Source organism: Eretmochelys imbricata, chromosome 2 (assembly GCF_965152235.1).
Source record: "Eretmochelys imbricata isolate rEreImb1 chromosome 2, rEreImb1.hap1, whole genome shotgun sequence".
Taxonomy (NCBI): Eukaryota; Metazoa; Chordata; order Testudines; family Cheloniidae; genus Eretmochelys; species Eretmochelys imbricata.
The window spans coordinates 202,930,019-203,002,107 of record NC_135573.1 but is presented as its reverse complement, the minus strand read 5'-3'; positions in this window follow the sequence as shown (position 1 = coordinate 203,002,107).

Sequence of the window (72,089 nt, the reverse complement as noted above, 5' to 3'; positions counted from 1 at the left end):
ACCTTAGTGGAGCATTTGGTCAGTTCCTGGAGAAAGGAATTCGCAAAGTTAAGTGGCCAACCAAGAAGCACTTAAGGAACAATGCATCTTGGAATGCTCCAATCCACATAAGAAGTCTTCCTGGAGACATTCAAGATACCATGTGGGCAATGGCTTCTGCCTGTAAAAACTGTGAGTCATGCATGGACATGTGACTTGCCCAGGTGACTCCAGAACTCCATCTTGGAGCCGGACTTTGCATAGGAGAGAGGAGGGGGTCTCCACGCACAAGAGAAAGTCTATTTAAGCCCGCGGGAGACACCTCCATTTTGTCTTCAGCTGGCTAAGGAGATAGCCTCTCACCCCCAAGGATATCTGAAAGAAACTGGAACAAAGGACAGTAACTACAGCGGGTGTTAGTGATTGCTGGACCCAGACTAGAAAGAGACTAATCTGTAAAAGAGAGCTTACTGGAACTGGTGAGGATTTTATCTGTATTCAGTTTGATTAGACATAGACTTGCGTGTTTTATTTTATTTTGCTTGGTAATTCACTTTGTTCTGTCTGTTACTACTTAGAACCACTTTAAATCCTACTTTCTGTATTTAATAAAATCACTTTTTACTTATTAATTAACCCAGAGTATGTATTAATACCTGGGGGGGGCCAAACAGCTGTGCATATCTCTCTGTCAGTGTTATAGAGGGTGAACAATTTATGAGTTTACCCTGTATACGCTTTATACAGGGTAAAACGGATTTATTTAGGGTTTAGACCCCATTGGGAGTTGGGCATCTGAGTGTTAAAGGCAGGTACGCTTCTTAAATTGCTTTCAGTTAAGCCTACAGCTGTTAGGGGACGTGGCTCAGACATGGGTCTGGGTTTGCAGCAGGCTAGCGTGTCTGGCTTAAACCAGACAGGGCGCTGAAATCTTAAGCTACCAGGACAGGAAAGCAGAGGCAGAAGTAGTCTGGGCACATCAGGTGGCAGCTCTCAGTGGGTTTCTGTGATACAACCTGTCATACTTCTACCTGAACAAAGTGCAGAGGGACAGCGGTTACTATTACACTCCATAGGCCCCTAGACAGTGCCTCACAAAAATCCAGATTTTTTTGGATTTATGGACGTTTTTAGAATTTCACCCTATGCGCCTACCATATTGTATCTACATTTGTGTTCAGGTAATTTTGACCAGCCTAAACTTCAGGGAGGCTGATGACCTCCACAAATGAAGAACCTCAATGTCGTAGTAACACATCAGAAAAATACTTTATTTTTCTAGCCATGTATTGTTCCCCCGTAGCCGTGTATTTATACAGAAAAAAAAAAATGGAATGTGACCTGACCATTCCTTTTTGCCTAGAGTCAGGTCTAATACATGAATAAATACACACAACTAATAATGTGTGCATCACACTGCTAGACAGCAAACATAAAATAACATATAATAGTCACCTAGATTGCCTAAATTGCCTAAACATTTTCTTGTACTGAATAGATAGTAGTGATTTATTTTTTATTTTGCTTGTCCAGTGCATATGTTATATACAATTACTATACAAACAGGCTTTCTAAAGCATTCCTATGTTATATCCAAAGTGGAAAGTGGTATTTATTTTGTGTCTTCCTATATGTTAAATGCTCTTAATTGGCCAGAGGTGTTTGATTGGTTATCCTCACATATTTGACCCCTGAAAAATGGTTGGGGCTTTTTCCTATGAGCAAGGACACTTTATACTCACTAGTTAGCCCTAGCTCCATTCTGCATATTGGATGTAACTAAAATGTCAACATCTGAGTGTCTGATTGTGGGAGGGGTGAGTAGGGCGGCAGTTGAGCTTGCAAATAAAGGAGGAGATGCTCACTCTCCCTGCAGTGAGGTGTTGTCCGTTAACTGCCAGTCCCAGATCTGAGCCCATGTTTCAGTTATCTACTGTGGACCCGGTTGTTCCTCGTCCTTTCTTAGGGCACAGGGTGGGGGACAAGGTGAGATGTAAAAGGAGCTTTCACACCCATAATTCTGCAACACAAGGATGAGGGACAATCATAATCTTCTACACTCCGGGGACCACAGGAAATGTTCCAGTTATGCTCTCCTGTGGTGTAAGCCATCCCAAAAGGGATATAGGGGCACGACATCCTCTCTGATCCAGCATATAGAACAGCCTATGTGTATCAGGGAGCCAGCTGCATGTTGCACTCTCTAAGACACATGATTTCCCTGGGGTAATGTAGCTCTGCACTGCCCTCTACTCCAGGTAGCGTTGAAACAGCACCATCTAGCCCTCTCTGAGTAGCTGGGTGAGTGGACTCCTCTCATCAGAAACCATGCACAGTGCAGCAATAATTGGTCACGTGAACACGGCCCTACAACCTCACACAATTCACAAGGCAGTCAGAAATGAGAGAGGGATGGGGAAAAGAACTCTCTGTCTCTGTGGCATCCTGTTATTACATCCCATTCCCCCAAACTGAGCTTCAGAGCTGCTGTGAGCAGAGAAGGGCCTTCTACTCAAGAACAAAGGCGGGCTTTTTTAATATGAGATGGCTGCTGCTCAAGTCTTTTAAAGCTGCACGCAACATGGTGTGGAGTCCATTTCATTTAAGATGCACTGACTGTCCTGCTCTCCAAACCTGCTCCCTCATTGTTCTGTTCTAGTGGTAGCTGTTATGTTCTCATGTGCAAAGAGCAAACATGACCTTTCTGTCTAAAAAGAGCTTTACTTTAGAATAAGGAAAACCAACAACAATAAAGAACAAAAGAAATTTCCAGTCCAGAGCCCAAGAGCTGTCCCCTCGTTTGCAGGCAAAAGCTCTGGCAGCCTACAGAACTTTGCATGCAAGAATTGTTGTTAGACCTGTGAAGATTCCGTACACAGAATACAAAAGGCTTCACAGTTCACAACATACAGTCTTGTTATCTTTGGTGTTTTCCTTAAATTCCAGCACCTGGAGGCATTTGATTATAAACCTCATGATTTGTAAACTGGAGGTTCAGGTTGGCAATACTGGGTAAGATGTGGGCTCAAGGGACCAGCTTGTCCCCTCCTGCAGAAAATCTCCTGGGGGGCGGGGGGCAGGGGGAGAAGTCCTTTCATGAAGTTTCCCCATGTCATTCCATCTGAAGGTTTGTCATTTCTTCCCTCATGCTTAGGAAAAATCATGGGGCAACTTCCAAACCTGGCAGTTCACCCAGAATCACTGATCTTGGCTTGCCCTGTCTCTATCCTCTTCCTGTTCATGGACCCCAGCAGGTTCTGAGAGCAGGGTCCTGTGCTGCAGAAGCGGCTGAGCTGACCTTCTACACATGCACTTAAGCACTGTGCAGGATTGGCACCTGACTTGCAATAATTAAAAATAAAAAAAATCAGCAAAACCAAGCAACTTGAAAATACATACTAAAGAGAGCTGGTGTGGCTTGCTTGTCTGTAAGCGCTTAAAAATGAAATGGTCCATCAACAGGCTTCTTCATGGCTATTCAAGGTGATGTAAACATACATGAAAACCTGAATAAAGTCAAATTTCTATCTGTGCAGGCAAAAATTCTGACCTAGTTTAGTCCATTGTGCTTTCCTGATTTGTTGTTCATTTATGCTGGGCAGCTGGACAATAGGATTTTGCATGGGCCACAAACAATGAAATAAAACAGCAAGATGTACTGTATTTTACTGAAACATAATATAAAGGGCAGCAGGGGACGAGTCAAAGCCCAATATTCTGAGACTGTAATTTTTTATCACTAGTTTATTTCCTAAACCAAAATGGTTTTGAGTATAAATATTGTATGAAAGCAAAGCTGCACCAGATTTGCTGTGTTGGAGGCAAGACCTAAACCTACTCTTTATTAGAATTAAATTAATATGGTGTAAGTAGTTTTATAGTTTAAACATTTTACTATTATTTATGTTCTAACTGCTCTCCATACACAGAACTGTCCCTTGCTTCTTTTTGTTTTTACTACTAATAAAAAATAGTAGGCATAATAATTCAGGGACTGTTTGCATTTCCAGGCACTTTTGTTCTGTCATGTTTACCTACCCAAGAAGACATACCAAACCCCTGAGCTTAAGGGGCTTTAATACAAAATATAGGAGCCACGTCTGAAGAGCATTATATATCAGGGAAGAAAGAGCAAAACAAATACATACAAGATTATTAATGATTATTAATGAAGGGACTGTCCAATAGAAAACAAGCGAGTAGGTGCGTGCAGAAATTTAAAAGAATTGCTTTTTGGTTTTGTTCATGTGCATTACAGTAATCATAGTATATAAATGGATTGATAAACATATTCCCCTAATTACCCACTGATTTTTCAGACTGCTTAAAAATGAGAAGGAAAATGGCTTTATTTATGATGGCCAGGATAGTAATTTTTAACCATGACAACTTGTTGCATTTCATCTGACAGTGAATCATTTTTTCAGTAATGTCAGGAATGAAAGACTAGCACAGGAGCCTTATGCAAGAATCTAGGAATCCCAAACAGTCTTTAGGAAACTCATAAAATTTAGACTGTGCTTCCAAGGGCACTAAGCACAAATTTAAAAGGTGAAAAGCAAGCATATTTTCTCTACTAATGCTCCAGAGGATGGTACATATGGAAGGTGTAAAGATGGTATCTGTGTATTTTAAGTTATATTTATCATTAAGGAGCTGAAGGTGGCTGGGTGGTGCTTAGTGGCCTGTGAGCTGCAGGAGGTCATATTAGATGAGCCCGTGGTCCTTTCTGGCCTTAAACTCTATGACTTCCTTAGTATTCAGAATACTCTGCATATATATTAGGCAATGGGTGAAATTAGGCCCTCAAAGAAGTCAACAGAAGTTTTGCCATTGATTTCAATGTGGTTAGAATTTCACCCGATATGTTTAACCACTGTATTATTGCTGCAGACATTTAACCAAATCCTATATTTAGCCATATTCTACTTAACCTTTATGACTGGTTCTCATCTGTGTGAATGTCATGGTACCAATAGATGTTGACTCAATGCCTTCCACTCCAGTCACTATTTTATACTGGTGCATACATTTCAACTTATCAGTAACTCAATACGGCTGCATGTGGGTTTCATATATTGCATTTGTAATGAGCTACAATATTTAATTTAGTTCACCTTTGCCTAACTGGGCCTTGAGTCTCACCTTTGGACAGGTATTTAATTACTTCTTAAACATTTACTAATTTTATCAGGGAACCCTAGCAAACAATGTTATGCTTTTCATATCGGTAGCTTCTGTTGTTAAGTTTCCCACCATTCCTATATTGGGCTATAGTCCTTTGTCTCCAAGGACTTAGCAAAACTTCATATGCAATAAGTAAAAAAAAAATACATTTTTTTCTTTATTATTCAGTGTATTGGTTTTAACATCTTGCATCTTCATCACCATGCAGTCTGACCCCTTTCCACATCTGGTTTCCTTTGGGCAATCTGATCATATGCATTGACCTCAATGGGCTTTGGATCACAGCCATAAATACTAACCTTAGCAAACATGAGGGTCAAACTCAGTTGTGGTCCTACAAGGCACAATGTCATTGACTTTGGCTTCAGAAGTTAGGATTGATTTTAGCCTGGCTCTCTTCTCACTTACACTAGTCTAAATCAACAATGACTCCACAGAAGTTACTGGAATTACACTGTTGTAAACCTGTTGTAAGTCAGAGGCCCTCAGTCTCCTTTGCCTGAGTCATGGTTCAGACACTGATTTTTTGGGAAAGGCCCAGACACATTTTTGAACAGACCCATCATGTTTGCAATTGAAAAAGGGTTGAGGAATTAGCCACAAAGGGGTGAGTGACAATGTGTAAATGAATTTTCAAAGCACATTCATCCTCAGCAGAGCAGTAACATGTCCCCTGGTCCTCATTAATGGTTCTTTGCTCAGTCTTTTTGTTTTTCCTAACTTATTGGCAAATGTGTGCTGTACTGTTGACATCTCATACTCCCAGATATGTAATGGATTTATCAGCAGACTAGTTGGCATCATAGAAAATATTGGTGAGTGAGGAAGAGTCTGAAGAAAAAAAGAAAAGAAAAAGAACAGAGGACTGGAGTGTGACAGGAATTCTCACCGCCATTCTGGCCAAAGATGAGGCAATGGTTTATAGGTCCCACCCAAATTACCTATACCATCTATTGCTCCCCCCTTTTAAAAATAGTTTGGCAAAATGTATCACAGTTTAAACACACACACACACACACACACACACACACACACACACACACCACAGAGAACCACCATTTCCAATGGTAATAAAATGCTAGTTAAAAAAAAAGTCAGGGTGCCACTATTGCTATCTGCCTTGTGGTCTGTGGGAGCAGTGAAGATGCTCATCCTCAGTTGAAGTAGAATTGCAAGTCTGCTGCTATTTGGCAACCAGGTGTCCATCCGGGTCCAGGGTCTTTGCAATACAGAGCGAGCCTGCTAGAATTGAGTGACCCCCTCCAAAGCACTCCAGCATCTGAGCCACCATTTCCTATTCTAAGCACAGGGCAATTCTGTGGTAGTCAGACACCCTGATGTGGTAACTATTGCTAAATGCTGACTTTTAATGGTAACCTTTATAATTTGTTTATTAAACATAAACTAATTAGAAGTGAAGTGAACTGATCGATGAAGTCTGAAAATAGTCTGGCAAAAAGCCCTGATGTTCTCTATTAATAAATCCAAAAATAGAAAACTTGTGTACCTATTATTAGGTTTATTAGGGTAGTGGAGGTTTACACACACACACAAAAAAAAGAAATGGTAATGGCCCCATTTTCAAACTTTTAATTGGGTACTCAAATTAGCCTTGACTCTAAGCCATAAAATGGGATTTTATGGGCCTGATCCAAAGCCCATTGAAGTCTTTCCATTGACTTCAATAAATTTGGATCAGGCCTTAGGCGCCAGTTAGTGATCTTAAATGTTGGATTAGGATATTCTTTATAAGTACCTGTGGTTCAAAATTAGGCCCAGACACTCAACTCCCTACCCTCAATTAATTGACTTCTCCTTGCCCTGTTCCCAAAAGGGAAAGTTCCCAGCTGTTAGGTTTGCAAAGTTATTGGTCTGTAATGGTGTTTGTGAGAGAGAGAGACTGAAGGAGGCATGGGAATCAGGCTCTGTAGCATGAGTGACTGCAAATAAGTGCTTACAGGCATAGAAATGTTGCAAGTGGGCTGCACTGAGAGAGCTGCAAAGCTCAGAGATCTAGCAGCACTAGACAATAAATAAGAGAGCTTGTTAATCGGGTGTTTTTTGAAAGTGTTCACAGATCTAATTTTAAGGTTGGGGCCTCCAGGTGTCCTTCCTCCTTTCAACGGACATTTATGTGGTTTGTAAAGAGTATGATACTCAGTGTATGTTGGCTGGGTTAGTGTGAAATAAACTGCCACATGTTGATGTGGATTTCCTTTTTGTTAAGTTTGTGGAATCAGTTAATACTCAGGGAGAATAAAACTAATTTTCATTAAATTGCTTGTGCTCAACTTCGAGTTGTTTTCATTTTGGTGCATATTGTTTTATAATAGTGAGCAAGCTTAGTTCATCTGTTTTTATTCAGTAGTTATATTCGGGATAAATTTGGCCCAGTATGTCCCCTATTGGTCCTTATTATTGCCGTTTTGGATATTTTCTTTTGATTTTTCACTATTTCTTTAATCTCCTGTCTCTTACATTTTGAAAGATGTGATAATGTCTCTTTCCTTTTATTCCTCCCACCTCGTTGTCACCACTTTAATCTGAACACAATTTAGCAGGCTATCCTCTGCAGATATATATTTCTTGTGACTTATGAGCTAAATTTCTACACATTAAGAACTAAGGGTGAAATTTATAGGAACCAACAGTGAAATCCTGAACTCACTGAAGTAAATAGAAATTTCCCATTGACTTAATGGGGCCAGGGTTTTGCCCTCAGTGGCTCAAGCTGGGCACCCAAAAACTCACGTATCCAAAAATCAGTGGCCACTTTGGAAACCTTTGGCTTTTCTTCAGTATCTAATTCTGTTTCTGAACGCTCTGCCAGAGCTCTAATGATGGGTTTTGGAAACCCTTTCCCCATACTGTGTCCCACGATCTCATTCTCTGTAAAAATATAACAAACAGTAATATTAATATAAGAACTTGTAGTGCACTTCTCAGCTGTAAATCTCAAAGAATGTTAGATAAGTTGTATTATCTCAATTTTACAGATGGGGAAACTGAGGCTCAGAGACGTGTCTTGGTCATGGCAAGTAACAATGTTCGCTGTTGTATTGAGCATAGGACCCAGATCTTGATATTCCCAGTCCAAGGCCATATACACTGGGCCATGACACAAGTGTATTGTATTTACTTGTGTGTCATCAGCACAATCATTGACACTAAATAAATTGCAGGTGCATATGTAATTCTAGTTGAAAAGGGGGTAGTCTGATATTTGTCTGATTTATTTAACTGCCCCTGTGCCAGGCTGTGGCAAGGAGATGGGGAGACCTCTGTTTCCCATATGATTATTTGAATATTCACACATTTGATTTTAAATTTCATTGTATGCAAGTACTCAAGCACGGAAGCTTAAAATTTACTTTCTGCAAACATTCATGTGAATAGAAGTCATGCACTTGAGTGTTTGTGGAAAGTGAGACAAAACAGGTATGAACAACTATTCATGGAAATTGTTTGTGATAGGCATCCAATTCTAGTGTATTAATCAGCATGCTACTTTGTTCACCGTAGCTCAGATTGTCCCAGACCTTTTGTATGGATGCATTGTGGTGCTAGGAGTCAATTATTCTTGCTCTCCCCATTCTTCGAGGTGGAAGTCAAACTCAAACAGCTTAGTGGGATTAAATCGAGGGACATGGATAATCTCCATCCAAGAATATTAAAGGAACTGGCACATGAAATTGCAAGCCCAATAGCAAGGATTTCTAATGAATCTGTAAACTTGGGAGTTGTACCCTATGACTGGGTACCAAAGATAGTACCTATTTTTAAGGTACACATCCACTCAATGTGCAGCGGCAGTCAAAAAGCTAACAGAATGTTGGGAATCATTAGGAAAGGGATAGATAATAAGACTGAAAATATCATATTGCCTCTATATAAATCCATGGTACATGGTACAATACCGTGTGCAGATCTGGTCACCCTCTGTCAAAAAAGATATATTGGAACTGAAAAAGGTACAGAAAAGAGAAATAAAAACAATTAAGGGTATGGAACAGCTTCCATATGAGGAGAGATTAACAACACTGGAATTTTTCAGCTTGAAAAAGAGACGACTGTGGGCGGATATGATAGAGGTCTATAAAATCATGACTGGTGTGGAGAAGGTAAAAAAGGAAGTGTTATTTACTCCTTTTCATAACACAAGGACTAGGGGTCACCAAATGAAATTAATAGGCAGCAGGTTTAAAACAAACAAAAGGAAGTATTTCTTCACACAACTCACAGTCAACCTGTGGAACTCTTTGCCAGAGGACGTTGTGAAGACCAATATTATAACAGGGTTCTAAGAACAACTAGATAAGTTCATGGATGATAGGTCTATCAATGGCTACTAGTCAGGATGGGCAGAGATGCAAAACCATGCTCTGAAGTGTCCCTAGCCTCTGTTTGCCAGATGCTGTGAATGGGCGACAGGGGATGGATCACTTGATGATTACCTGTTCTGTTCATTCCCTCTGAAGCACCTGGCATTGGCCACTGTTGGAAGACAGGATGCTGGGCTAGATGGACCATTGGTCTGACACAGTATGGCCATTCTTATGTTCTAAAGGAAAAAGGTGATCTGGGAAACTACAGGCCTGTTAGTTTGACCTCTGTGGGATGCAAGGTCCTGGAACAAATTTTGAAAGAGAAAGTAGTTAAAGATATAGTGGTAAACGGTAATTGGGATAAGATACAACAGGGTTTTACAAAAGGTAGATTGTGCCAGACCAACCTGATATCCTTCTTTGAGAAGATAACTGATTTTTTTAGACAAAGGAAATGCAAAAGATCTAATCTACTTGGATTTGTAAGGCATTTGATATAATTTCCCATGGGGAATTATTAGTTAAATTGGAGAAGATGGGGATTAATGAGAATTGAAAGGTGGATAAGGAACTTGTTAAAGGGGAGATCAAAAGGAGAACTGTTAATAAAGAGAGAGGTTACTTGTGGAGTGTCTCAGGGATTGGTCTTGGGACCAGTCTTATTTAACATTTTTATTAATGAGCTTGGCACAGAAAGTGGGAGTGTATTAATAAAATTTGCATATGACACAAAATTGGGAGGTATTACCAATACAAAGGAGGACTGGAATATCATATAAGAAGATCTGGATGACCTTGAAAACTGGAGTAATAGAAATGGGATGAAATTTAATAGTGCAAAGTGCAAGGTCATGCACTTAGGAACTAACAACAAGAATTTTTTGCTATAAACTGGGGACTTATCAGATGGAAGTGACCAAGGAGGAGAAAAACCTGGGTATATTGAATAACTATGAGCTGCCAATGTGATGGAGCTGTAAAAAAAAGGCTAATATAGTCCTAGAATGAATCAGGTGAGGTATTTACTGTAAAGACAGGGAAGTGTTAATACCATTATATAAGGCACTGGCATGAGACTTTATCTGGAATACTGTGTGAGTTCTGGTCTCCCATGTTTAAGAAAGATTAATTCAAGCCAGAAAAGGTGCAGAGCAGGGGTACTAGGATGATCAGATGCATGGAAACCTAACTGATGAGAGGAGACTCAAAGAGCTGGGCTTGTTTAGTCTAACCAAAAGAAGGCTGAGGCGAGATATGATTGCTCTCTATAAATACATCAGAGGGATAAATACAAGGGAGAGGGAGGAGTTATTTAAGTTAAATGCCAATGTTGACACAAGAACAAATGGATATAAACTGGCCATTAATAAGTTTAGGCTTGAAATTCGATGAAGGTTTCCAACCACCAGACAAGTGAAGTTCTGGGGCAGCCTTCCAAGGGGAGCAGTGGGGGCAAAAAACACCCCAACCTAACTTGCTTCAAGACTGAGCTTGATAAATTTATGGAGGGGATGGTATGATGAGACTGTCTACAATGGCATGTAGCTAATCTGTGATTGCTAGTAGCAAATATCCCTAATGGCTGCTGATGGGACACTAGGTAGGGAGCGGCTCTGAGTAACTACAGAGAATTCTTTCCCAGGTGTCTGACAGGTGGGTCTTGCCCACATGCTCAGGGTCTAACTGATTGCCATATTTGTCAGATTGGCAGAGACCCTTGGGGGTTTTCACCTTTCTCTGAAGCATGGGGCATGGGTAACTTGTAAGTTTAAATTAGTGTAAATGGTGGATTCTCTGTAACTTGAATTCTTTGAATCATGATTTGAGGATTTCGGTAACTCAGCCAGAGGTTATGGGTCTATTATAGGAGTGGATGGGTGAGATTCTGTGGCCTGTGATGTGCAGGAGATCAGACTAGATGACCATGAGGGTCCCTTCTGGCCTTAAAGTCTGTGAGTCTCTAACCATGACTGCTCCCTTTGTACATCTTTGTTAGTGCACATTTCCATGGCCTCCATTCCCCGCTCCATAGATTAGGCTGGGCATACAATGGGGAGGAAGTTTCTTGCCTGAGTAATAGATTCTGTAGCCTGTGTACTCCCTTTGTGCATCTGGGAACTCAGGGAGCTCCCCCTAGAGTTGTGAGACCCTCCCCTGCCCATGCCCCTAAAGAGGCCAAGGCCATAATACCACAATCTTGTGAGGACAATTTGTGAAAACTCATTGGACCTGACTGATCTCTCTCACAACATTGCAAATCAGGAGTAACTCCTCTGAAGGCAATAAACTTACACCAGTGTATAACTGGCATGGCATCAGAATTAGGTCCCTTATGGCTTTTTCCATTAGAGGTTCCCTTAAGAGGAAAGGCTATATGAAGAGTACCTCATAGTTTAGATATGAGAATTGCAAATGTGAGATATTATGCAACAAGGAAACCATACTGGTACTTTTTCAATGACATATGACATGATTTTCAACTCCTTATAGTCTGGAACAAATTCAAGGCTATCAATTCATGCACTCATAAAATTCCTCAAATTTTATATAAATCTGAGGAATTTTATGAGTGCATGATTGAAGTGTATATATATAGTTGTAGATAGTCCTTCTTAACTACTTTTTGAAGGAATAAAACAGGAACAAGGGCTTTTTGCTGTTTCCCTCCCTTTTTGGGGTCTAAATTTCCTTCCTAAAGATAACGCATTGCTGAGACAGAATTCTGAGCTATTCTTTGTGTTGAGGAAGCAGGAGTGGTACTCTGGGAACAAGCAAGGCTGGCAGAGCACACTTATCACTATAATCTGACAATTTGCAAGAACTTGTGGGAGCAGAAGTAATGGCTATACTGGCTGCCCTTTTCCTTTGATATCTTCCACTCCTGAACTTTGGTTTGCAGTGTTGAGTGTAAATAACGTAAGCCTGCAGTTGGAGCCTAGATGACAGCCCTAGCAACTGGCTTACACTCACACTCACTGTTCAATACAATAGCTCCTTTTAAAAACAAGATCATGTATTTATTTTCTCATCATATGACTAGTGAAAACAGATGAAGCAGACAGGAATACTAGGCATTTATTTGTCTCTGTGGGCTCTGATGTTCATGCTTGATTCCTGTGGAAGCTGAAGATAGAAGGAAAGCTCCCCACTGTCAGATACAATCTCTGCAGCAGGTTCTTTAAAAAGCTAAGGGTAAATCTGAAAACCTTTCCCTTTGTGCTGTTTGTTTGTTTGTTTTCATGTTCCTGGGGAGCAAGCTACGCAGATCTGGGAATTATATGATACATTTTGGGCAGGCCATGCAGGCAGTGCATTTGGTGCACTTGCACAGGGCCCCCTTGTCTGGGCATGCCACCCCCCCAATCGAAGGGAACCCCCCCAAAAACTAAATTAAACAAAGCATCCCCCTCTGAAAAAACCCTTCTCACACAAAAAACAACCCAAGGCCAGGAAGAGGGGTGGGACAGGAAGTGCCCTGCCTGCATGCTATGGAGAGAGCCAATGGGGAGGAGTGGGGAGCTGCACCAGCCCCGTGAGACAGGGGCTGCTGTGGGGTGAGTATGGGGCTGGCTGAATCTGCAACTCCCTCCCCACACCCATGGCTTCCAACTTTCTGAAGCCAGGATCCAACCCTCAGGAAAAGGGAAGGTGGAGGGCCCCCAATTACCATAGTGCACAGGGCCCCAAAATTATTTAATCCAACGCTAACTTTGGGTTTATACTGTCAGCTCCTTAGCCTCTTATTTCTATACTTGCTTGTGATTGTGATTGATTGTGATCTGAGCTCTGTGCTACTTTCCATTGTGCATTTTTTTAAAAAAAATCCACGTATATACATGTGGATTGGATGCATATCATGAATTCAGGATCACAATCCAGGCAGAAGATGAAGTTCCAGCAATTACATGGAAGAAATAAAAATACTAACATGTTACAACCTGTTTTAATTTTTTTTTTACTTTTACTTGCTGAAACCTCCTTCATTGCCTAGACTGTGATTTTTAAAGGCATGACATGCCTCCATATGTGAAGTCCCAGGATTTTGAAAGTATGCAGTAAACCATATGGCAGATCAGAATCTGACTTAACACAGAGAAAGTCCAATGTGGTTCAACAAACACCAGGTATCTCTAAACAAGGAGAGCAGACTCTTTGCTGTACTAGAAAAAAACTTGAAAAACTGTAAAATGTTTTACAAATATATTTTAAAAGTATAGTTTTGCTCTGGTGGTTTCCTAACTTTAACTGCTTCTTAAGAAAACAGCTGCCATAGTCATCCAAAGCATAGACAAAAAAAGATCATTTGTTAATACTTTGCCCTATATTAGCCTGTGTAATTACTCCAATGATATCTGAGTTTTTATAAATATTACTAATGTAATAGGTTATATGTCATGTTGCAGAGAAAAATGTAATACTTTTACCAAATGTTAGATGATGCACAAATGATTTTACAGTACGTAACAGATTAAGCACAATCCGTGACTAAGCCTTATCTGGAGTAAATACAAATATTTCTATATGTTATTATAGCATGTACTAATCCCGGTTTGTGAACATTTATTAAGATAAAAAGAACAATTTCTATTAAATGATTATTAAGAACCAGTTCTTGATTCAGTGGGAGCAGGTTTGGGTCCCAGGAAAGATTTGCAAAATTTAGCCTAAAGAGTATACAAATGTTACCAACAAAACAAAGTGTCTTAAGATAGGTGAATTCCCCCCAATCTAGTGGTCAGTCTGTTTTTTCCCCTTCTCATGGTGCTGTGTTCCTCAAATATATGTAAAGCAAGTATCGTCTTCAAGTATCTTTTTGTTCAAGTAATGTACATTCAGTATAGATATTATCTTGTTTGGAGTTAACCAAATGTATGTGCACTGAATTGATATTCCAAAGAATTTCAGTGAAATAGAGGAAAACTCCCTTATAATTAATTCTGAAATATTTTCTATATATATGTGTGTGTGTATATTTTTTTAGAGAAAGTGTATTTTTCCACAGCTCATATCATAATCAAACAATGATGCTCACACTGCAGCCACAGGAAAAAAATATATTTCACTCTCATGGGCTTTCATTGAATAAAGAGATTTTGAACTGAGCTCCTTAAAATATCAATGCTCTATATTATTCCCCAGATCCAGATATAAATCTTTATAATGGTGCACTTTACAAGCAGCACTCCTGAGTCTTTTTTGATTGGTAATCACAGTGTTTCCTTATTAATACTGTAAAAAATGTAAAAGGCATAAACATTTTGCAATCTATCTATCCTTTCTGTATGGGTATACATCAGCAGCTGTTTTAAGCATTCCTAATATTTCACACATCATTTTTATGGGTTTATATAGGGAGAAAATTGTACCAGAAAACGGAATTCAACGACTGCCATTCTATGAATAAATCCAGTTATCTTTGATATTCTGGGTGTAATAAAAATGTACAAAAGTTAAATTTCTGCCTCATCACAGAGTTATGTTGACTATTTTTAATGTCAATGGAGAAACGGAGTTCCAGCAAACTGTTTTTTTTTTCAAACTACTGCCTGATTTCAGGTTATGTTTTCATTAAAACAATTTGTTTAAAGCTCTAACAGACACTGAATGCTTGCTAATCCATACACCAAAATATCTGAGTAAAATGGAGAGTTATTTTAAAACACAGAGTAATAATTAATCTTCATTTTGGATGAAACATAAAAGGGCAGGTACTCCTTTTAATTTTTTTCTGAAATCACATAATTTTCAAATATCTGAGTACTATGACTTTGCTGAAGCGTATGAACACTGCACTGAGGGATAAAGCATTTATCTTAGCCTCACTTGCAAGCATAAGCAGCTTCATTCAAATAGATTTGTGTTTCATTGTTTGGTGGAGTTTCATGTAGATATTCGGCTCCCATGGCTTGGCATGAGTGCCATCAAACCCGGGTCTTTCCACCAGCGGTTTATGCTGCCAAAAGAATTTGGGCACATCTGGCAAACCCTAATTCCTTAACTCTCTGGTGCATGGCCAGGGGATACCTCTGGGAAACCCATTTTTCTTCTTATCAGAGGAAGTAGAGGAATACTGTAATAGTAGAAGACACAGATGGATTAAGCACTCTTTATGATGTCCCTGGTATGCTATGATAATTCTTTAAACCCTTTCACAGTTCTTAGTACAGGCTGTCATTAGCAAAAGGCACAGTTTTGGCAATATCTTCCATTATGATTCCTGCTTTTAGAACTTTTGAACCTGGCTTGATCACAGCCCCCAAGGTACCTGAATTGATAACATATTTTAAGTGTGTGTGTGATGTACATTGAAGGCAGGCTGAAAGTGACTCCATCTCCTGGACTCTAGACTACAGTAGTATCTCCCAGTCTAAAGCCACAACTCCTATTCATGCTCTTATTAGGAAGATGCCTCTGTTTGATGGAACATACATTGATCTTAACGAATCAGACTATTGGTCCATCAAGTGCAGCATAGGGTTGCTGAAAAGTTGCATAGGAACCTGGACACACTTGAAATCAGAGTGGGTTTGGGATGTGTTGCAATCCAGGAAGTTCAATACTCCATTGCTCAGGAATCTGCTAATCAATGCCCCTTAACACCCTACAAGTGTCCAGAAATTTTCTCACCTTCCATTTGGTGTCTTCTGGAGGACCCCCTCCCAGGATTTTCCTGGGGTGTCAGCTGGCTGTTCCCACTACAGCATGCTGGGGTGGCTATCCCAGTCTATCCAGTCTTGAAGGGAGGAGAGATGTGCTTTCCCCCCTAACAGTTCAGCAACACATGGGAAATAATCTATTTTGTATTATGCTGATGAGCCCTCCTGAAAACCCTTCTGGAGAGGCAACCACTCAGCACCCATTAAAAATTCTGAGGAAGGAAGGACCTCCTCATAAGGGAGAGTCAGCGGTCAGGCCTGGGAACCCTCTTGGAGACACTTACGTTAATGTGAAGGTTCCCCAGGGTTTGGTGGAGACAAATATCTGGAGGGATGGATAGGGTATCTTGCATTTTCAGATTCTGCATTGGAAATCCATGCATGCAACAACGTTGGAATTGCACAGAAGTTCCAGGCAAAGAACGCTCTGCATTGCCTTGTACTCTATGCAGTAACACCAGTCCATGGAGGTGAAAATATGTAACATTACCCATCTCTAAAGGAAGATCTTGGCACAGGCTTTTCATAAATAGCAGCCATAAATCCTATACTCTCATGGCACTTTATGGATAGAAATTGAAATAAGATCTTTGCCCTGAATCTGTCGGGGACATCATCAACGAATGCTACACAGCACATTGCAGCATTTAGAAACTATGAAGTTTGCTATACCAAGGTTGTGTTGCTCCTGGTAATAAGTGCTACTAGTGTGGTAATAACATTAAAATAATTCTATGTACAAGATGGGTTGGGAATAATGTAAAAGGTGAAAAGAGGCTGTACCAAAGGTTAGTGATGAATTGACTTGTGTTACAATACTTTGTTCTTTTATTCCTAGTTAGGGATGAACTGAAATGGGGTGGGGGGAGAGTTGTAATAATTGGGCCTACAAAGTTACCCTGAAATGTCATCTCAACCATGAAAAGTGAGTGAAAGTTCATAAGATGTCACAATAACTTGTAATAATGGGAAAAGGCGCAAAAGGGAGACAGAAAAACTGAATTAGTATAAACAAAACAGCCTACTGATATAACTCAAGGACTATGTTAAAATCATGCTTGGTAAGCAAGAGAAATCAATGGACCAAATTGGTGTGTCAGAAATTAGGTGTAATTGATAGACAAACTAATGAGGGGATGGGATAGTCTACCCACCACTCCTCTTTTGGGGTCCTCAAAAAGGGACTTTGTAGTGAAAGCTGGCTACCACGATGTTGGCTGACAGGAGAACAGGAAGGAGCTAGCTTAACCATTGTTGCTGTCACCATCTCCTGGAACCCTGAGCTCCAGTGTGATACCACTGTGCCTTCTTTGTCTTATTTGTGAGAGGTGTCCTGATTACCATTTAAGAGACTGTCACACAAGGGGTATTTTCCTTTAAAGAGTCTTTCCAGCTAAAGGGAAAGGGAACAAGGGATGGTGTTAAAATAAAAGTCTTACGTAATACTTTACATTTCAAGTGCTTTCACTGTTTTTTCATCTTTCCTGTATCTTTCATAAAAGGTCAAAATTATTTTTATGATGTGTTTGCCATGGTACTAAGCAGGCTGAGATCTCTGTATAATGAACCCCAAACCTTGTTTAACACTGTTTTATGTTGGACAGTGACAGGGTCATATTAACACCTTTGACTCATTGGGCCCATATATTCTATATAAATTACTACAACAGGTGAGTGGGAAGATGCCACCTTTGCAGAACAAGAAAGAAATCAATGTTATGCACTAGAACATCATTCCTCAAGACCAATACACAAATGTAACTATGCACAGGCAGAGAAGATCTCGTCAGAAGTGGATGGTGTTTCTGCATGTACTAAAATGAAATAATCTATACATAGGGCCCTGCATATGTGTGCAACCAACTTTCCAGCAGAACATTATCCACAACCTCCTGTCTCTGGAAACACCTAATTCTTGTGCCAGCAGGCCACATTAGAGACTGAAGTTCCTAACTGTCCACTTTTCTGCTGTTCCCCACTTAGAGAGCTGTGCTCTCTCTCTCTCTCGGTCAAGGTAGGGGTGGTGACACCAGAGATCAGAAGGTCTCTGGGGCACTGGGAGGAGTTCACAGGATGGAGGTAGCCAGGGAGTGTCATGAACATGGTGGTGGAGCCACCTTTGAACCTGGTCAAAGCCAAGGAGAAATTTGGATGGGCCTATGTACCTGTTACTTTGCATCAAATGCCAAATAAACCTAGGTCCAACATTGCAAACAGGAAGATTGGGACTACTGCAGTCCCAGATAGATGCGGAAATATACCACTATTTTGTCACTTCTAGTCTAGGTTACGATAAATCCCTGATAACAGGTCTCTTTACAAATCACAGCCTGTGGAGAACTCAGTTGCCCTGAGTATTAATAACCCAAACTAAACATATCACTTCTATATTAAGATCATGTCAATGCCTTCCAGGTAGGTATCAGGTCAGTTTCAAGATCCTGCTGTTGTCTTGAAAGAACTACATAATTTAGTCCCCTGAATATCTAATTAAACCTTTTGGTTCCCTTAACGCACATGTCAGGGTTTGACTTTGAGTTCTATTAAATGCTGGGTTGTTGTCTGTATAGGAATATCACTAAAAACTATTAGGTGCCAAAGTCTTTGCCTGTTTTGCCCCCAGCTCTGAAGCATAACGCCAGCTGAGACTCAGAATGTTAATTCCAGAAATGCCTTCAAATCAAGACTACAAGCATGTTTGTTTAATCTGGCTTTCCCCAAACAATAGCTCTGTCTCTGGATATATTCTGTGAAGTGCTCTAAGACATTTTTTACATGAAGAGCGCTACATACAGTAAATATAAAATGTATAATGTATTTTTGAATGTGCACATATATATTTGTCCTTTGCCATTATGTAAAACAAGGGAACAATCATTCATTTGAGTAACATGGGTTCCCAGAAAACAAAGATTTCTGTACTAGTGAGGAAGTTCAAAACTCTCCCTAGATACAGTATCTTCTAAACTCATATATTACATAAATAGTGAGCATTAATTCAGTTTAAAAAATGGTAACAATGATTTCTCGAATATATTGTTATTTTAATATCCACAAAGGTGTCCATAAACCTCTGACTGCCAGAAGCTGGGAATGGATGACAGGGGATGGATCACTCGATAAATTGCCCTGTTCTGTTCATTCCCTCTGAAGTATCTGGCATCAGCCACTGTTGGAAGACAGGATACTGGTCTAGATGGACCATTGGTTTGACCCAGTATGGCCATTCTTATGTTCTCATTATTTTGATATTATGAATAATATCTAGGTTTACAATGGTAACTGCACAGCATATGTGTGTAATGTGAAAATTATGTAGTAACCTGCACTATGGTAAATCAGTAACTACTTTTTTTGAAAAGAGAATTGTTGGGGCTGTTTATAAGGAGTCATATCACACAGACTCTTCCAGGTTTGGATGCACCAAGTTTTGTAGGAGCAAAAGTGGCCTCATTGGATCAAGCTGATATTTTGTAGTTGTTTATCCTGCTTTCACCATCTTCAGACCCTCAGTCTCCCCTCATTTCTTTGACGTGGCTGATGCTGCTCATTTGCAAATCTCAGTTGATTTTTTTTTTAATTTGCAAGAAGAAATGCAAATGGCTGAAATGCAAATGCTAGCTTTCACAGGGAGCTATACCTGAAAATATGATATCGGACTTTTAGCTTGCCCTATGAACCAATTGTATCCGTCTACAAGGGAAGTTCTATTGGTATAATTATACAGATAGAGTTAAACCACTATAGTTATATTGGCATCACTCCCCGTGTGAACAATCTTTTTCTAGATTAAAAGTGGCTTTTTCCACTTTAGCTTAAACTGTTTCTGAAACAAAGTTAACTAAACTGGAGAAAGACCCTCTTACACTGGACTAAGACAGTGTGCATCGGAGGTTATAATGATATTGGGTTAAATTCACACCATATCTGAAAGTGGTATAATGCTCCATGTAGACAAGCCCTTAAACACCATAAGGCTTCCATAGACACACACTGTTGGTTACTGAAGGTGGGTAAATCTAGTCTCTTTTTATGCATGTAGTTGGCAGGTATCATCCCAGACCTGCGTGCAAATTATACTATAATAGCTAAACCAATGTAATTGTTCAATATATATACTTATATCAAGCCAGGTCTAAACTAGAAACTTTTGCTGGTATAGCAATGTTGGTTGGGGTGTGATTTTTTTAAATGACTCTTCTATAATGGCAAAAAAGTGATTTTCCTGGTATAGCATTTCCAAAAGTTAACCCCTGCCTTCCCCATTTGCCGCTATAAGCTGCATCTACAGTAGGAGGGGTTTCTTATATAGCTATACAAGTAGAGCTATATCAACAAACCTCTTGTGGTGTAGAATAAGCTTAAAGGCCCATTGCGAAAGGTATTATGTAAAAATGGCATTCAAACCCTTAAAAATATCATGACAGTATGGAAACAAACATGGTCCCTGGAGGAAGGAGAACATGCAAAACTGGTTGGGGACAACCAACAGAGAAATGGCTTATTGTCCTTATCTGTAGGGAGCTTGGTGAAAACTGGTTTGGTTTTAAGGAGCATTACTTTCTGTCCCTGAGTATACCAGAATAGGGTCTTTTTGGAGTAAGACACATCACCAATGTAGCTATCCCGATCCAACTCCTAGTGTCGACGCAGTCCAGCTGGTGCAAAAAATTTAGTGCAGTCAAGGCCTGGGGAAAAAATTTCAACTATGAATGGCTAGATTTAAGTACCTAAATACATATTAAGGCACACATTTTGTTCTAACTGGTCTTTAAGGAGAATTGGTGAGACTGAGATTCTAGTTGGTGGAGATGTGATCGTTAGTATTTGTATGAATACTCAGCTGCTTGGCTGAGGGTGAGGTGACTAAAATGTATATTTGAGTTTGTAATTTTAAATACTTGGCAGGGAGCTCAGAGCCTGGGCATCCACATTTTTTTTATTATTCCTAAACTGAAAAAAAAAAGATTAAAAATAAAAAAAGTGGATCTGATGTTCAAAGGTAGTTTTCATACAGCACAGAGAAACTCCCTGGACCAGTCATTTATAACTGGATGTGTGATCTTGAAGCGGATGTGTGCATAGATCAGCTCAAATGAAACCTAGGTTCAATTGCCAGTGGGTGTCATAGAAGACACGCCTGAAATTTATGAAAGTTCAGAGGAAGAAAACCCCTGGCTTCCGTGAAAAAAGGAGCAAACCTGGAGATGATGTATGCATGGCTGAGATGTTAACAGGCTGTTGTTCTTCTCCACACTTTGACACTGGGATTGAGCTTGTTGAATTGAGACTATGCTCTGAGTGTCTTGGTGCTAGCATGCAGTACAATCTGAATCCAACAGAAGTGCTTTTGAGCTATCAGCAGCATGAAAGAAATATTATACTCCAGCGACAGCAAGCAGGGCAAAAAAGAAATAAAAGATTACTGCAATGTTTCCTGTGAAGGAAATTGGGCCAATATTGTGGCTGGTAGCTGACAAGGTGCTTTCATTTAATTTGTTTCTAATTTTACTCAGTGTCGGACAAGCAAACACAGATTTTAAGGGATCACCTTCAGCGTTAACAGGCTGTTTTATAGTGAGTTAAACAGATGCTTTAAAGTGTGAGGTATGATATAGAAATGTACCCCTTAAAAATAACACCATGTAGATGCAATTAGCTGCTCCCTTGGGGCCAAATTTTCAAAACTTGAGCCCTAAGTTGCTCTTGCAAAAATATATAAGTGTGTAACCTGCATTCTGGGCCAGATTTTCAGAAGGGGCAGCCTTCTTTTGGTGTGTGCAGATTTGCATAAGTAAAGTTTGTAACTTCAGGTTTTCATCCAAGGTTGATGTTAGAGTGCAAATACAGGTACTTGAACCTCTAGCTACAGGATTGTGTGTGCCAATGGTAGTTGGAGCATAAGCACTCTAATTTGCAAATGCAAAAAGCGGGTCTGTTACAGCCCTTTAAACAATATTTCCCCATGATGGGCACAGACTGGGCAATTAGAGTTGAGTTTTAAATTTACTCTTTTCAGGGCAAAAAATAAAATTTGTTGTCTGACTGATAGTGGAATGTGACAGTTTGCTTCTGTCTACTCAGTGCCTAATATACTGCTTATTCTTAGCTAAGCTCCTCAGCTGCTTAGCCCTGGTCTACACTGGGCGGGGGGGGGGGGGGGAGGTATCGATCTAAGTTATGCAACTTCAGCTATGTGATGAATGTAGCTGAAGTCGAGGTACTTAGATCGACTTACTGTGGTGTCTTTACCGCGGTGAGTCGACTGCTGCTGCTGCTCCCCCGTCGACTCTGCCTGTGCCTCTTGCAGTGCTGGAGTACAGGAGTCGCTGGGAGAGCACTCGGGGTTGATTTATCGTGTCTAGACTAGACGCGATAAATCGATCCCCGCTGGATCGATCACTGCCTGCTGATCCGGTGGGTAGTAAAGACATACCCTTAGTGTTAATAATTTTGTTAGTTGCAGTGGTGTGGCTACCCATCCTGTCTGCCTGTGTTATTGTGGACTGTTAACCATTCCCTCACTGATATACATCTTCCTTTATAACCTGGTCTATGCTCGCATTAAAGGACAACATGGGCCATTTCCGGCCCCAGAAAGTATTTTTGAAAGGGTCAAACAGACTCTTATGAGACTACTACTCCAAGTGTAAGACACTGCAGGGCTGAAACCTTGGAGTTGTAAGCTGCTGACACCCCTGCATCACCACAGGAGGACCTTGTGGGTACATATAAATGGGGATAAAAGCCCTGCAACACAGCCATGGCATGCCTGGGTCAGTTGACATGGGCTTGCGGAGCTCTGGTAGCAGGGCTAAAAATTGTTGTGTAGATGTTCGGGCTCAGGCTGGAGCCTGAACATCTATCCAGCATTTTTTAGCAGGAAGTACCACCCAGCAGGACCTAAGTGGCAGCCCCCCACAGCCCACTACTGGGCCTGTACCAGTACTTAAGGGGAGCTGTCTGCGCAACAACATAGACTGCCTGCCTTGTGATAGACCCTAGTCTCCAGCTTCCGACCTTGGTCTGTCCTTGACTGCGCTATTTGATTGCCGTCTATAACGTGGTGCCTGACCCCGATCTCCCGATAACCGACCCAGCCTGCCTCCTGATCTGCCACTGACCTGTCTCAAACTCTGACTCCCTGGTACCTGACTTGGCCTGATTCCTGTTGCGACCACTAGGTTTGTCTGCCCATGTCCTGGTCATGACAGACAGCATAATTCAGGGATTTGGCTTCAGCATGAAATTCTCAAAATTCAGAACATTTGCGATTCAGATCCACACACTAACATTAATAACCAAAATGTCACAGCAGTGTGGATCTTGTTTTCAAGAAAAATTAGGGTTCACTGCAGCTGTTTATGAGTGCAGGGTCGCAGCTATAAACTTTGCTGCCCAATTTCTATTTTGCCCTCAGGGGTTTGAAGAAAATCTCGGGCAGTAGTTTAGAATACATAAAAGCTGTATTGGGCTATGCAGCACTCTTGACTTAATTTACCCTAACGTTAACATTAATATAACTGAGTAATTTATTTGCCATAGACAGAGAGTGTGGGTAAAAACATATGTCCTGGTGTGTTTACATTTCACTGTACAAAAATGATCAGAAAAGCAACTCCACAGAAATGACATCTTGGTGTTTCATACCACAGTAGTGCAGTTGACTCGTTAAATTATATTTTTATTCTGCATACTGGCCAGCAATGGAAACTCAGCCGAGGATCTGAAAACGAAGTTGTAAATGCCTGGTCTCAACTACACTCCTGAAACATCCACTAAGCTTGGAAATACCCTTTGCTTGGTAAGGAGCTAAAGGGAAGTTAATCTGGTCCAGTGCCAAAGGAAACAATTGGGAGGAAAATTAGTTTATGTTTGTATTTTCAAATGTCCATGCTAGAGGGACAGAGTCCATCAGACTGACAGAGTTATTGCTCTCCAGGGAATGCCAGCACAGCGTATCTTTTGTAAAATCATTGTGGGGCTGTTGCTGCTCTTAGTCTTACCCATAGCACCTTGTTGAAGTCAGTGAGGTTGAAAAAGGGTAACTCAGGACAGAATGTGGTCCTGATGAACTAGCTGTATGTTTACTATAGACAAGTGTAAGAAAACTATTATACATAATAAACAACCCAGGAGCAAGAAGGAGAGAAGAGTATCAGGAAGCAAAATCAAATTGCAGAAACCACATTCCAGAAAACTAACCTAAGTTTTCATTATTATTGATTTACTGTCTGCTAATATAGCCTCAAAAAGTGACTGTGAGCATAGTCTGAGAAACAGGAAATCAAAGGAACAGATGTGACTATCTGAGGCCAGTGAGAAGAGAACAGTACAGGGCCCTAGCAGACAGTGATTAAGGAAATGAAGGGCAAAATCCAGCCCTCACTGTCAGGAGCCAAGGCTAGAGAGAAATGGAATGTCAATCATCTCATGAGGGGCCCTTTGTCATCCTTCCAGCACAGGACAGGATGGTTCAATGAGGCAGTGAGCAAATGTATGGTAGGGAACATGTTCCCATAGCTCCAAAAAAGAGCTGTGTATATTCCGATCAGCTGCTGAATGCAGCATATGTGCAGGGGACAGGGGGCTTTGCTGTAGCATCAAAACAGCAGGCCACACCCTCTTGGTCTGTGTAGTTTTGGCATGAACATTAGCCACACCTTTCTCCTTGGATTCAACAAAGTATTGGGCACGCAGGGCAGAAGGGTAAGTAATCCTCTTTGTTCTCTTCCCTCATTAGTGCAGCCACACAACACAGGCTGGGATTTAGTCCTAAAATGGCACCTACTTAATCTTTCAGCATCAATTAAAGAAATCATTTGCTGTATTAAAGTTTTAAATGGTGTTTACTGAGACATATGGGTATTTACTATGTGCAAATGTTATGTTTACTTTTAGATGTTTTTGTATGTGCATATTTGTGTTAGTGATAATATTATGATGGTAATTTCTACATAAATGTGTATAGTATGTTTTTAAAGTGTCTCACGAGGTAGTTATTATTTATCTTGATGCTAATTGCATTGGGAATATGACAATATTGAATTGTATGCTAAATGTATGTTTCCTTTGTACACCTTTTTAGGGCAAGTTTACAACCATTATGAGCCTGCATTGATCCAAACTGGGCTAGACAAAACAGTGGAGACCTCATTGCAGTTGTCCAGACGCCTAAGGTGACAACTGAAAGTCAAAGATGCTTTTGTGTCAGTTGATTGAGGCGGCTTGTGAAAAGACTTCTGTGGGGATTCATTTTCAAACTTTTGAGAGAAAATATAATTTGGAGACTTTTGGGTGAAATTGTTAGAGTCTTTAGAAAGAAAGGAGAATACTGGTCCTAAAACAATAGATAAAGGAATAAAAAGGGGCATGAAGTGCAAAAATGTTTCAGTAGTTGAAAATGTTGAACCTTATGTTCCTAGTTTTCTTAGCTATTGGTCTGTAGCTTAATAAAACATTATCTGATAAGGAATTGCAGTGTATTGTCATCTTTCCTGAAGTAAAGAATCTACCTGAAACAAAACTAGATAATGTCTGGGAAACACAACAACAACAACCAAAAAAAGGGTGGGCCAAATTCATCACTGTATGTATGTATCTAAAAGATGTGTTTGTCAGAATAGTGGAATACACTCAAATGTTGTTTTGCAATGACCCAGTTAATCAGAGACTTATTACAATATCAGCTGGTATGCTGGTCAAATGATTTATCAGGTAAGTACTCTACTCTAGTGATAGTGATTATCATGATTTATCAGATACTTCTTAGCATCATGATAAAGGAAATACCTTTCAAAATTATTGGCATATCACCTGAGACATGATGCAAGTGATTTAACTTCTTAAATGTCTCAGGTGGTCTTCTTTATGAATTAAAACTTGGAATCCTTGCAGAAAAATAGAATCAGTGTAAAAATGACATCAGAAAGGAAGAGAATGAAAGGTACAGAAATCTAGACCATTGAAAAGCACCTTTGAATTGTATATGATAAAGATCTTGTAATGGCAAGTCTCAGATTTCTGTGAATTCAGCATAGAAAGGCAGTGTATGAAGGAGTTACAGTCAACTCAGAAAACAACTAAAATGAATTTTTGTCTCTATAACATAGCATTTACACACACCTAATAAGAAAAACACATTTCAAAATCCACTGCTATGAAGGAATCATGTTGTTTTATCTGTGGATATCAGTGAGAGCTTTTTTCAGTGTGTTATATCCACTGGAGAGAAGGGGCCAAAGTAGATCTAACTGGCTTAAAAGAATTATGTATATGTCAGGAATATTGAGTTATCTAAGTGGGTGATGCCTTTATAGCATACTGGGCTGTGTCACAGCGGAGGGAGGTTATAAAGACAAGCCAGTAATTCCAAATGTTTTTAAACTGTTTTAAAATTTATTAGGGTCTGAATGCTTCTGAGAAAGTCATATTTTATTACTTTAACTCTTGTTTGGATATTTAATGGCTGTCTGGAGAGACTTCTGCGGTTAGCTTTTAACACCTAATTATCACTTCACCATAGAGCTTGGGTTAAATGGGGATTGGGTATTGCAATGCTTAAAGGACTCCTGACATGGGATTTCTTTTTGAATCCAGTTAAGTGAATTATTCCTTTAACAGGAATCTCTTTAGCATGTAAGGAAATTAAAAATAAGAAAGGGTTTGGATTTTAAGAGAGAGGGAGATGGCCAGTTAAATTAGACAAGGGAGGTGGGGGTCTACTCTGATTATTTCCAGCCAATTTACATGCTCAGACACAGACACTGTCTAAGAGCTAGAGGAACAGATAATGGAAAGTGACTGAATAAAGAAAATCCATCCTAGATAGCAAACAGCACTAATTACAGTAATAAGTAAGACCCCTCTCTTTGTGGAACTCAGTACAGTAGTTATAATGTGGATGTTAGTATAAATGTAGCCTTTTTTGGTGGAATGCCAGTTGTATTTTCCAGAGCCCGGTCTCTTTAAGACTTGGAACTCTGCCGAAGAGGTCAGAGCCAGGACACAGCAAGGTGTAATCACAGCCGTTGTGGTGGGAGCTCCGACAGTAGTGTCCAGTAGTGGGGCTTCTGCCAGCTGCGTGTGCTTGCTGGACTCAGGAAGAAATCTTCATAAACTTCACCAGTTTGAAACAGCATCCTGCTCTGGGAGGTGAACACCCTTTTCCAAGCAATATCCTTTCCCCACTATCTGCCTCCCTCCCACCACATCCACCTCCAATGAAGTTTGAACAAGCCTTTGACAAGTATGATGCCTTTATCTGGCTTGTAACTGTACCAAGGAGGCTCTACTGTATATAGTCCCAGACTGTGGCTTTAAAGCCACAGCCTGCACTGAGGAAAGAGAAGAGAGAGGGAAAGAGGAAGAAGGGGCTTGACAGTAACAGGGGTCCCAGGAGGAATTTTGCTGGCCAGTGCATAGGGTGAGAAAGGATTCGGGAGGCCAGGGCTGCCAGCAGTGAGACTATGCTTGGCTCCTGTACGTAGGAGAAGTTCTTTATGCCCTTTCCCCTTCCCTGGCACAAGCAACCAGGGTGAGGTGGAATCTACTCTTCAGTGTTTTATCTTACAAGACTTTTATAATTGTTCAAAAAGGTGTAGTAGAGGTAGATAATAAAAACAAAGTTAGAGGCAGGCAACATGCGGTTGTAGAACATGAATGATTCCACATGACTAGTAGCTGACATTGTTAGTTTATCTATCTGGCCTCTTGTCACACACCATTTTAGCAGGACTTCTAAGAGACGTTTTTTTTTTTTTTAAAACCATCTTTACCTCCATCCCTCCTCACTTTCTCTTATATTTGTATTGTTATAGTTTATTTCCATCACCAATGTTTTCTCATTAAGTTGACTCTGAGGACATATTGCCAGAATAGACGCAGAAATAATGAGAACTACCTTTTCACTAATGGGTAAGGGCTTCTTGTTTTCAGAAGTTTGGTAATCTCTGCTAGGCTCCTTTCTGGGGTTTACATGGAGAATTCCAATCCCCATCCATTGTTCCAATGTGCCACATCTTTCAGATTGCAGTGTCTTCTGTTGATCCTCTCTATGGCTTGGTACAACATGTCTCTAAAATCACTCTTATTTTGTATGTTTATTAAGCCAAAGAAGAAGAGACAGACAGACAGCAACACTCCCATACACACACAAACAGTAAAACAGGGCCACTAACTACAGCCCTATAAAACAAAGCTGACCACCTTTAAACTTATTTGGGGTAGAGTTGGAGGCAGAAATATCAGCTGAGATTCTGTTAAATTCGTACAGAAACGTGAATTTTCATATTGGATCAGATCAACGGTCCATATAGTCCACTGTCCTATGTCCAACAATAGCTAGTGCTTCAGAGGAAGATGCAAGAAACTCTGTAGTAGATATATATGGAATTACCTGCTCCCAGGGAAAGTTTCTTTCTAAGCTCCATTATTAGAGGTTAGCTTATACCCAGAATCCAAAAGTCTGTTGTTTTTCATCCTTGCTATTATAACTCTGAATATTTTTAAAAAGAAAAGGAGTACTTGTGACACCTTAGAGACTAACCAATTTATTTGAGCATAAGCTTTCGTGAGCTACAGCTCACTTCATCGGATGCATAAAGTGGAAAATGCAGTGAGGATGTTTTATACACACAGACCATGAAAAAATGGGTGTTTATCACTTCAAAAATTGGTTAGTCTCTAAAGTGTCACAAGTACTCCTTTTCTGTTTGCGAATACAGACTAACACGGCTGCTACTCTGAAATCTGAATATTCTTGTTATTCATTTAAATGTGTAATCTCTTTTTGAATTCTGCTAAAGTCTTGACAAAAGTGATATCTTGTCACAATGAGTTCTACAGGTTAATTAACCCTCTGCAGATTTGTTTTGTACTGAAAGTCCAGAAGATTCAACATGTAACTAATCCCTTCATTCCAAACTTGTAAAAAATAATATCAGGAGAGTGGTGCAGTATATTTGGAATCAGTACAGTGCATGTATATTTCCTAACACTAGATACTGATGTAACCGAGGGCAGAATTTGGTTCACTGTGTATAACTCACTTTTAAAGCCTGACAGAAGGAAAGACAGGCCTCATACCCACATGTCTATTTTGGGGAAGTGGTTTCCCTAGTACTGATGTGTAGCCACACTCAGAACTTCCTCCCCTTCCCTCATGAGTTTGTTTTGTTTTAAGTCATTGGGACAGAGGAAATGAAGCTGAAATTTATTACCATGGCTACTTACAGTATGAACATAACGGTATTAATGGTATTTATGTACAAGAAGCATTACAGTTCACCATTGAGTAAAAATAAAATCCAGGCAAAATGCACAGGTGATTGTATGAAGGCATTAATATTTCCATGAAGTGTCTAATACAATTTTGAAAATGACTAGAGAAGAAAGAAAATAAAGATTTCTGCTTAATGCGAGAGTGCACTATTTCTTCTCCCCATAACCAACTTCTTTTATGAAATAAGGAAATGATCCTGAGGAAAAAGAGGAAGATACAAATTATAAAGGAGCATTTGTTTCAATTCTGAATGAAAGGGGGAAGTTCACAGCCTTGTGTTTAAAAGGTATCAATGTGTTTTGGTACATAGCTTATTATTGACACAAAGGTTAAAAAAGAAATGTTAGGATTTTCATCGTTTCTAGAGATGTTCCCTCCACACAAATATATATGTTATTTTGCAGGAAATGCTATTATTTTTTAAAAGAAAAAACTTCTGATGTGTTGCCATCTTTATAATGATTATTTTCAGAGGAACAATCATTTCACCAAAGCTAATAAATGTATTTGTTAACTTTGAACATCAGGCTTTCATTTTCTATCGTCAATTGCAGTATAATTGGGGATGGTAACAGAACTAATTCTGATGAGACTGTAGCTCCAGACAGAAAAGTGTGCTGTATGACAGATGCTACCCACTTTTATTCCCAGGGGAAAAGCTTTTCAGAACTGGATTGATGTTTGTTAGTGCCTGCTGGAACTAGACCACTGGGTTCAAGAAAAGAACCATGATGGCCATTTGAAGAGATACATTTTGAATATTACACACCTTATTCATGAAGTATCCTCATTAAATCCCTCAATAATAAAAGAACTGTGGAATCCTAGTTCCCACAATTTACTTCTTTTCACGCTTGCAACAGAAAGAAAGTTTTCCCAGAGATCTAGAAAAGACAAGGGGATGTCTAACAAATAGCAAGGAAGCTCAAAATATGCCTGAACTAAAGTCACAAGTGGCTCAAATGATGGCACTTTGCCAGCTATTCAGCAAATTAATTGAGTCAAACAACAAATGCTAGGCAGGAGTCAGACAATAGTAAACCATGGTTTTCTGGGCAGAGTGTAGGAAGATTTGAGCTCTGTGGGCATTTTGATGAGTCTAACTTTTACCACAGTTAAATAGTAAGTGGGGTAGACTGGAGATCTGTCTTCCTCTCAGAGAAGTACATTTCCATTCAAAGCTAGCAAACTGCTTCTTGCCTACTATTTATTAATTAATTTTTGCACAAATTTCAGTGAGGGATAACAAATACCAAGCTTATTTTGAACTTGGCAGGGGTCTAGATTTCTGTCTTTTAATGTAACAATTAAATGACAGATGATATGGAGAAAGAAAAAAAAAATCCTACCTGCTATTGTATTCCCTATTTAACAGCTTATAAAAATAGAAAGGAGCAGTATTTAACCCATTCTTTACTTAGACTATTAAATTATAGCTAATTATTTATGAATTAAGAAGAAAGCACATAGGGCTTAGTGAATAGTTAATTGTTTTAAGAGGCAGCAAGACTAGACAACAGCATTTTTTTCCCAATGTTTTCTCTATTTGCCAAAGTAAACTCTGCAAACCTAAAGCCTCAGCAGACTTGTTGGGATTTTGAAGGAGCTATTGTTCTGACGGTCCCTGAACACTTTCCTTTTATTCTTTTTCTTTGCTGAGACCTCTGTACCAGAAGCTGAAATACAACAAGAATTTTGTAAACTCCAGATCAAAATGAAGTTCAGTAGCTGTGATTAACTGGAAATGGAAGGGAACCAATCCACTTTGCCATACAAGCTCAGTGCAATATTGTCCTATTTATCACATTTATGACTTTTCCCTTTGATCGTGTTAATAACAGTTCCTTAGACTATTAAAGCGGGAAGTCTGAAACATGTCACCGGAAAAAAATTACTTCTCACCATTTACCCGGTCTGTTTCCATTTTATGCTTTGCTCGCCTTGGACAGTGAAAACAGACTGGACAATCTCACTTTCTGGGCCTGATTAACCACAGCCAACTTTACACTACTGTGCAAGCTTGTGTGGAATATGAGTTGGGCATTAACCTCCTTGCACACTTCTGTGAGGTGTCCTGCTGTTTGCACTAGTGGCGTTATACGAGGGTAAAAGAGCAGTGACACAGCAGTGAATAGGGCCCTCTGGATAGTTTCCAGTTCTCATCCACTACTAAATGTTGGTGTGTGTGAGAATTGCTCCAACAGAGCTGTGACTAAACTATCTTTCACTCTGAACTGGAATTAGCATGTTGGATCAGTGCCCCCTTTGTATTTTTGTATAAAAGTCTAAGGAAATACATACGTGATAGATACCTAGTTTCCCCATAAAGAGGCTTCATCTCCAGCTCTGCAGTATATTTCCAGATCATCAAACAATCTCCCTAGCATTTGTATTACCCATAAAAAATAGTTAACGCTGAAGTAAGATGACAGAGGCAGGAACATTATACTCAGCACTTGAAGGTATTGAATTCTATGATCAGTCTCACAAATAAAAAAAAAAGACCATTAGGAATTACCTGGAAATGTTTGTCTTTCCACCTCTCCATCAGCAGTGTTCTGGTGTTTTGCACTAGGTACTTTACATTGTACTCTGCTATGACTGTTGTTTTGACACTGTTGATAAAGAAGTCAGTGGTGAGCATATTCACTGAGTCTCTAATACCTTTAAGCTTTTGTTTTCTTCCCTCACATTTTTTATGGGATAAATCTGGTACTTGGTGCTTTTAAAGATGAGGTACTGGTGATGTTTGCTAAAGCCAGGCATACTGTGAACAGGCAATGAGTAAGCTTCTCCATGCTCCTTTGCCAGTGCAATTCAGTCCTGACAGACAACCCCTCTGCTGTTCATTCCAAGACTATTCCTCAGTAGAGACTGCCAACTGTGCTTGGTTTTATAATATAGACAAATGGTAAGCAAGATGAGACCATCACACTCATTTTCATTTCTGACCTAAGGGGGATTTGAACCCAGTTTCCAGGGTGAAAGGCAAAGGCATTTAACCTGCTGTATGGAAGAGTTTTCAAAGAAGAGCTTTTCCATGTGAGAGCTGATCATTTTCCACATTTTGTCTATGTTCACAATTTTAGAGTCATTGATATCTGGTCCTGAGGGCATGCTTTGGCTAGTGTAGCTGACTAGATGAAGTATGGCTCCCTTATTAACTTGTCAAAGTACGATGCAGCTGCATCATTTGCTCACCCATTTGCTTAACTTAAATAAAGGTTGGTGGTTAGGCTTCTGTTGCATTGTGCTCTCCTGCTAATTATCAGTGTATTTGTTTTAGAGACAATTAGCCACCTGGTTCATTCTCCCATTGAAGTCAGGTCATCATGAGTTACATCTGCTTTCAGGACTCTTCAAGTCCAAGACATAATAAAAAGATGATGGCTATGATTATAAAAATCATGAAGGGTTGGGTGTAAGTTGTGCAGCATATTGAATTCCCAAGAAGGATTGGGTTACACAGCTCTTACAGAGGCTTCTTTCTGTGTGTCACATAAGATGGATGTGAACAGAAAACTGTTTTGCAGTGCCAGAAGTCCTTTTGCTTGGAAATGGTAAGAGTATTTGTAAAGGTAGACTGACAATGGCAAGGCAAAGTGAGACATGATCCCTCCCTAAGGCACTGTGGTGATACAACAAAAAAGTGACAAGTAAGCACATCTCAGTGCATATTGAATTTGCATAAAAATAAAGTTGTTCAGACCTGTGGGTGTTGCCTTTTAAAAAATGTGCCATATAATGTGGCATAAGATTATGTGTGATGCACATTTACTTTTATAATCCCATATGTTCTGGTAAAACTCTATATTTTGAAGTAAGATTTTATTACAATAGAACTTCATTAATTCTCACTCATGACTGGAGACCCTTTGCAAATTACTGAATTTTGTATACAATCGAATGCCATTAAATGCCTTGTGTTGCTAGAAGACTTTCTTCTGCATCCTGAGGAGGATGAGCTGATGATAATCCTGCCGTTTGTATATCAGCTCTTTAGAGATATGTGGATCCAAAGTCTTTGCAATGGCTTTGGTTTATGTGTTTGCAAATAATGTCAATGAAGGGCTGGCCCTAGATGTTGCAAAGTTCTGTGTGAAATCAGATGTGTCTTCTTCTTCTCGTGTCCTTGTCACAAACTAGATGTGTACAAGCGATGGCTCTTTCCGTCGCTGTAGCAAGGTCCTCCTTCGTACAGGTCTCCCCAGAGAGTCAGCAAACGATCAGGTGCTCCATGGTCTGCACCTCACCGCACTCACATATATTCATGTCATTAGAATAGTCCAATTTGATCATATTAGTCTTTGATCTGCCAGTTTGCATGTGCAGGGGGTTCAGGCATTGCCACGTTGACCAGTCTGTACTGGCCCCTCCAGGAAGGTCCTCTTGGGGTTCCAAATCTATTTCAGAGCATCCCACTCTGTGTAGTCTTTCATTCCATAGCCTCAGTTATGCCTTGCCAGCTGTCAAATCCAAAGGCACAACACTAGTCATAAAACTCTTCCGCAATTTAACACATTTGATTACTCCTATGTGACCATATAATGGATGCCTTGGATCTTCCATCTGCCATGATCGTCCTCTTTGGCTTGCTATCTTCCTCCTTATACCAGGTGGTGCAATGCCAGCCAGTAAGTATAGGCTATCCTTTGGAGTTGGCTTTAGACATCCTGTTATTCCATGACAACTGTCGCTTAGAACAGGGTCTAATTTCTTAGCATGGATGGATCATTCCCACATGCATATTCTGCTATGTAGTAGCACAAAGCAATAATAGTGGTCTGCAAAGTAACTGGATTGGCTCCCCACTTGAGGTGACCAGCTTTTGGCAGATGTTGTTACGGGCACTAACTTTCCCTTTAGTCTTCTCTGCATGTGCTTTGAAGGAAAGTGTCCGGTCCAATATCACCCCCCAGGTACACAGGGTTTGGGTGATTAGCCAGTGGGATTCCATCCAGGTGATGATTAGTTTCCGCTTGGCTTCTTGAGGGGATAGGTGAAAGGCTGTCACCTATATGTTGGTTGGATTGGCATGAAGCTGATTCTAATTGTAATAAATTGAGAGGTTGCTCAGTGCACATGTTAGACAATTCTTGACAGTGGCTGTCAAGGTTCCTCCCCCACTCTGAACTCTAGGGTACAGATGTGGGGACCTGCATGAAAACCTCCTAAGCTTACTTTTAACAGCTTAGGTTAAAACCTCCCCAAGGTACAAATTAATTTTATCCTTTGTCCTTGGAATATCCACTGCCACCACCAAACTCTAACTGGGTTTACTGGGAAGCGTAGTTTGGACACGTCTTTCCCCCCAAAATCCTCCCAACCTTTGCACCACACTTCCTGGGAAAGGTTTGGTAAAAATCCTCACCAATTTGCATAGATGACCACAGATCCAAACCCTTGGATCTGAGAACAATGAAAAAGCATTCAGTTTTCTTACAAGAAGACTTTTAATAGAAATAGAAGTAAATAGAAGTAAAGGAATTACCTCTGTAAAATCAGGATGGTAGATACCTTATAGGGTAACTAGATTCAAAACATAGAGAATCCCTCTAGGCAAAACCTTAAGTTACAAAAAAGACACACAGACAGAAATAGTCATTCTATTCAGCACAATTCTTTTCTCAGCCATTTAAAGAAATCATAATCTAACACATACCTAGCTAGATTACTTACTAAAAGTTCTAAGACTCCATTCCTGGTCTATCCCCGGCAAAAGCAGCGTACCGACAGACACAGACCCTTTGTTTCTCTCCTTCCTCCCAGCTTTTGAAAGTATCTTGTCTCCTCATTGGTCATTTTGGTCAGGTGCCAGCGAGGTTACCTTTAGCTTCTTAACCCTTTACAGGTGAGAGGATTTTTCCTCTGGCCAGGAGGGATTTTAAAGGGGTTTACCCTTCCCTTTATATTTATGACAGTGGCAAAGTCCTTCTGTGACATGATGCATAGATCATCAGTGTATATAAAGCACCTCATATTGCTCTGTATGGGCTGGTCATTGGTATATATGTTGAAGAGGATTGGTGTGAACACACTGCCCTGTGAGAGGCCATTTTGTTGTTGCCTTCAGCAGCTCTGTTTCTTGCACAGTTTTACATAAAATGTCTGTTCTCCAGAAGAGACAGTGAGCTGCATTAGATGGTAGTTGTGTGTCATATCATAGACTTTGGCCAACACGTTTTGATGGTTGACTGTATCGTATGCCACTGATAGATCTCTGGACACAGTAACTGTTATCATCACTTTCTCAAATCCATCTTCTACATGCTGAATGATATTTAATATTTGGCCAGCATAGGACTTTCCTTGTCTAAATCCAGTTTGTTAATCTGGCAGTATTAGATGTTGTTTGATATGAGGTGAGAGGCGACTGAGAAGGAGGCATTTCTAAAGTTTCTAAAGGTTGCATAGAAGTGACAGTGGCCTGCAGTTGCTTGGGTCAGAGGCATCCTTCCCTGGCTTCAGTAGAGCTATTACACAGGCTCATCACCATAATTTAGGTATTCTAAGGGTTGATGCTCAATTGTTAAAAAAGCATAATACCTATAACTTGGTTGTAGAACCAAAATGCTTAATCTGCTCTGTGCATATATTGTCAAGTCCAGCTGCTTTGCCATTCTTCAAGTGATTTATTCCAGCCTTGAGTTAATCTGTGGTGTATGGCATGCTGAAATTATTTTCTTCCAGATCAGTTTGCCATCTCATTAATATCTTAGGTTACTTATTCAGAGCTTTCCCATTGAGCAGAAGCAGGTGAGCCACTTGATTGGCTGTGATGTTGTGGTGTTGCTCAACTTTCTTCAGATCATTATTTAGCTTGCAAATGGTCAACCATGCTTTCCTACTTGTGTGGTGGTCACATCCACTCCTTTGATCAATTCTTTCCATTTCTATTGCCTTTCTTCTTGAAGCGTATTAGTTGGGCTGTCCCTGCTGAGATAGTGTCTTCTGAAAAAGGGTCTCTTTGGCACATTTGTTGTGTGAGATCCGACTCTGAGTAGCATGTCATGAGTTACAGCTCTTGTGGATTGAGATAGGTTTCATGCTTGGTTGGGGGCAAGAGGGATTTATAGATTCATAGATTCTAATGCCGGAAGGGTCCACTGTGATCACATAGTCTGACATCCTGCATAGCACAGGCCATAGAACATCCCAAAATAATTCCTAGAGAATAACCTCAGATCTTGATTTAAAAATTGCCAGTGATGGAGAATCCACCACAACCCATGGTAACTTGTTCCAACGGTTAATTACTCCTACTATTAAAAATTTACTCCTTATTTCCAGTCTGAATTTGTCTAGCTTCAGCTACTGGATTGTACTATACCTTTCTCTGCTAGATTGAAGAGCCCATTATTAAATTATTGTTCCTCATGTAGATAATTATAGATTGCAATCAAGTCACCACTTAACCTTTTCATTGTTAAGACAAATAGATTGAGGTCTTTGAGTCTGTCACTATAAGTCATGTTTTCTAATCCTTTAAACATTGTTGTGGCTCTTCTCTGAACCCTCTCCAATTTATCAACATCCTTGAATTTTGGTTACCAGAGCTGGACACACTATTCCAGCAGCATTTGCCCCGTGCCAAAGACAGAGGTAAAATAACCTCTCCACTCCTACTCAAGATCACCCTCTTTATTCATCTGTAGTGAGGCGGACTGGCCTCTGACTAACCTGGAGGGGGAGGAACCCCTCACTGAGCCTTGGTGGGCACAGCCAGGCCATGCTCACCCTCCCACTGGAAGTCAGTGGGCTGGATAGGAAGTATAAAAGGCTCAGTTGGGCTGCAGTTGCCAGAGGAGCGAAACACCTCCTGCTTGCTCCCGAGCTGGGGGACTGCTTCCGGCCCCTGAGGAGCTGAGGACTAGCCAGAGCCGCCGGAGCCGTACACTGACCCAACTGCAGAGCAGCTGCCAGCATTACCACAGACCTTCCATCTGGACGATCTGGATGACTCTCTACAGGGCCAGCCAGGTACACCCCAAGGGGGAGTCAGGAAGTGGTCCAGGGGCAGCCGACCCTAGTCTGGCTGCAGCACTGCCTGAGCATAGGTCAGCATGTTGTGGTCAGGATCCCCGCTGACCCAGTGGCAAATCCCGCTGCCACTGTTAGGGCCTTAGGCTGGGGCGCAGTGGAGTAGGTGGGCCTGCACCCCCTCTGTCACCCCAACCCAGGGATGGCAGTATCCCCCTCTCTAGGCCAAAGAGCCAGTGTGTGTCAGCCATCTGCTGGAGCTAGGCTGCCCGAACCCCTTGCTGCTTGACCCTGAACACAGGCCCGAGCCATAGATGTTTGTTGCCCCGCCCTGCCTGAGGGCCTGGGCTATCTAACTGTGTTTGTTGCTCAGCCTCTGACTACAGGGGATGCCCAGAGGTGTAGTGAGGCGGACTGGCCTCTCTCGGACCCAGAAGGGGAGCAACCCCGCCGCTGAACCGCTGCAGCATATCAAGATCACATTTGCTCTTTTGGCCACAGAGTCACACTAGGAGCTCAAATTCAGCTGATTATCCTGCACAGCCCTCAAACCTTTTCCAGTGTCACTGCTTCCCAGGATAGAGTCCTCCATCCTGTAAGTATGGCCTATGTTCTTTATTCCCAGATATTTACATTTAGTCATATTGAAATGCATATGGTGTGCTTGCTTCAGTTTACTACACAATCTAGATTGCTCTGAAGCAGTGACCTGTCCTCTTCATTATTTACCATTCCCTCAATTTTTGTGTCATCCGCAAACTTTATCAGTGATATTTTTATGTTTTCTTCTAGGTTATTGATAAAATTGTTAAATATCATAGGGCCAAGAACTGTTCCCTGTGGGCCCCACTAAAAACAGACCTGCTAGATGATGATTTACTGCTACATTTTGAGACCTATCAGTTAGCCAGTTTTAAAATCTGTTTAATGCATGCTGGGTTAATTTTGTATCATTCTATTTTTTTAATCAAAATGCCATATGGTACCAAGTCAAATGCCTTACAGAAATCTAACTATATTACATCAACACTGTTACCTCTATCAATCAAACTTGTAATTTCATCAAAAAAAGATATCAAGATAGTTTGACAGGATCTATTTTCCATAAACTCATATTGATTTATATTAATTATATTACCCTCCTTTAGTTCTTTATTAATTGAATCCATATCAACTGCTACATTATCTTGCCCTGGATTGATATGAGACCGACAGGCCTATAATTATCCAGATCATCCCATTTACCCTTTTAAAAAATTGGCATAACATTAGCTTTCTCCCAGTCTTCTGGAACTTCCCCCGTGCTCTAAGAATTATTGAATATCAAGATTAAATGGTCCAGTGAGATTGTTAGCCAGCTCTTTTAAAACTCCTGGGTGCAAGTTATTTTGACCTGCTGATTTAAAAATGTCTAACTTTAGTAGCTTCTGCTTAACATCCTCCAGAGATTCTAGTGGAATGGAAAGAGTGTTATCATCACCATATGATGATATTATATCACCTGTTTTCTCCCGAAATACAGAACAGAAATATATATTTAACCCTTCTGCCCTTTCTACATCATTATTGATAATTCTGTCATTTACATCTAGTAATAGACCAATATCATTGTCGGAATTCTTTTTTTCTTAATATATTTAAAAAACCCTCCTTCTTATTGTCCTTAAATCTGCTGGACATAGATTTCTGCTTGTGTCCCTTGGCTTCCCTTATCAATTTTTTGCAATGCCTAACTTCTGATTTATATTCATTACTTTCAAATTCCTCTTTCTTCCATTAATATATAGAGTTCTGCTTTTTCTTAAGGTTGGGGGCGTAGCCACTTTAGCTTCATGGCACCCAATAGGGCCTGATCCAATTCCCTGCAGACACCAATGGGAAACGTTTCCATAAATAGGAGTTGGATCCATTATGCAGGGCACTCAGCATCTCACAAGTTCTGCCCTTCAGTCCACATCAGTGCCCACCCACAGAGATGATGGAATTCTAATATATTTAGATACACTCTGTGTGTGTGTGTGTGTGTGTGTGTGTGTGTGTGTGTCTGTGTGTATGTGTGTATATGTATATGTGCACGCACACTCAATAGGACTCTTCACATTGGTAAAGTTACTCCGGTGCATGTTTGTAGGTTCAGAGACCAAATTAGTAAATATGAAATAATGAAATATCTGTCTCCTTCTCTTCCATCTGTTGTGTTATATGGCAAGGCAGTAGCTGCTCCACAATTAAGACAGAAGCTAGCTTCCTATCATAAACCTGTTTTTCAGCTTGGTCTGATTCACTTTTCTTAAAAGAATTCAATCCCCCTGAAATGTCACTTGCTCCCTTTAATTCACGGTAGATGACTTTTCAGACTCTTTTTTTTTAAATATAATCGTAATACTTTTCAGATTGATGGGGTACAGAGAGGTTGTAGACAGGGATAGAGGGCATAGAGATGAGTACAGAAGGGAGGCAAAGGACTGGAGTTCATAAAGGAGTGCATAGAATAGGTACGAAGGACAAGGACATTTGGGAATTCATGGGAGGGGGTGCAGGATGCATGGGAGACACAGAGATTATGTGTGCAAGGGATAGGCGAAGGCATGGATGGGTTATATAGAGGACTATCAAATGATTGGATGATACCCTAAGAGATAGCGTGGTGCATGAAAGGGGTCTAGAGGAGGGAGTGCAAATTATTGGGGCCATAGAAGGAGGCTATGCAAGGAGCAAGAAATGGGGAGTGAAATGGGCTTGCTCTGTCCCCATCCTCTGATGCCCAGACCCTCCAGTGAGTGGTACCTCCATGTTATTTAGTTATATTCCCACCACCAACACCAATACAGTCTTGTGCAGCCAAGTATTTACAGGGCTTCCTTCCCCTTTCCCACAGGGCCAGAGAGGAATAGAAGTCTCCCTCCCTTGGGATCTCAGAGCATACTAGGCTCAGCTAACCCAATCCTCTCTCCCTTATCTCCTTCCCGTGCCTTCTTTTGTAGCCCTCAGCTGATGGGTCATTGATTCATCAACCCCCAGACTGATCAGCTGAGTAGCCACATATTCCTCAGTCAGCATTCTCCAGGGAAATTAATTGGTGCCTAAGTGATCAGAGGGCTGGCTCACTTGTTAGCCTCCAGCAGTCTGACACAGGGAGCATCTCTTGACATGGGGGCAGGAGACAAGAGGGCATGGAATGTGGGGTCATGGGATAGGGTGGCAAATGACCCCAGGGTGGGCATGGAGTGGGAGATGGAGAGGACTGAGGTTGGGGGCAGGGAATCAGGAGAGGAATAGAGGGAAGGTGGGTTGGGGTGAGAGACGGTGAAGAAGGATGTCGTGGTAGTGGAGAACTGGCCTGACTGTTCATTTTAAGCGTTTTTAGCATTTGGGTATTTTGAAGTTGTCTGTTTTATAAAGAGAGTGTAATTTTTCTGTGGGGGCGGGGTATATTGTTCGCTGGACTCCAATGAAACATACTTCCAATCTTAACTCTTTTCTAACAAAATGTTCAATAAAGGGACAGATGCTGCAGGATCCCTGTGGGGGAAATCCACTCCATCCACATAGAAATCTGAATAACAGACTCCTGTATAGGGCAAAGAGGGGGAAGGAAAAATCCACCAAAATCCCACACCTACAACTGCTACTCTGGGCAGGAGTTGGACAGCAGCTGTAGCCTCTCCATGACAATTTGGGGGATGCTGGGTTCAAGGAAGCCATTTCAGCTCAGATCTGAAGCCTCTGTCCTGTTCTCCCCATCATGGCTTTCTGGCACAGAAACCCTTGCCACAGTGCTCAGCACATACACAGGAATCATGACCATCCACTCTGCATGCAGCCTCCTTGAGCAGCTCCTCTTCAGGACTGCAGTGCTATTTTCCACCACTGGTGAATTACACCTCATGTACAGAACTCCATTAAAACTAATGGAGTTCTGTGCGATCAGACCCGAAGACTGTATGAGATAGAGCAATTGAGCTGGATTGCCCTAATTTACTAATGTGTAAGAAGGAAATTCAGTTTGATAGCACAGCATTGGTAGCACATGATTTGTATCATTAGAAGAACATTTGCCAGTTCAGAAAGAAAGCAGTACCATGTGAAACATAAATTATTTGCACTGAGTGAAAATGTAAGACCTCTAAGGTTATTGCTGCAGTACAGCTGATTCATAATACTGAAATTTTAGAGAGTGAAGGTCTTGGATAGAAGCTACATACAAAATGTGTTTCCGCTCTTTGGATCTATTTTTATATCTACTTTCTTACAGACTTTTAAGAAGCTGTTGCAAACTTAATCCTGTTTAGCAATTATGATTTACTTCAATTGGCTCCACTCCTTATACTGTTTAAACTTAGATTTAAAGAATAATATCCATGTCGTTGCTTAACATAAACCCTGTTAAAAATAACACACATTTAAAATGGCATTCTTGGCAGTATGGAACAATCAAAGTTGGAGACAAAAGCTTACCATGCCTTTAATATATATATATATTTCTTTTTTTAAATGGTGAGATCTTTTAATGAAGACATCAAAGAATACATCTTTCTTAGCTGAAAGGAAGAATGTCTCCTGATAAAAGCCAATTAAGGAGTGAATACATTTTGTTTATTTAGACTTGAAAATGTATATTCTTGTAAAATGGAAAAAAAAATCAACCCAGTATTTTTTTTAATCCAAGAAGCAGCCAAGGAAACACAAAGATGTATCACTCATGGAAGCTTGATAGTGTATGAAAGAAACATAAAGATAGTGATGTTGCCATCACCCAAGGCATGATATTGAAATACATGTTCTGGGAGGGCAATTTCTCTTCTTGCCTAGAGCTCCTCGACCAAATTCTGTTCTTGTTTACACCAATGTAAAACTGGAGCAATTAAAGAGTCAGCAGTGTGCCCTTGTTGCCAAGAAGGCCAATGGCATTTTGGGATGTATACGTAGGGGCATAGCGAGCAGATCGAGGGACGTGATCGTCCCCCTCTATTCGACATTGGTGAGGCCTCATCTGGAGTACTGTGTCCAGTTTTGGGCCCCACACTACAAGAAGGATGTGGATAAATTGGAGAGAGTCCAGCGAAGGGCAACAAAAATGATTAGGGGTCTAGAACACATGACTTATGAGGAGAGGCTGAGGGAGCTGGGATTGTTTAGCCTGCAGAAGAGAAGAATGAGGGGGGATTTGATAGCTGCTTTCAACTACCTGAAAGGGGGTTCCAAAGAGGATGGCTCTAGACTGTTCTCAATGGTAGCAGATGACAGAACGAGGAGTAATGGCTTCAAGTTGCAGTGGGGGAGGTTTAGATTGGATATTAGGAAAAACTTTTTCACTAAGAGGGTGGTGAAACACTGGAATGCGTTACCTAGGGAGGTGGTGGAATCTCCTTCCTTGGAAGTTTTTAAGGTCAGGCTTGACAATGCCCTGGCTGGGATGATTTAACTGGGAATTGGTCCTGCTTCGAGCAGGGGGTTGGACTAGATGACCTTCAGGGGTCCCTTCCAACCCTGATATTCTATGATTCTATTCTATGATTCTATGAAATGGAAGTCAGTGGAATTAATCCACATTTACATCGATATAACTGAGAGCAGAAATTTGCCCAAAGTTGGGTGTAGCTCAGAGTTGCAGATTTACAAGACACAGCTCCTGTGCTTTATGGTTTCCTAGTCCTCATTGTTATCTATTGCTCTTAAGTATTTAATTCAATTCATTTGAGAGGTCAGGTAATATCAGACACAGGGTCAAATTCACCCCTGGTGCAATGGGAATTTCACCCACTTGTGCTAGAAGCTGAATATGATTCTGAGGATTTATGAATGGTTGGAAAAGGCAGTAATGATTTTCAAAGTGAAATCTGTCTAAAGAATTGTTTTGGTCAAGATTGAGAGATCTATGGAATTTGAAATAGTCATTATTTCATACAGTGCCAGATACATTATGAGCTATCACACGTAAAGTTGTACATATGTTATACACCCTGTCCTAGTAGGCCAAGAAGTGCAGCAGCATCAGGAACAGCAGGGAATGAAACCTTCTTTACTGGAAGGGCCCCAGTGACGTCACAGCTGTTAACCATGTGTCGTGTGACCAGATGTCCAGATTTTATAGGGACAGTCCCGGTATTTGGGGCTTTTTCTTATACAGGTGTCTTTTACCCCCTACCTCCTGTCCCGATTTTTCACACTTTCTATCTGGACACCCTAACCATGTGCTACTTTTGTTCTGTTCAAGAGGGCTTGACTGTCTGTGGCGGTGATTGGACATTTGAAAAGGAGTGGCCAGGAGGAAAATATGGTATCCAGCACACACACTGGACTTTTCTGATCATACTCTTTTGCAGTGTTTTCATTTTTGAAATTGTAAAATGTTTCTAATAATGTTTTAAAACTTGGAAATAGGCAGAGGTAGAGATTTATATATCTAATAAACATTGGCAATATGCATTGGAATGGGAAGACACTGGAAGTTTTATAAACGAAACGTCGCAACCCACCTAATTCTTTTAAGTAAATGGGACTAATAATCAAGTCACGCACTCTCTAGCTGACACAACACAGTGATCTAACTCTTGTTTTCCTCATCCTTTCTCCCCCTTTCTGCTTCCTAGAAACCACTGTCCTGCAATCAGGTCCACAAGGGTGGCCCCTGTACTCCCACTGATTTCAGTGGGATACTGCATGAGCATAATAAGCACCCTCTCAAGTGGATAAGATTACAGATTTGGGATCAAAGTTTTATAATATCCATTTGTTACGCCATGTCTTAAATTAGTGCCCAATCCTGCAAACACACATTTGAGTGAAAAATGTTACTTATGTTAGTAATTTAATTGAAATCAGTGAAACTACTTACATGTGTAAGCATTTGCAGGATCAGAGACTTAGACTGTAAATTTTTTAGGGTAAGGTCTATGTCTTCTTAGGGGTTTGTAAAACACATCCCAGAATGGGGATTTTAGCCTCTATAGCAATAATAATATAGTAAATAATAAAAATAAGAAGACTAAAATATAGCTGTGCTCTAGGAGAAAGCAATAAGGTCTAAAAATGGCTCTGTTAATATACACAGTTGTATTATTCAACTTGAAATTTTTTTGGAAAAAATTTCAAAATGAAAATGAAAAATTCCAAGTGACATTACATTTTTACATGTAAGCTCATTATAACGAAAAAGGTCAAAATTCAAACAAAGCATTTAGAAATTATCAAAACAGAATGTCTCAACTGATCTGACCCAACAGGGGTTTGGATTTTTGGTTCACGAAAATTTTTGAGATGTATATTTTTATTCTGATATGGGATGGGAAATTTTTCTGATAGCTCAAAAATTTCCACCCAGCTGTAGTATAGAAAGATGTTAATTTTAGAAAGAACTTAAAAAATAAGAAGTCACTGTGTGCAATCCTTACTTGAGAAAAATTCCCATTATGTTGAAGAGAAAGCCTTTCTCCCACACGTACAGTGATTCCCACTATGACATCAAAACTTACCAAAACTGTCACATCACAATATTGGAGGAAGCACATTTATTTTCTGCACTAAGAGTAGAGAACTACTGCAGTATGTCAGAGACCACAGACCAATGTATCTTTTTAATAATAAGCTTTATAACAGTAATGTTGTTAAAAATGGAAGTATATTTTCCCTGCACCATTTTGCCTCCTACGGTCCAAAGTTAATCTAAGTAAAACCCAGTTGATCCAGTTTGCTAAGGGTACATTTTATCTAGGAATTCGATGTATGGTAAAGCTTCTAAATTGGAGTCATCTGGGCCAGCTCTTCAGATGGTGTAAAAATTGAATAGCTCTCCGCTATGCTTATTTACACCAACTGAGAATCTGGCTCAACTGCCTCGAAAAAGGTGTAATTAGACAAGAAACGATTCCTCTTTTCATGAACGATAGCCCTCTGATTCTTCATGCATTAATCCTTTTCTGTGCAAAAGATACCTTGAATGTCACTTAATTACTACATTAAAATACAATCACAAATATTATTTTTCATATGTAGCAGCCATAAGCTTTTAACTGATGACATGCCAGTAAAAAAAGAGGTGAGGTCAACAAGCGAATGCTCTTTGCTGTGATGAGATGAACAGTTTGCCCTTCCCCATGAGAAGTAAGTACTGAATGCAGACTAGCTTGGGCTATGATCCTGTAATTGTCATAATGGTTCTGTTGACAGGGATCCAGCTGTAGGATTGGGGCCTGGGATATTTACTACTGACTAACGTGAAAATATTGGATAGTTCTGACTATTAGGAAGGTCCAATTCTATAACTATGTAAAAATTACCTGTCTCATGCCTATGTTGTGAGTTAGGGGAAATGAGCATGTTTATCTGGGGATAAACAAAGGTCCCATTATGAAAAAGTCATGCTTTATTCTACACCACAAACCGGCAAGTTGAAGATTGTTTTCTTTTATCATTCAGAGTCATACTGGAAAATGGATGGTAAAAACTTCAAAGTCAAGTACTTATTGATGTTTTTGCTTATAAAAATAGTACAGGCACTTAGCAGCCTTTGTATTATGTGCATTCTTTATCATGAGTGGGTAGCTGTGTTAGTCAGCAGGACAAACTAAATAATAAAGTTACTGATACATTTTTATAGACAAATCAAAACAAATACCTGAGCTTTTAGAATCACGCAGGATCCTTCTCTACAATGGAAGCAGCTGCAGAAGCCTGAGCGATTCCATATGTTGTGTTTGCAACATAATACTTATAACTAGGCTTGAAAGGATTCAATTTTTATCGGTAAATGCCGGTAAAAGTCGATTTCACTCTACACACAGAAACTGATGACAAAATATTTCCATTGATGATAATAGATATCTACAGCTAGGCAATGCAAGAAAAATGCTGCTTGAGAACTTATTAGAGTTGGATTTAAGGATATTTACTTTGCATATTTTGATGTGATGTTGATAATTTTATCAGTTGTAAAGCTTTAAGTTTTTGAATGTCATTCAATGACTGTCATTAAATAATTATTGTCTGATCCTTCCCATTCTCTGGACCTCTACCCTGTAATTTAATGCAACTGTGGAAATTTAAATAAATAAAAATGCTTAAAAATAAACATCTATGTTATCCATCAAAATTATTAAAAAAATAAAATTTTGCCAAGCCTCCTTATAACTTTAGCCACAGCCCTATCGTGAGACACAAGACACAACTGAGACACCTATAAATTAATTCTCCATTTTTAAACACTGCTGTTTACACTGGAAAATATAGTGAAAGCTGGTTTTTTTAAAATGTTTTTATTGCCAGTGTAGCAAGAGTTTGGAAGCAGCTCAATGCCACAGACAGATGTAAGTTTAAAACAGAACAAAACTATAGGCCTGATCCAACATTCCTTGTACACGCTTTGCAGGATCAGGCCTCCTATTATTCTATAGTATTATATTACAGGTATATATTTTTTCTGATATTAGAGATGTAGTAAATTAGCATGAATAGGGTTGCCAATTGTCTAATCGCACAAATTCAAACACCCTTGGCCCCCTTCCCTGCCCCTTCCCTGCGGCCATACCCCTGCCCCGCTCCTTCTCCAAGGCCCCATCCCCACTCACTCCATCCCTCCTCCCTCCATTGGTCACTCTCCCGCACCCTCACTCATTTTCATTGGGCTGGGGCAGGGGGTTGGGGGTGTAGGCTCTGAGCTGGAGGGTGGGGACAAGGGGTTTGGAGTGTGGGAGGGGGCTCCGGGCTGAGCCTGGGGCAGGGGGTTGGGGGGTTGGAGGGGGTGAGGACTCTGGGAGGGAGTTTGGGTGCAAGAGGGGGTCCAGGGCTGGGGCAGGGGGTTGGGGTGCAGGCTCTGGGAGGGAGTTGGGTGCGGGAGGGGGCTTAGGGCTGCGGCAGGGGGCTGGAGTGTGGGAGAGGGTGAAGGGTGCAGGCTCCAGCCAGGCGGCACTTACCTTGGGTGGCTCCTGGAAACAGTGGCATATATGGCAGCAGCTCCTACACTCAGGGGTGGCCAGGCAGCTCTGCATGCTGCCCCTGCCTGTATGCAGCACCCTCACAGCTCCCATTGGTCATGGTTCTCAGCCAACGGGAGCTACAGAGTTGGTGCTCACGGTGGGGGCAGCGCGCAGAGACCCCCTGGCTGCCCCTGTGCTTAGGAGCGAACATGCTGTCCGTTTCTGGGAGCTGCGCAGAGCCAGGGCAGGTAGGGAGCATGCCTTAGTCCAGCTGCACCGCTGAATGGACTATGGCCTATTAAAATCTCCCGGATTGCCTTTAATAGTCACTGGGAGATTGAGGCCAATTCTGGGACAGTTGGCAACCCTAACTGTGAAATTCTCCCCTTTCAAGATAGACAACACAAGCCTGCACTCTACTTAAGCCCCTCTTAAGCCCTCAACGGCAGCAGTGGGATTTGAATAGTGCATTACCTTGTACTGGCCCTCTGTACAGGGATAAATTTCACTCTAAGGAAGAAAAAATAACCATTATATTTTGCTTGCACTTTTGATTGAAAATGAACCTAAATTGCCCATACTACATTTTCGCGTGGGGGCGGGGGGGCGGGCAGAGGAGGTAAGTAACATCACGTATTCACAGCTTCCTGAAGAATCTTGATGCAGTTAATTTTCCTAAGGTGCAGAGATGGCCACAACAAGGTAGGTTTTATTTGGGAATTTTGAACATATCATTGTTAAGTCAATTGAATCAATTTTAATAGGAGTTCTATTTCAGCTCACAGACTTCAGGGCAGCCATCATCATGCCGCTTTAATTCTTCTAACCTATACATTTTTACTGTCTGGATAAATATGCTTTGAAACTAATGCAGTTTCATTGAATCCAAAACATCCCCAGTGGAACCAATCCATGCATACTCAAGCCACTATATTTTTATGGAAATTAATAGATTTTCTTTCAAGGCAGAAGATTTTCACTAACACCAGTAGATTTTCATTGAAACCAATGCTTTGTTTTCCAAAACCAGCCCATTTCAATTCAAGCTCATATACATCTTACTTGCATTTTGTTCTTTCTGATAATTAAACTAATTGAACTAAACAACAGTATTGGAGGTCTAATGAAACCAGCCCTTTTTCATTGGGACCACTGAAAGCTAGTTCAAGCCAATGAATATACTTTGCTTATAAAAGCAACATGTTTGTGGAATGGAACATGTTCTTACACACAATACAGCTCAGGGCTGTGCCCAAATATTTTAATCTAAGTAAAGTCAGCACCCTTAACATTCTCTACTGTTCTGAAAGATTTTACTGTTTCTAGCAGAATTCCTCATTGCAGAGGTATGGGGCTATCATGCCCCCTGTGTCTGAGCTGCTTGGCACAGAGAATTGGGGAGAGGGCATTAGGGAGCCTGTCATGGCTACCCAGTCCTGAGGGTTAGTCTATACCAGGAATCGGCAGCCTTTGGCACACGGCCCGCCAGGGTAAGCCCCCTGGCAGCCAGGCTGGTTTGTTTTGCTGCTGTGTCCGCAGGTTTGGCCGATCGCGGCTCCCACTGGCTGCGGTTTGCCGCTCCAGGCCAATGGGGGCTGCGGGAAGTGGCGTGGGCCGAGGGATGTGCTGGCTGCCGCGTGCCAAAGGTGGCTGAGGTTATATGTCCCCAGCATATAACAGAGCAGAACAGCCCAAGAGGAAAATGCTATAGCCAGAATTTCACTGTGCTTCAACAATCCTCAAGTGGCATACCTTGGGGCCTTTGCCAGCCATCTTAGGTTTCTCTATGCCAGTGGTTCTCAAACTTTTGTACTGGTGATCCCTTTCACATAGCAAGCCTCTGAGTGTGACCCCTCTCTCCTTAAAAATTAAAAACACTTTTTTATATAGTTAACACCATCATAAATCCTGGATGCAAAGCAAGGTTTGGGGTGGAGGTTGACAGCTCGCGACCCTCCCCCCCATGTAATAACCTCGCAACCCCTTGAGGGGTCCCAACCCCCAGTTTGAGAACCCCTGCTTTATGCTGTGATGGGGATGGTTATTGAGTAGAAGTAGCCCCTTCACTGAGCTCTTACTGGGGTCAGCTGAAGACTGAAGACCATTATCTATTATAAATCTGGGGTATGAGGGAATTTTACTCTCCAGGGTAAATCTAGAGTAACTTCACTGACTTCCATGAAGTTATCCTACATTTATACCAATATAACTGCGTTCAGCATTTGACCCAGGAAATCACCATATACAATACAGAAAAGTGCTAGATAAATGGCAAGGATTAGTATATGAGAGGCTTGTGAAAAAGATAGCTCCATTGTGAACAGAGATCGATCACTGTATCTAGTGTACATTTTATTTTTAGCTATTGTGTCAGTCAGGTAGGGGTATTTCTGAAATTAAAAGTAAAAAAAAAATGGGGGGGAAGAGGAGGGACTATTACAGGTTTGTGTTGCTTTTAGAGAGCAAACCGTCTCTATGAAGCTTTTGGAAATGAGGCCTCTAAGTTTCTAAGAAGCAAAATCTTCAAGATTTCATGAACAATAAAGATGTAAGTAGCAGTTTGTTCCAAACTACATGGCACTTTTCAGCTAGGATTGTATGCAGTTTATGTCAAAACACTTCAGTGAAGATCTACAAATACAGACTAATGTTTGACTTCTTTTGTTGTGTTGAACTGGACCCAGAGAAAGTATACATAAATCCACTTGTGAAAATGCATAAACCTTTCAATGTGATTTATATGTCTGAGGCTTAAAGGGAATTCAGGCTGACTGACAGAAACTACTGATCTTACGAAATCAGAATGTATTGCTGTATTTATATGAAAACTCAAAAATCCTTCATTTCAGAGTTGTGTTGTATTTATTGTCATATGTTTGTGGATTAGAGATGGTCATGTATTGAAATATCCAACTTGCTAGGATCTGTGGGCACCACAAAAATATATTAGGCCAGTAAATCTCAGTTTACAAAAAATGTAGATTAAGGGTTTAGTACCTGATGTTATTTCCCCCAAAATGATTATGTGGGGTCCAAAACCCCATGAAATGCAGGGAAAAAACAAACAACAGTGAAAATTAAAGAAATCTTTGCTATGGAGTCTGCCAGTCTCTCTTTTACTTTCTTTCTTTCCCACCAACCCACCATACATCAAGCAACTGACAGCTAGCACATTCTGCAAATAGATCATGAGCAGATTACATACATCTTTATGTATTTGGCACACAGGTGTTATCTGCTTTTATAGAATAGCTTGGATGAAAGCAGCCGGATTCTGTGGAGTGTGTCAACATTGGCTGTATGAGAGAAAGAGTAAGAGAATTGCCCATGTCACTTCAATTGCCCATGTCACAGGATAATCTTCCCCCATCACAGGGTCATTGCTTGGCCCACAGCAATACTTTCCCTTTCCCTTCTGACTCTGCATCATTATCTCATTCTTCACCTCTTCTGAATATTGTCTGAGCTAGAAATAGGACACACGTGTTGCCACCTGCTGCATGTGCATCAGTTTCCTCAGCACTGCTATTGATCTCAATTTTTTAAAGACGGTTATGTGGAGGGCGAAGAGGAAGAGACAGTTGGTCTTTGGTATTTTTAGTTCTGTGACTGCTTTTATCAAGTGGGTGGCCAGCGTTAACACTCAAAAGGTGTCCTCTCACTGGACAGTATTGAACAGCCCTGTGCAGGGTTGCTGGAACAATTTTTATAGTAGGGGTGCTGAGAGCCATTGAACCAAACTGGTTTCAGAGTAGCAGCCGTGTTAGTCTGTATTCGTAAAAAGAAAAGGAGTACTTGAGGCACCTTAGAGACCAACCAATTTATTTAAGCATAAGCTTTCGTGAGCTACAGCTCACTTCATCGGATGCATAAAGTGGAAAATGCAGTGAGGATGTTTTATACACACAGACCATGAAAAAATGAGTTTTTATCACTTCAAAAGGCTTGAATAGAGACTGGAAGGGGCTAAGTCATTATGGAAGGTAACCTATTTCCCCTTGTTTTTTCCTACCCTCCCCCCACTGTTCCTCAGACGTTCTTGTTAAACCCTGGATTTGTGCTGGAAATGGCCCACCTTGATTATCATACACATTGTAAGGAGAGTGATCACTTTAGATAAGCTATTACCAGCAGGAGAGTGGGGTGGGGGGGAGAAAACCTTTTGAAGTGATAAACACCCACTTTTTCATGGTCTGTGTGTATAAAACATCCTCACTGCATTTTCCACTTTACGCATCCGATGAAGTGAGCTGTAGCTCACGAAAGCTTATGCTCAAATAAATTGGTTAGTCTGTAAGGTGCCACAAGTACTCCTTTTCTTTGAACCAAACTGTAAACCCTCTACTTCGAGTACACATGCAGCAGCATAAAAAGAGGAGTGATTTCAGGAAGTGAATTTTTAGGAAAGAGCTGGCTGAGCAGAAAGTGGTGGCTTGGAGAAATGGGGTTGGGGCAGCATTTGACACACAGGTAGATGTGAGAGAAAATGGCACAGAGAAGGTGATGAATGGGGCATCAAGGCTGGTGTTGTTGGCCTTTTAATTGAAGGGTGGTAGGCAAGCAATAAGCGGCAAGATCTAATGCAGGAGGGTGCAAAGTTATATAGGGCCTTGATGGTAAAGAGCAGAAGTTTAAACTTGATGCAGAAGTCAAGGCAATGTCAATGGAGGGATTTAGAGGTAATATGGTTGGAATGACAGCTACTGTAGGGCTGGATTCTGATGTCCTTGCTCCCAGTAAGTTGTACCTTACTCTATGAGAGATTCAACTTAAGTGAGTGGCAATATTCCTGGACTAAGATGCTACTCAACAGCAGAAAAGGGTATCCAAATCTGGCCCTCAGATGGTGTTAGAAGCTTTCACCAGAATCTGAGTTCTCTTAGTAACCAGACAGGACCATGAATTCTGAGGGTGAGACTAAAAATAACTTTCCTTGTGATTTTCCCTGTAACATTATGTTTGACATTTTGGTTACTGAACTGTGATTACAGATTCTGCTGCATCCCTTACTCGGGTACAACTCCTGTTGAGTGTGTAAGTAAAGGCTGCAGGGTCAGGTGACCTATCTCTCATCTGTGGAGGGGAGATCCTAACTTTCTCCTGAGACCAGTGGTAATTCTTATAAGCACTAATGCTTCTGGAGAACCATGGTGAGAAAATATTTCTGAGGAGATTGCAGCCTCTCTTAACTAGATCAATCACCATATATTACAAAACACAAAACAAACTTATTCTCTATGATACATATGCTATAAAGTGTATTACAAAGGCTATAGGGCCAAATTGTGAGCCTGGCTCTATGACCATGTAGCAGTGGAAGGTGAGTGACTCCACCTCACCACAGCTTTGTGAGGTGATGGATCTTGGGTCTGGTATGCAGGGATAAGTGAGCACTGAGCAAACTGGTAGTGGGAGGGGTGGGGAAAGTGTGGAGCTTTGGCTTAGCGTCCCCTCCTCCCCCTTTCCATCAGGCAGTGTAGCTGAGTCAGTGGCAGGGCAGGGACCTGGGCAGTAGCAGATTACTAGCCCTCTGGGGCAAGGGAGAGTAGGAAAGGGTTATGCTTCTCTGAGGAATGTTTCCGGGTCTGCTCCTGAGTGGTGCAACTACATGCAGCCCCTTACACAGGGCAAAACCACAATCTAGCCCATAGGGAGTTAAAATAACAGCAGGAGGAGAGAGCAAAATTACACAGTAAAGGGGGAAAATATATGTTTTCAGGTGAGATTTTAAAAGAGATATTCGTTCTGTGTACTAGCGAGGGAGGTAGAAAGCAGAAACTTTGCTAGCGCTTATTGATTTTGCATCTTACTTTGATTCACGTGGCCAATGGGTAATTTATCCTGCATAGTGTTTCTTAAACGTTAGTAGAGGAAATGGGTTGTGTGGGGGAAGGGTTGAACAACTTTTCATATTAGAATGAAAGAGGATTAAAATGGCAGTTAATGTACAAAATAGAGAGCTTCATGAGAAATAAGATAAGTGACTGTTCTCACAATAAAAAGAGAAGTGGAAAGACAATAATGACTGTTCATTGATGGTTTGAGAAATGATAACAGCCAAATCAGCCATTAGGTACTCTGCTAGCAGCTATGCACACCCCACCATTTACAACCAAGAGGAGTGTTAGCTAAAAATAAAAGAGAGTGATTGTAACTGATGATAATGATCTTCATCATAGCCAAGCCTGCTATGAATCTGGTCAATAGAATAAAAGGAAGAGATGTGGAAGATGAAGTGTATAAATTACATATGTAGCACAAGGACAATAAACAACACTTCAGAAAATACTACCTTCCCTCAAAGGAGTCGTGATCAAAAATCCTTACGGAGAGATGTTTTGTTGGATCCAAAAATAAAATTCAGAACCACCCAAACAACCTATTGAGCAAGAACAAAAGGACAGAGGAAATGCTATACCAGAACAGATTAAAGGTCCATCTTGTCTGGAATCTGTTTCCAACAGTGGCCAAAGCTAGATATTAGGAGAAAGGGTTTTAACATCCATCATGTGTCTTGCTGTGCAATATTATAAATGAAGGAAAGTGTCTTCCTGCCTTCAGATGGTGATCATCTCAAGCCTTAAAGTATGAACGTATGCTTCAGAGCTCTTCAGGGCAGGGAATAGGTTTGCCTCTATGTTTACATAGCACCTTGTAAGACAGGGCCAAATAATAAGCAGAATGATCACTAGCACAATATGATGAAATCTACAGCTGTGATTGGACTGCTGGGAGAACACCATAGTCATTTTGGTTTTGTATATGCCAGTTATGGGCCCCACTTATGGTTATGACATTTATATTAACCCCCTATTTGTGAGTATCTTCTGTTTAAAAATGGCATAGTCCCTGATACGGTGAAGAATTATGCATGTGCTCAACATTACACACTCTGAGTTGCCCCACTGAAGTCAATCTATCCCACAAACCTAGAAATGTAGGGCTGGAAGGGACATCAAATCCATCCCCCTACTCTGAGATAGGACTAAGTATGCCTGCACTATTCTTGACAGGTGTTCATCTAACCTGTTCTTAAAAACTTCCAGTGATAGAGATTTCACAACTTCCCTTGGTAACCTATTCCAGTACTTAAATGTTCTTATAGCTAGAAAGTTTTTTTTCTAATATCTGACCTAAATCTCCTTTGCTGCAGATTAAGCCCCTTATTTCTTGTTTTACCTTCTGTGGACATGGAGAACAATTGATCACTGTTTTCTTTGTAACAGGCTTTCACATATTTGGAGACTGTTACCAGGACCCACCCCCAAGTCTTCTTTTTTTCAAGACTAAACACGCCCAGTGTGTTTAACCTTTCCTCCTACATCAGATTGTCTCTTTTAACATGTTGCTTTCATCTGGATTCTCTCTAATTTGTCCATATCTTTCTTAAAGTGTGGTGCTCAAAACTGGACACAATATTGCAGCTGAGGCCTCACTAGTGCTCAGTGGAACAATTGCCTCCTGTGTTTTACATAAGACACTCCTGCTAATATCCCTCAGAAGGATGTTAGTCTTTTTCACAGCTGTATCACATTGCTTGCTCATGTTCAACTTGTGACACACAATAACCTCCAGATCCTTTTCAGCAGTATTACTGCCTAGCCAGTTATTTCCCATTTTGTGGGCATGCATTTGATTTTTCCTTCCTAAGGGAAGGCCCTTGCACATATCTTTATTGAATTGCATCTTGTTGATTAATCACAGTAATTTTGAATTCTAGTGCTGTCCGCCAAAGTGCTTGCATCCCCTTCCAGCTTGGTGTCATCCTCAAAGTTGATAAACATGCTATCCACTCCATTATCCAGGTAATTAATGAAAATATTGAATTGCACTGGAGATGGGACAGACCCCTGTGGGACCTCACTAGATACATTCTTCCAGTTTGATGGTGAACCATTGATAGCTGCTATTTGAATATGGCTTTTCAGATGTAATAGTAATATCAAGATAGTAATTTCATCTTCTAGACTACATTTCCCTAGTTTGCTTATGAGAATGCCATGTGGGATTGTGTCAAAAGCCTTTCTAAAATAAGATATATCACATCTACTGCTTCCCCCCATCTGCTAGGCCAGTAACCCTATCAAAGAAAGAAATTAGGTAGTTTGGCATGATTTGTTCTTGACAAATCCATGTTGGCTATTACTTATAACCATATTATCCGCTAAGTATTTACAAATGGATTGTTTAATAATTTGTTTCAGTATCTTTTCAGGTATCAAAGTTAGGCTGACTGGTCTATAATTCCCTGGGCTCCTTTGTTCCCCTTTTAACAGAGAGAGGTACTATGTTTGCCCTTTTCCAGTCCTATGGGACCTTATCTGTCCTCCATGAGTTCTTGAAAATAATTGCTAATGGTTCTGAGATTGCTTCAGCTAGTTTCTTAGGTATTCTAGGGTGAATTTCATCAGGTCCTGCCCACTTGAATACATCTAACTTATCTAAATGTTCTTTAACCTGTTCTTTCCATATTCTGGCTTGTGTTTCTTTCACCTTGTTGTTAATACTAATGTATTAAGCATCTGGTCACAATTAACCATTTTAGTGAAGATTGAAGCAAAATGGGCATTAAACACCACAGCCTTTTTGACGTCATCAGTTATTATCTGTCCTTTCCTGCTTAGCAGTGTAGTTCCAATGAAGTCAATGTGTGTCAGTCTTTACAGGATCATGGACATAGCTGTTACTGCCTACAAAGTCAATATTGTGGGGTATTTTATAAACAAAGGTCCAATTCCTAACTTTTTAATTCTTGCCATGAAACCAGCTGGCTCATAATTAATCACTGGCATCATCAATATGTTGCTGAGGTTACTGAGTTTTTAATAATTTTTAACTGGTCTGAAGAGGTTGCAGAATTCAAAGAAGAAAAATGAATACATTTATTCACAGAAAGCAGACATGTGTTGGGAATCAGACTTGAACCCGTGGACAGAGCTGTCCCTTGGGTAGGGCGAATCGGGGTGACCGCTCTGGGGCCCACACTTTGGGGGTCCTGTGGGCCGGTGTGATTGGTTGGTGCGGTCGGTCCTGGAAGTGACTGATTCGTCACTTCTGCCCTGGGCCCTGTACCCCGCTAGGGACAGCCCTGCTCGTGGAAGCCAGGAAGTGCAGGGATAAGGCTGAAACTCCATACTTTAGCCCTCCTTATTGTTACACTGGAATCAATTAGACGATCTTGTATATTATTTACATAACTATATACTGTGAGATAAATCCTTATTTAGTCACTTTTCTAGCATGTCAGAATCCACTTAAGCCTAACCATGGAGTAGATTAACTTTGCTGATGGTAATAGCTATAGAATGTTAGGATTTAGACTAGAAAAACTACCTGATTCTTAACTAGAGTGGCACAAATGAGTTACTTTAGTATCTCAGGAGAATATGGCATAAATCTACAAATGAGACAAAATATAAGAAATGTTATTTAGACACATGACACAGTCACTGTGAAATAAGTTTTTCTTCCAGAATCTCTTTTGCCCTCTTGTTATTCTCACAATAGTAATGTATATTATATGTTACCACATCTTGTAGCTCTGTTTTTAAATGCAAATGATACTTCTGATGAGGAAATGCCCATTCTCCCCACTCCAAAGAGAACAACAACAACCATTTGCTTGTTCACTGTTTTTTCAAAGCTGGTGTGGTATAAATCAAATATAGTCTAATCATTCTGATGGGCAGATTCTGTTTATAAAAATGAGAAATTCCCATTGGAGGGAATGGCAGCCATTCATGCACATTCAAAGGCAGAACTTGGACCACAACACTTCAAATTTATTTTGGCTGAATGCACTTCCATGTATGGCTATTTAAAAACACCTCCAAACAAGTGAAAACTGATGCAAATACATCTGATAATATGGCAAACATCATGCTGTATGGAAAGAAAACATTATCGGTTAGGCCTGATATGATATTTATCTTACTTCGGAAAGAGACACATCCAATTACTCAATGGTTGTGCCATTCGTCAGTTATCAGGTGTCTTCCCATTGGTGAAGATAATTTACTTCATGCTCAAGTCATCAAACATTTTACATACAAATGGCTCATGGTCAACTCTGATACCATGAAACTCTGTTTACAGTGAAGTAAAAGGAAAGTCTCACTTCTTTCAATGAACTGCATTGTGCAGCTTGCATTTATGATTAAAGTGAATCTCTGCTTATAGACAAATTATTTTTCTTTAATTAAAATTTAGTCACTATACAGTAAGAGGATTCTACTGTAAATAAGGTTAACTGTATATACAGTATATATCTTCCTGTTTTTTCTACTGCACCTTCATGCACAAAAATATAAACAAAATGAATTAGCGGAATGTATTTTTTCTGAAGAGTAATTTTCTAATTTTTCCTTTGTGCAGCAGCTGCTGTTGCCATGCTGTCATTGCTGTTGCTATGTATTTTCTGAGTGTGCCAGGATGTAATTGGTTATTTCAGCATATTCAGGCTATTGGTAGGGGTGTTTCTATGGAAAATCACATCCATATTTTTGATTGGTTGATCATGAAAGTAGGTGTGACCAGCCAACATCTCAATGTAAATTGAGAGCAATAGATTTCAAGTGTCCTGGCGTAATCAAGCCACATAGTTTACATAATGGATATACTATAGTTAGGCAAGAAATTCTACTGTTGACATCAGAGCAATTTGCCATGATCTTGAAGCTTGGGTAATGTGAGATTTCACCACCAGAATCTCGAGATGTTTCTATAACTTGTGACAGACTGTCCTGTCTGCTTCAAATTTTACTAGCTCTGAAAATATTGATGTTTATTGTTTCAACCTGACATAACTTGCATGTTATTCAGTTAAGTCCCATTTCAGACCATCTAGGGATTTAGCCTGTGGCCATGTTTATGTAGAGTCATTGAAAAATAGCCCATAATAACTACTAATGTGAAACTGGGTGGATATTGTCTAATATCCATACAAAATTATTCAAGCAGGAAGGATTATTTAGACCCATATTGGTAGTTGGAAAATGAGGTAGTGGTAGTGACTGCCTAGTATACAAAGATGGGCTTTTGGAATAACAAAGGACTCACTTCCCTTCAACTATGGGGGAGATTTAACTAATCCACTTTTGACATCCTGGACATATGACCTTGATCTAACACAGCTTGACTAAGAAGTCATAGAGTGATTGGCCAGTAATGGACAACATGTTAGAATGAGAGCGACATCACTATGCCATCTAGTAGATAATATTTTCATATTTTGTAATGCAGAACACCCGCTGTAAGGTTCTTCAACTCCAACTGACACTTATTGGATTTGAGGGTACTCAGCTTGCCTGCCGAACTACCAACACTCAAATGTAGGACACAAAGTGTGACAAGACCCCAAATGAAGGACACAAATAAAATACTGATACAGAGAAATTAAAATGCTGTGGGGTTCATTCCTTCAGTGTTAATGACTGTTTATATAACCTCTGTTTCAAGATTATTTTTTTCTGATGTACATAATTTACAAGTAAGAGAGTACCAAATTTTTGTGGGAGATAGGTCACTTTGGAACTAAAATGAAGACTATGTGAGAGGTGAAGCACCTTGCAGGACTGGATTGAAATGTTAGTTTTATTTTAGATAACTGGAATTGGATATGAAAACTCGTAAGATGGGATGAAGCACGGTTGGGGCAGACACCTGAACTCTAACCTCACAGAAGTGAGATACTCCATCAAGTTTCAGAGTAGCAGCCATGTTAGTCTGCACCTGCAAAAGAACAGGAGGACTTGTGGCATGTTAGAGACTAATAAATTTATTAGAGCATAAGCTTTCATGGGCTACAGCCCACTTCATCAGATGCATAGAATGGAATGTATAGTGAGAAGATATATATATACATATGGAGAAGGTGGAAGTTGCCATACAAACTGTAAGAGGCTAATTAATTAAGATGAGCTATTATCAGCAGGAGAAAAAAACTTTTGTAGTGATAATCAAGATGGCCCATTTAGACAGTTGAAAGAAGGTGTGAGGATACTTAATATCGGGAAATAGATTCAATATGTGTAATGACCCAGCCACTCCCAGTCTCCATTCAAACCCAAGTTAATGGTATCTAGTTTGCATATTAATTCAAGCTCAGCAGTTTCTCATTGGAGTCTGTTTCTGAAGTTTTTCTGTTGCAAAATTCAAGGGCACTGGAAATTGTGATTACTATCCTGAAACAGAGCTGAAAGAGCAGGGGGATGAACCAAATGACCTAATGAGTTTCAGGCCTTGGTTACAGATTTTTTATTGTTGTTTATAAATCAACATTTTCTTCTCATTCTCTACTACTCTGCTCATAGATGGTCTTTATATCTTGCTCTGGTCTCTCCATCAAATCTTCAGACTCCTCCTCTGCTTCTTAGACACTTCAAGCTCTTCTCTTCTGTTAATAGGTCTATCCCAATCTACTTTTTCACTCCTAAGGGTCCCCTCTTCTGTTCTTGGGCTGATCTTGGTTCCAGGATATCCTGTTGCACTGGAATTTCTTCTCTACTGTTCTCTTTGCATAACCCAGTTGTGGTCCCTGATCAGTCAACACAAGTGGGCATTTTGAGCTTTTGAGAGAGGTTCTGATTTTTTCTTTGAAGCACTGGTGAGGCGAAAAGAGCATCTCATATCCCAGAGAAGAATCTTATTTCTCTCATCACTGGCAGGATATTTTGAAAAAAACTGATTGCCCAAAATGTTCAGACAACAGAAGTTATTTTTGGTTGCTGATTATTGAAATCCACCAGTAATGGGAGACTTACTTTCCAAAAGAACAGATGTTTGTGATTTTTCCCCCTGTGCCTTTAGGCACAATTAACTTGTGGTCATTCTCCTGCCACTTTAAACTTAAAGTTATTGTGATATAAATTAAAAATAGCCATCAGTATGCATTAGCACTGTTGCAGCCTGCAGATGGCTTTCCAGGGCTTTGTATCTTCATTTTAATTTTTCATTGAAGTAATATTGCACTGGCATTATGTCATATTTGTGAAAGCTGATTTGTGTGCGTGTATGTGTGTGTTCTACATTCTGAGGAATCACAGCACCTTAGGCATAGGCCTAGAAGTGATTGCTAATGCCCTTGGGCTCTACGGCTGAGTGCCACAATGAGCTAATTCCATGGGTACATATGTCATGTCCCAGCAAAGCATTAATTCACCTGCTGAACTCTCCTCTGATCATTTCCATCTGAAAGCTGGTGAATGCCATTATTGCTGCTACTTGCAAGCAGGCAACAACTTAACTTTAAGAGGTCTCTGCTGGGTTCTTGGTTGTTAGGGAAGATGATAGTCTCATCCCTCTGGATAGATACAATTAAGGCTACTCTGAATATCTTGTTATTTGTCAAGTGGCACTTGGAGTCAGATAGTTATTCCTTTTCAGAGGTTATTCCCACTCTTGAGAGGGTCTTCTAAGCTGTAGGCATCGACCCCAGTGTCCTGCACGTGTTTCCTTCCGGGCCTTCACCCTTTGGTAAATTTAAGTTTGCAGTTAAAAATAAAACATGTTTTCTAGCACTTAGGGTTGTGAAGAAAATCTTCTAAATGTAAAGCAGTTTGGTGCTTTCTTCTGTAGTCTAAAGAGACGCAGCCTGGGACAAAAGGTCCAAGAGAGTTGTGAACTGCCCCACTCTTCTCAGTAACGTGTTGACTCTGAATCCTGATGACAATACTCCAATGTAACTGAAATCAGAATCTGGCTGTCAGTGTCAATGTTCTTACCTATGAGTTTCCAACTGTCTCATTTTGTGTGGTCAATGTTCCACAAGCATGAAGTGGGAGAATTGGCTAACTGGGGGAAAAAAGTGGGCAAGAATGAAGTTGCAGCCAGGTCCTTTCCTCTCTCTGCTTGAGTCAGAAAGGATGTAGGGAAGTTCTCTGCTCAGATCCTGATACAGTATATGTATTATAGTTCTCTATCTATCATTGCCAGGAAATGTTTTGTTTCATAGGGATTATAGGCTGTGTAATGATCTCTATATGTAAGGCTGTCTAATCATTTCCCACAGAAAAGGTCATTTCTGAATGACTAAAACTATCTCAAAGTTCTACCTTTTGGGCTGAAATTTGGTATGCTCCCTGTCAGTCAGGGAACAATTTTTTTCAGAAAGTTTAATAAAAAATGGTTGAGCCATTTGCAAATACAAGAGGAGTGAAAAATGCAGTTTTCTCTACTAAGGAAATATCATACAGATGAAGGGCTCTGTGCTGATCCTTGGAGTTAAGCGTGCATATCTCTAATTCAAGAGTGTGAATGCTGCTTGGGTACAGGAGTGTATAATTTGCTGTAATCTTGGCTGATGCATTTTTCTTAAATTGGTACTTTATTATTTGGTGCTAGTCCACTTGTCTAAGTCCCTCTCGCATTCCATTCAAGCATGTCCCTGTAGAACATTAAGCCTTTTGTTATTTTTAAAGCAATGCTGGTTTTCCTTATTTCCAGATCATGTCCATAGTAGTTAATTGTGGCTACTTGATCCCTCTCATTTAACAAATTCTAATTTAGCTGTACTGTCTTGGAGTTAGATAGTGCTGTTAGTAAGAAGTATGGAGCCATGCAGGGGGAGTGCTGGGAGGAACTGTGCCATGAAAACACAAAAGAGCCATGAAACTGGCCTAACTGACCTCCGGTAGATTCAGCATGTGTGTTGGGGAGGGGAGGAGGGCAATCTCTAGCTGATATAGAACTGTCATGCTTGGGCCTAAGTGTGGCCAGGCAAAGACAGGCTGCTCTAAATTGTGCTTGGGACTAAACCAGCCCTTGGCCAGCCACAGGATCAGGAAACTTAGCCTGACAGATCCAACAAATTGGGCCTCCTATATTAAAAGGAATCCTACCAACAGCATTATTTATTTTGGTATTAAATTCAATGCAGACCTCAGTGTTGGAATGTTTTTAGTTGACATTCTCTCTAAATTTACAGGGCCAGATCTGTAAATTGCCTAGCTCCATTAATTTCAATGGCCCACAGTATTCACAGTGCTGCAGAATTATGTATTTGACAAGGCATAATTGCAGAAGTTGCTGGTGCAAAGTTAGAGGGGATGGCAACTCGAGAGTGAGCAGTTGGGCGGGGGCAGGAGGCATTTCAGATTCATTTGAGGGTTCTGGCCCGAGCAATGTGACACACCTACTAAAATCTTAGAGGGTAAGGAATGGGTGACTGGAAATATTTTGGGAATCTTAAACTCCTAGTTCCTTGCCTCACCACCACCTGCCAGGCATCAGATGCCCCAATATGGCTCCATTATCCACCACTCCATCTAACACAGTGACACATGTGATCTGATTCTCAGTTACACTGTTCCTACTGTTTGGGATAGGGGCACAATACAGGGGCCTTCCAATACTCCAATGTAAGTTAGAAAAGCCTGAGGGAGCTGCAGGGCACTCCAGCCATGCTGTGGATCTGCCCCCTGTTATAAATATAAAGGAAAGGGTAACCACCTTTCTGTATACAGTGCGATAAAATCCCTCCTGGCCAGAGGCAAAATCCTTTCACCTGTGAAGGGTTAAGAAGCTAAGCTAACCCCGCTGGCACCTGACCCAAAATGACCAATGAGGGGACAAGATTCTTTCAAATCTGGAGGGGGGTGAAACAAAGGAGGGGGTCTGGAAGGGGTCTGTCTGTATGATGCTTTTGCCGGGAACAGATCAGGAATGTAAGCCTTACAACTCCTGTAAAGTTAGTAAGTAATCTAGCTAGAAAATGCTGAGATTTTCTTTTGTTTAATGGCTTGTAAAATTAGCTGTGCTGGAGGGAATGTATATTCCTGTTTTTGTGTCTTTTTGTAACTTAAGGTTTTGCCTAGAGGGATTCTCTTTGTTATGAATCTGATTACCTGTAAGGTATTTACCATCCTGATTTTACAGAGGTGATTCTTTTACCTTTTCTTTAATTAAAATTCTTCTTTTAAGAACCTGATTGATTTTTCATTGTTCTTAAGATCCACGGGTTTGGGTCTGTGTTCACCTGTACCAGTTGGTGAGAATTATTATCCAGCCTTTCCAGGAAAGGGGGGGTAGGGCTTGGGGGGATATTTTGGGGGAAGACGTCTCCAAGTGGTCTCTTTCCCTGTTCTTTATTTAAACCGCTTAGTGGTGGCAGCATACTGTTCAAGGACAAGGCAAAGTTTGTACCTTGGGGAAGTTTTTAACCTAAGCTGGTAAGAATAAGCTTAGGGGGTCTTTCATGCAGGTCCCCACATCTGTACCCTAGAGTTCAGAGTGGGGAAGGAAACTTGACACCCCCTATACTTAAGCCTTCCATATCTTGCCCATCCCCATCAGTTAGTTACTGCACAGGGAGCTCCCATGGAGTTGAGTGCTGGGCTGTCCAGTTGTTGTGCTCATCCTGCACAGACCCTTGGAATCCAGACCCTTTTCCTGCACAGTAGAACCTCATCTGTTTATCTCCCTGGGAACTTACAGCTGTAGGGGATGAGTCTTTCACTTAAAATTATTGTTTTAAGTTGTGTGCAGTTATTGTTTCAAGTTGTCTGTCAAGGTATGTCTACAGTTATGGCAGTGTGTAGAGTACAGACACTGCATGCCCAGCTTGCATGAGTATAAATAACAGGGCAGATGGTGAGGCACTGCTAAGGTGAGAAGAGTATAGATACGCCAAAACCTTAGGGAATATACCCTCTATGGTTCTCTACAAGTCCAAGCAGTGTGGTGTCCCACTGCGAGAGCCTTTCCCTGCCACAGTGAAAGGCTCTGGCAGCGGGGAAAGGCTCTGGCAGCTCTGCACTGCTAATACCTTTCCCCACCGCAGGGAGCCTTTCCCTATCGCAAGTGTAAACAGGGCCTCAGAAAGACAACACTGCATTGGTTTACATTCAATTCATGTTTGGTAGGTTTGTTATTGCAACCACAAAGGCTAGAACATTTTATTTTTCGTTTTAAACTAAAGATTAGATTCTGGAGCACAGTTTTGCTGCAAAAGTGGAATGAGCTGGCAGATAGAGAGGTCACAAAAAAATAGAGCTAGCAAATTTTGCTGAATATGAATTTTGTTTTGTTTTGTCAAAAATTTTCATCAAAATATTCAGAGTTTTTTTGAAGAACTGAACCTCTCCCCTCCTTTTTTGTTATTTTCAGTAATCAAAACTTGAAATAGTTCAGCTAAAAAAACAATTTACACTAGAAAAAATATGGAGTTTTGTTGCCAAAATAGAAAATAAATATTTTGGGTTTTTTTTTCCCCATAAAAATAGTTTGTGAAAAATTCCATGCCTTTGAAAAGCCATTTTCTACTGAAAAAACATTTTGATGGAAAAATTTCTATCAGCTCTAGAGAAAACATAGGGACGTAGGTATATCTTTGAATTAAACAATGAAGCCTGAAATAAATCTCCAATGAACATTCTCTGTTTCCATGGTCTGGTGAGAAAAGTATGATTCTACAAAGCCAGCCCATTTTATTTATATTGATTCCAACGGCATATATTTTTGTTTTCTATTTTTTTATCTTTTATTTTTTTAAAAAAAAATTGGTACTAACACATTTATTATTTCTACATCTAATTAGGAAAGTTGAAAATCAGTCATAATCATCATCTGCCCTAGTATAGTTGATATGGCTAGTGCAGACATCATTTTAGTTCTGTTTTGGCTTCTATTCTATACCCCTCTACTAATCAGTTGTTCAAACCTTTTAAGACATACCTTTTGGCCTCAGATTCTACTTTCTTGATCTCAGCCCAATGCTAAATATTTTTTGGAAAGTTTGTTCATAATTAGTTAATTCATTATTAAATTATATAAGCATCAAAATACACTTTTTTGTGTGTGTTCCAACTAGATATTTTAGATTCAGGTACTTATTAAGAGCTGAAGCTAAAGACTCTAAATTGGCCTGTTCTGTAGATCTCATTATAACTTAAAAATGATGCCAAGTGTAAAGAAAATCAATCCTTTATTTTTTAAAGATGAACATTTAAAATGATTATTTATATGTACGGGTGGTAGATTTTTTTGCCTAAGTACCTTTGAAGATCTTGGCCCTCAACCCCATCTCTTTCATATACATTTCACTTTTGACTAGTTTAGGCAGCTCTTTGCTCAGCTTGCTGGCTTTGGTGAATCCTTTTCTTAACTCTCCCCATGCATTGTATGGGGGAGTCTGGGCACCTAACTCGGGGCTGTGAATTCCAGTAGATAGCAGGGTGTCACAATGCCTCCTGAGGCTACTTCTGGTGTGGTGCAGTTTATTCACCTTTGCTCAGAACTGTGCCTAAGGTCACAATATAATACATAAAAAGAAAAGGAGTACTTGTGGCACCTTAGAGACTAACAAATTTATTTGAGCATAAGCTTTCGTGAGCTACAGCTCAATGCATCCGATGAAGTGAGCTGTAGCTCAGGAAAGCTTATGCTCAAATAAATTTGTTAGTCATTAAGGTGCCACAAGTACTCCTTTTCTTTTTGCGGATACAGACTAACACATCTGCTACTCTGAAACCTGTCAATATAATACATAGTCAGGATAACCACTTTAACAGAAAATACAGGGTACATTTTTCAAAAGCACTTAAGATAAAATCACTTGAGTCTCTCAGAGGCTTTTGAAAGTTTGACCCACAGAACTTTATTGATTCATTCTGTTCCACTCATTTAATTTAAAAATAGCCTATGCTCTTTTAAACAAAATGAATTTTGAAAATATATTATTATTATTAGACCAAAATGTAGGTTAAATGGATTTGGTTTTTGCGAAAAGGACAAATCCCAAAACCTTTAACTTATTTTCAAGGTATTTTCTAAGAACTGTTGTTATACGTTCCTAATTCACATAGACATGCTTGCATTTATACCCAGTAGCTATACATTGATCCTTTGAACCCTTTAATATCTTTTATATAGTTTATCTTTTTTTAAAAAAAAGCTGCCCCAGTAGAGACATATGGCATAGTTCATAACTAGTCACCCAGGTCAATGATTTGTGTTTTTAAACGACATGTACAGTAATCAGTCCATCTGGGAATCACTAACGAGTTGGGGATAACATGTCACAATGAGATGTTTGAGATGCTTGAGATATTTTACCCTTTTGAATTTCTTGGCTTTTGACAGTTTTACAAGCCCTCGCCATCATCTTAATGTGGTATTATAGTGATAACATACCAAACCAAGACAGATTCTCTGAAGAAACAAGGTCTCACTCCAAAGGGTCATGGAAAATAAGAATGTACAGCACGTATTGCTAAATTAAAGGTAACTATTTAGTTAGGTGCATTACATTGTCTATAATCACATTCTGCCAGCACTATCATTTCTGGCAAGAATATGTCACTGACCCCACAACTTATCTACTTTTTGACCTACTGAGCTTTTAACTTTTTATTGAGTTCAGCAGTAATGCTTCTAAATTTAGTGCCAAGTGCACAAGTACAATTGCTATGCAGAACTGTCTTTTTTGGGGCAAATAGTTTCCTAAATAGTGAGAAATGAGAATTCAATAGAATTTTAGGAGAAAAAAAAGTAACAGCAGAAACAACCTCACAGGAAGCACCATCCTTTAGCCAAATCAGAAATGGACAGTACTGCAAAATGGAAACATTGCACAGAACCTATTTATCTCGTTACTATTGATAAACATGTCCAATACGCAGATTCTTAATGGATTAACTTTGGCAACACTTGTGTAGGCTGGCATGCCAATAAAGTTTACTGAAATTGAATTCCTGGAAAAGGAATGGTGGTCTTCAGTGCTACTGAGGGAGAGTGAAATAACCAGTTCTAAAGTAATAGGAATTTGGAGACGGTAGGATAGTGGGGTTGAGCTAAGCAGTCGGATTCCCCTAACCATCTTCTAAAAGGTCAGGAAACTAGAATAATGCAAGTGTTCTAGTGGGTGATCAAATACTTACCCAACTAAAGTTCTTTGAATTCAAATAATCCACAAGCATGATTTTGGTTCTCTTGCTCCGTCTTTCCTTCAGCTGCTGCCTATGTGACAGTCTGAGATAACTCAATTAGTACAAAAAGATAAGAGAATATTAGAGTCCTGGGAGGAGGAAGTTCCTAGCCTGAGTCCCTAATGCATACAAGGATAATGGTAAGATAAAGCCCTAGTTAATTATATTGAACAGGCAGGAAGAAACTCACAACTAATCATGCTGGAGTTAAAAGTGTTTTCTTTTTTAAAATGAACACTCAATACTAATTGTGTGGTTCCTGTTATTCTATCAGAGGATCAGGATAACAGGGCCTAAACATCCATTGATATGCAGATATTGTCCTCAAGTAAACATCACTTAGGAGAGCTGCAGGAGTTGTATTTGTGCCATGGATGTTAATGGTGTTAGGGAATCTTATTTCTATGTAATACTTTATGAGAAGCTGAGTGTAGGGCTATTGCTTTTAGATCACATAAGACTTACCAAAACAAAATTATGGGGTAAGCAAACATCACTGCATTTGTGTGTGTGTGTGTGTGTGTGTGTATGCATGTCATTTATCTGATTTCTTTTCACCCTGATACAGTACTTGACTCACCTTTCACATTGGCTAGCATACACTTCCTGCTTCTACAGGACTACACAAGGGTATGTCTACACTGCCCACCTTGATTATCATACACATTGTAAGGAGAGTGATCACTTTAGATAAGCTATTATCAGCAGGAGAGTGGGGTGGGGGGAGAGAAAACCTTTTGAAGTGATAAACACCCATTTTTTCATGCTCTGTGTGTATAAAACATCCTCACTGCATTTTCCACTTTATGCATCCGATGAAGTGAGCTGTAGCTCACGAAAGCTTATGCTCAGATAAATTGGTTAGTCTCTAAGGTACCACAAGTACTCCTTTTCTTTTTGCGAATACAGACTAACACGGCTGCTACTCTGAAAACTGCAATTAAACACTCCCGGCTGGACCATGTCAGCTGACTCAGGCTTGTGGGGCTTGGGCATCGGGGGGCTCTAAAACTGCAGTGTGGATGTCTGGGCTCGGACTGAAGCCTGGGCTCTGAGACCCTACCAAGAGGGAGGTTTCTAGAGCCTGGGCTCCAGCCCAAGGACAGACATTTACATTGCAGTTTTATAGCCCAGCAACCCCAGCCCTGCGAGCCCGAGTCAGCTGACACAGGCCAGACTTGGGTGTTTAATTGCAGCATAGGCACATGAGGGACTAGAAAGCTGAGTCTGAAACAGGAGAGAGACTTATATTCATCACCTCTCATAGAATGAAAACAAAGCATGCTTTGTCTGCCTGTGGAAATTTGCAAATCATGGGCTGAACTCACACACACACATGCACACTCCTCATTGATATGTAATTTGCACTTCTCCAAGCCTGGCAGAGTCACTGTACCCCAGGAGTCACTCTAGGAACGGATGGTTGTGATACGCCAGCTCTAGCTTGTGGTCTGGGGCGGCTACTCCAGGGGACATGCTGAATCAATGCCTGTCCTCTCTCCTCCCGCTTGCCTTATTCCTCCATTTACACGTGATTCAGGAATCAGGGTTACTGCTAAAACCTGTGAAAATAAATTAATGTTATTGTTAAACTTGTCCCCAATTATTCCAAAACCGAATAATGAGAATGTGAGGAAAATATAACTAACTTAGCCTAAGGATCACACAACACCCTTTGTACAGTAGCATCTAAAGCTGCCTGCTAAGTTGGTTGATATGCCTTTTATTTAGCTTGATGTTAATTTGCTAAACACTGTTTTGGTGTATGTGATTGTGGAACATAAAAATGCAGTAGATAGTTTATAGGAGATGAGTTGCTAAAGAATACTCAGTGCTATGAGCTCTACATACTGTGCATAGTCTCTAAAGGGATGAAATTTCCCTCGAGCTAATGAGTAAACTGCTAAGTGAGGTATACTATCAGCTTTACGGTTCTCTTTAACCTGCTCCTCCTACTGGTGCTTTGTGGTGGGCGTACAACTGTTGCAAGTAGGTGGCACAGCTGTTTGCTTTGACTGGCTCAGTACCTTTGGGATACAGACAACACAGTTAATGTTACAAGATGAAAATGGCATTTATACTTTAATGAACTCACTCCGTTTCTTTGTTACAGAGAGGGGAAGGAGGGGGAAAAGGTTGCCAGCTTCATGATATCAGTATTAGTGCCACTGCTCAAAGCACATGGTGATGGCTAATGTTTGCAAAATCCTGACTAGCATTTGAAAGGGTGACATCAGTTTATTATTGCTGCAGTAGCTGTTAACTTTATGCAGATTTCCTGTGCACCTGCCTGCTACCACATCTTTAACATATATGCATATTTATACAACTTAGGCAACATATGTTTGATGATTTTTGTCATTTATATTTACTACAGTATGGATAGTGATTAAAAAATAGCCATGCTCCCAGTGATAAATTGGTGAAATTCCTAGAAAGGTAGAAGCTGTACAAAGAGTTTGAAGAGGGCGACTGAGGTAAATAATGTGTAAAAATATAATAAAGTCAATAAGAATATAAATTACAGAAAAATAAGCATAATGAAGAAAAAATACATCCCCTGTTCGGGAGGTTATTGAACATTTAGAGGTAGGGAACAAATAGTTTAGAGAGAAGTAGTTTCCTGTTTTTACCTCCCCCTACAAATAAATAACTGCTTTCTCTTGTAGATATGATCAAGAAGAGTTAATCTGTTTTTTTAAAAAATTGACACCTGATTTACACACACTCTGTGTTTTGCATACACAATAACCTGTTTGCACATGCACATGTAACAGCATGTCAGGTTCTAGGGTCCTCTGTGGTGATGCAGTGCAGAGCTATTCTGCTGACTCAACTTGGCAGCAAGATCAGGTGGATCTCATTAGATTCAATTCAGAATGGTAAAAGCTGGTCAGTTTCTAAGGCAAGAGAGGGGATAGATGTCAGAAAAAGAGGTCTTGTAAGAACAATCCCTAGAAATATCCAACTCAGGGAGAAGCTCAGCATATTTGCAGTGTTTAAGTTAAGAATAAAGGAAAATCCTAGGAAGCAAATGAGTTTTGGACACTAGCACTATGTGTCTGTGTTTGCACATAGGTTTCTCTGTGTGTGTATGGTGCGTGTGAGTGTACATTCTAGATGTGAGAGTGGGATGAGGACCATGCCTTTTCACAAAGCACAAATAATTTGAAGGCACAATTTAGATGCAGCGCTTTTAAAAACATTTCTTGAATTTGCTTACCATGTTTCATATCATCACCTCTGAGGACTGCTAATCTCTATGAAAAGAGGGCGTTGTATATTGCAAGGAAATGGAATAAGGGTACAAGAACTGAAGCTGGGAATGGGTGTGGGTGCAGCTGCGAGGACTGACTTGTGGAGGAAGGGGAACTTACAGTGTTTAAATTAAAAAAAAAGAAAAAAGAAAATAGAAAACCAAAAAAGAAACAGTTTAAATCTTAGGGTTTTTTTTTATAGCATCCAGGCTTGCAGTATCGATGGCTTTCATGCTTAGGCAAAGCATCTAAGGCTATTCAGCCAGTCAGATAGATAGGCATTGCTGACACCATTATTTCTCATTCTACAGAGCACCCAAATGGACTTCTTGTTATTGTTTATTATTTCTATTTTGGTGGTGCCTAGGAACAGTAGTCAAGTATCACGGCTCCCTTGTGGTAGGCACTGTACAAACCAATATAAAAGAAAACAGTCTCTGCCCAAGTCAGCTTACAGTCTTTTTTGTTGTTTACAGATTCAAGTGTAATCCTAGAATGGACACCATTTTTATATAGTTTACAGAGTCTGAGAAGGGAGTTATAAATGTGAATAAATGAAATGAATATTGTTTTGCAAACTCTTTCAGGATTGTCTGCTTTCTAAGTTTCTCCTTAGTACCAAATATGCTTTTCCGCAGGTTTGTTTGCTTGCATTATTCCAAGTTAGACCTCTTTTGTAATTTTCTGCTCATTTTACTAATCTCTCTGGATCCCTTTGTATTATTTCTGTGTACTGACTGATGTTAACAGTACCGATGTACTGATGTTAAGCTCCTCCTAATTTAGAATCATCTGCAAGTTTCAGTAGCATGCTGTTTACTTCCTTTTCTAGATCGTTAGTGAAGATATTCAATGGACCTTAAACTGATCCTTACAGTATCACATTATAGTTATCTTCCCCCTGCTTGATACAGTTGGCCCAGATTCTCAGCTGCAGCCAACGTGTGCTTAGCTCAGCTCAGAAAGATGGCAATAGCTGACTTCAGACAGCCTTTACATCACTCTCATGATACTAGGGCCACTCAGTTGCTGGACCTGTCCCTGGCAGAGATTAGAACAGCCTCAGGATTGCACTGATTTACACTGGCTCAGAAATTTAGGATTGCTGGAGCACAGAGATGCTTTAGCCTTGTACCCTGCACCAACAGGTAGACGAGTATGAGGCAGGAGCTGCCACAGCAACCTATGCTATTGGAAAATTCCTCCATGCAGGGTGAATCCACGAGTGGCCAGATTTGCTGGCTTTACATTGGGTATCTGGTGCAGAGCAGTCTTTATGGACTGCAAGGCCTTTCACATAGTTTTTTTTTTTTATCATTACATCAGTATATGGTTCTTCAGCACATTTCCAGTACAGGTGACGACGGTATGTTCATATTCAGGCTGATTTTAATTCATGTTGGGGGTAGGATTTTGTGAGACACTATCAGATGCTTCACTGAAATCCATGTTCTATCTATTCCCTCACTATTTTAGTAACTCTCTCTTTTTAAAAGCAATCAGATGAACAGATTTTTTTTAAATGTGTGTGCCTTTGGCTTGACGACTTCCAGGCCAGTTTTTAACCCAAAGCAATGCAAATCTGCT